Genomic DNA, 53,355 nt, shown 5'->3' on the forward strand with positions numbered 1-53,355 from the left:
TACAAGAAATCCTGTCGTATCAATAATCAGATGGATCACTAGATCCTATCTGCTAGGAGGTTCAGTATTTATTTTCATGTGTTTGAATAAACCTGTTCTAGATTTCCATGACTGATGATTTATGTCCTGTTGCATCATGTCTGCACAAACGGTGCTTACAAAACGCCTATTGAAGCCCAGTAACAAACCCTAAAATAATGGAACATCATAATACATGACATCTCATGAAAACAGTATACAGAAATCCCCTATTATGTTACATGTCAGACATTTAGTGTTTGCTTTGTATTTTAACAGCTGGCATGCTAAAAACAGACACTACGCATCACTATTGCACAGTATTTCAATTATCAAAACAGGCAGACCTAATGCACCCTCCGCTATCTCAGTTATTTTGTAAAAACACTACATGCTCAGTCAGAGTTTAGTTTATAGCGCTGTAGCTATGGACAGGGTGTGTGGCTAAGCGTTGGTGAGTGGAATCATTCCAAACCTCAAAGGCTGACAGCTCCAAACAGATTGAAAAGCCCTGTCTGTCCCATGTAGCCGCCTCTCTTTGTCTACCTTTCCTCTTTTGTTTTGTTGATTTGTTTATTTTTGGTTTCTATACAATCAAGAGCCTCTTGAGCTCGGAGTGCAGAGAGGCCCAGACATAATATGACGGTGGCAACGGATGAGAGGGACAGCATGGGACAGGACCCCCCAGGCGTGCTGCAGGGGGCCTGCTCGAGCTGGATGCCAGGAATGGCTCAGGGGTCCCAGCGGCACGAGCCTCTGACACTTAACAAGCGCCTTGCAGTTGTCCCAGGCCTTGACCCCGTCTCGTCTTAAGACACATATGGAGCTTTGACAGGAGAGAGCCTCAGGGACATGATCAATTACACTCAGTCATATTATAAGAATATCTCCAATAAGATTATTTTATAACAGCTTTTCCATTACAGAGTGTGGAAGAAGTTGTGACGCGTAGTGAAAGATGCCATTTGAACTGTCACACATTTGACGTCAATTCATTCTGTTGCGGACTGAATTGGCTAGTAACTTTGGCTTTAATTGTTTTCAAAGGGAATTATGATGTACTGAACGCGTTAGAACCAATACATTATATATAACAAAAGTTTTTAAAAAATCTTGTCAGTGTCTGGTCAGTAAATGGTGACTGCATTGTGACCTCAGGAGATGTGGATACCACTGTTAACACATATTAACACTGTCCCTGTTGATTCTGCAATTTTTCTCTTGCTGCCTTTTCCCTTGAGAAAGGGATTTCTGACAGTCAGGCCAGTAGATGTCTCAGCTCAGGGCTTCCTGTTACAAGACCATAACATACTTTGCCTGGTGAGTAACAAGGACACATTCCCTGGCTCCTTACATGTCCAGTGGGAGGCTGTGGATCATGCACGGGAATCAGCAATGTAGGCTGCAGGCTAGGTAGAAAGCCAGATGCAAGAAAATGGGTGCTTGTGAAATCCTTGTCTTAAAAAACAAAAGACTGGTGCAAAGTTGCACCTGGTTACTGGCAAGGGACCCTTTAAGCTTTATTTGAAACGAAGCTAGCCATTCACCAGCACTGTGCACATTTCATAACACTGATACAGTCAGAAGGAATGCAACGTTAAAGAGGCATGACTAATCCGGCTGTTTTTATTTTAAAATGTTTTAAAAGCTATAAAAGTTAAAGCTGACTCAAGCCCAGGCCTGACAGGCCTAGGGTCTTATAAATATTTCCACATTTATAGTGAACAGAGGAAGTGATGTGCTATACTAATGTTTTTATTACCTTAGTTTTACGAGTTGCCAAAATCATCATAAATCGTTATTTTTTCAAGCTAAGACGTACGCTGTAGGTGAAATTAGGAGATCTAAAATTTTACAATTGCTAGAGAGAAAAGTGGATAAAAGTCACATGCATGACAAACTAACAGCTGTTGTTTAGAATCTGTTGAGGTCAAGGCATGGGCGTAAATTTTCATCTAACAGTTGGGGGGGGGAACAAACAACATAAAATTTCTCAAGAGCAATTTTTGAAGGAGACACAAATAATACAGCCAAAATTGTACTTGTATAGGAGATGTGTAGTTATGGAACTCCATTAAGTAGGCTAGCAAGGCTATTTTATTAAATTTAAACATCTGATGAAGTGAGTGTTTTCTCTAATACAGATGATGCTGAATTGAGAACTGAGCACCCTAGCAAGCAAACTAGCTAACTAGCTGGCCGGCCACTAAATTAGTAAAATTTAAAGAACCTAATGTTTCATTTACACACTCTTGTCACAGCGTAAAAAAAGCACAGTGCTCTCGCTAGATGAGTGACAACTTTGTTCGGCTCATTTTCTGCAACCAGTGAAAACATGTTGGGTGGAATTAGCAAGTTAGCTAACTAAAGTTAACTGTTAACTATCCAACAAGCTATTAAAACAAGCTACCAAACAAGCTAGGTAACATTATAAATGTTACATCAGTTATGATAATTTTTTGTTATCATCTGTATTAAAGAAAATAATCACTTCATCCAATGTTTAAAGTGAATAATATAGCTTTGCCAGCCTACTGGAGTTCCAACACAACTAATGTTAAAGCTATAGTGCATAGTTTCTGTCGCCCCCACGAGGAATTCTAAGTAATGGCAACACATGATACAAGCCTTCTGTGATCGTGCACTGCCCCCACCCCTCCTCCATGCAGTTGCTAGTAGCTCAAGGAGGACATGGAGGATAAAAAAAAAACATGATGGACTCTTCAGAAGAGGTAATTATCTTTGCTCGAGTTTCTGCGCGGGAAAGTCGCCGCACGCCACAATCTTCTGAACATAGCCATACTGAGAAATACAGAGACAGTTTTGTGGAGCTGATAGTCTTAAATAGCTTTGTAGCAACTAATTTAAACTAATTTTTGTAACGTACATTCATTAATATCAAAAAGTTAAGCACTTCCATTTGTACTCGGAAGTCGGATTTTCCTGAGGTCAAAGTCGGAGCTCGGAACTTGGAAAACTTGGTAGTACCCAGAGGTAAAAATCCAACATGGCTGCCCCATGCATCAACAGTAGTGAAAGCTGTAGTAACGTACAGTTATTTGCACTTCCGTTTTATTTGTGTCTCACTAAATCAGTCGTACACACAGTCCTGTCCAACTTCGATCTGTGGACATGTTGTTATGGTGTTTGTATGCACAAAAAACAGAGTAATGCGTTGTTATCTACTGGTATTGCTAACAACGGCTAACCTGGCTAGAGTTAACCCCACAATGAAAAATCTGACTTGTAAATGGAACGCATTTAACTCGGGTGTGACATCATTCCCAGCTCCCAGGTAAATGGAACACACTAATAGTTCTTTTCCACCTAACAGACTTGTGTTGTCTGTGTATATGACACATAGCAGGCAGTGGACCAAACCACTGTGAGGTAATGGAGGGGGTTATCTCTAAACATAAAACGCAACACTTTTTTTGCCCTGTTTGCGTTAGCATTATTTTACTACTTACACAATTATTTTCAGAATATATTATATTATTTACAAACCCCCCCCCGCGATTTCTGGCTATAAGTTTAAGCATGTTACAAGTTTTAAAATGAACATTTTCCAAAGCCATCATTAAAAGAATAACATTAATCTATGTTGTTGACATGGATGTCTTTATATCTGAATGCCCACTGCATTGCTGTTTCTAAATGCTGACCCATTAAGAATCAACACTACACATACCGGGCAGTTAATGTGATGGAAATTTGCCAAGTGTGGATTCCATGCAAACTGAGCTGCCCCGTCCTCTATTGGCCTGGGAATACACAAAATGCCCCACATGCATTATGTGACACTGAATTCTGCTTTGGAAAACGTGGCTTTTAATGTTTCCATAATTGGGGGGCATTAATCAATTGTGCTCCATCAGCAGAGGCTAACAGGGCCTGTAAGCATCTGCCCACCATCAAGCTCTCTGACCCAAGACCAGCTGGCTTTCAACCCACGCTCTGCTGCAAGAAATCACTTTTGACTCCATCCATCAAAGCTGCATTAATATTCTGTCTTAAGCAGCCCACTACTTGGACTGCATTCATGTTCTTAATTACCTTAGGCTCTGCCAGAAGAAGGTGACCGCAAAGACCAAAGCAACTGTATCGGCTCTCCCTCTGTCAGTTACCATACATTTATACTCCATCAGGGACTAGTGTCCCTTTCAGGCTTGTCCGCTTTGGCTCATACATACCGTGTACAAAGGACGCAGGGGTATCAGAAATCGGGGACAATGGCAACAACTGCACATCTAATTTAGGTCCTTGTTTATCACAAGTTTGTAATCAGATCTGCTGCACAATGCAGGGGAGCACAATGGAATGGTGATCAGGGACCTATTGTTTTTCAAGCTAATTAGCCTCTGGTCATACCTCTGAATCCTCTTGGGCGTACAATCCCGGAGTTAAATGTGGCTAAAAGTGGCATACATCCCTGGTACCATTAAAACGAGCCTTACAAGTCAATGGTATTTGGGGATGTGTTATATGATGGCCTAGTTATCTGCTCATTACATTGCTGTTGAACATTGCCCAGTACTTTGTGAGCCCAGTACCCGCAACAGTTGTTTTTGCTCTAATGTGGTCCATATATGTGTTGTGCTGCCAACTCACATTGTCTTTCCCACAAATGACACTGCAACTAAGCCTAAGAGATTATATGGCAAACCGGGTGGTGTTGCCTGTGATGACATTAAACCTTTCCCAACACTATATCTTGGAAAACAATTTTATCATGTAATATTTTAAAATAAAAAAACAATAATTACTCCGACAATATAGTAATATAATCTTTCAAAAATACGAGTTAATGCAGTTATGCAGTGTGCTGCATGCATTATTCTTCTTAAGAGAGTATACAGCTGCCCATTAACTAACCAGCTCAACACATCTCACCGATTGGTCTTAACTGTTGATTCAAACATTCAGCACATTGGGGTGGGAACTGTTACAACCAGAGAAAGCACAAGTTCCAAACCAGCCTTGTGGAAACAACCTTTGACCTTAAAGCATTAGCCCCTGACCTGCAACAGGTGGAGACAGTGTCTTTCCAGCCAGTTGGACCAAGTGTCAGGGGCTTTCGAGCATCTACTCTCAGCTCTTTGGAAAAATATTATCATTTTTCTGAGGACCACTCAGACAAACACGGTGTAGACTACATGTGAGGTCTAATAGCACATGTTATTGTGGGTGTAAATGCTGTGTCTGGGACTAGAAGAGGTCTAGGCTAGGTGATCGAATGTGGAAAACAAACCAAACACCTGTTTTACACTTACAACTCTATACAATACTGGGATTCTGATGAAAAGTGGGGTTGAAGAGATAAAGTAGACTTTATTACTACTACTCAGGGACGGTCTCCTAAGAATAGTGTGTCATCTGAAGCATGTAGATATGGTGTAATGTGAATCATTTTAGTCTAGTGTAGTCACAGAGTGGGCACACCAATAGTGTGATACTATTATATGGATGACTGAAATGCACATCTAAATCATTTTACTACATGTATTGGGTTGTTTGAAATTCAAACAAATTTTAGCCGTTACACTTTAATACAAAAACGTTTTTGAAAGAGCGTGGAAAATGAGGAGCAGCATTTTTTTATGTACAATCGAGTAATTCTTTGCTCAGGTTTAACAATTATTTGTTTCAAAATCTTTCTGGCTTTGCATTTATCAGACACCATGCTGTTTTATAGCTTATGGTTATTAGTAATGGGGTGAGGAGGCACAGAGTGGTCTGTTGGCTGCGGACCAAATGGACAATCTTTGATCTGCAACTGTGCAGTTCTTGGGGCCAGGTGGCTTCATGGGCCTATTGAGAGGAAGAGGCAGGCCAAGCTTCACCAATAGGTGTCGGCAATCTCCCTCTAGTCTGTCTTCATCATGGGGAGAATGCACGCAAGTGGTCCTTAGAGACTCTCCCTGACGTGGATCTCAATGGCAAACGAGTTTTAATGGAGAGGTCAGAGAGAGTTCCTGACCAACGGGGCCAAGGGCCAGGTGGCACATCACAGCGTCCCTATGTGCAGCTATCTCCAGAATGCGACACAGTGGCGTCGGCAACTTTGCCTCTGATCAACAAGGGGAGGGCTGGGCGTGATAGCGTTGCCAAATGTTGAGGGGACAGATTTGCTGTGCCAACTCTGTCAGGCCACTCTGTTTTCTCGTCTGGAATGAGCTAAACCTCAGAACGTTTTTCTTCAAATTGCCAAACAAAAATAATTAAAATCGTCAACAGACATGATCCTATAGTTATCATTTTTGTTTGTAAAACTTTGGTAAAAGCAAAAAAGACCTTGGTTAAAGTTAAAAGATGTGATGGGCATTGTTGTGAAAATTGGGAAGTTATTCTATTTTTAAACACCCTAGACCATGTTTGTTTGTGTGCTATGTAGGATTTATTCTGTGGGGAATAAAATCTTTAAAGCAGAAACCCTTCATAAATTACACACCCTTAGTTCACCCTATTGAAATACTGTCTTGTGGTCACTTAATTAATATTTTCAAGGGTGACATGTGCAGCAATACAATGCGTGAAGAGGATGTAGAGATAATTTTAATCAAGTGTCTGTTTTATAAAAAGATAAAATAAAGCAACTTCTTAAAATGTTTTACTCATTGACTTACTAAATATGAGAGCAAATTATGTTTGGCTATTTGAGGTTTCAGAGCAGAGGCAATGTTTAAGTTTTTTATGTTTAAATGGACTGCTCTAAAAACAGTCAGCAATCTCTGAGGATGAAGTATCCCCTTTGTCAGAGCACTGTGAACCTATAGTATACTGAGAACCAGCACCTATCATGGTAATAACAACATGTATCAGGAGGTTTGTTGCAAAATAATCGTTGCTTTTATTTTGTACAGCCTCATTTTACACAACAGTTTTTTTACATAAAAATTGTACATTTGTGTTTGAGGAATTACTGATTTACATTCTATTTCCATAAAACAAAACACAATTTTAGTTTGCTTTTACAGCCACTTAAAAGATCGAACCTGAGACATGTTGAACAGAGATGTCAACATGACTGAAACAAATTTGTACACGTTTCTGTGACTCAGTCAGTGAGGAGTGATTCAGTAATGCCATCTAATGGCTGCATATGGTTTCGCTCCTGTTGAAGGACTGAGCATATACAGTGGACCAATGGGGTCTTTATGTTTATTTCTGTGCCTGATTAAGATTCACCTGTCCACAGAACAGGCATCAGCTTACACATTAGAGACTTTTAGTGTCCCTCTTTCAGTCATTTATCTTTACTTTAATGGAGCTCAGTCCCTTCTGGAGAGGACAACAAGGACTAATTAGGCTGCGTACGGCCCACAAAGTGGCTCTGTCATCTAGTGGCCATTGAAGAGAACAAACAGTCCCTTGCTACTCTCAGCTGTTCAGAGATATTAGAAAAACATTTTGAAACACCAGCTGTCTTGTGGTTTTCAGTGCACAATCCTCTAAAACCACAAGCCTTGCAGTATAGCAGCATATCTGTCTGCCTCAAGTCTGAAGATAATGTAACCAGAGCCTATTATCATGTATGGTCCACTTTTATATGCAACCAAATAGCCTGTTAATGACCTGTTAAAAAAAGATAAAAGCATAAAGACCTCTTTTCAACACATTTTAACCCAACTTAAAGCAGCACATCCTCACTGAAACGTAAAGTAGCTGCAATGTTATGTCCTCATCCACTTTAAAGCACTTCATTGGCAGACATGTAAATGTGTTCACTGGCTGCATTTACACATGAAACAAAGAAATGTTTGCACAAGATCCTTATTTAAAATTGTTTTGTAATTAATGATGAAACAGCCATAGCAAGATGAGTCGTGCCACAAGTTTTGCTTTGTAGAAAATGAACTATAGTTACTCTGCTCTAACTTTTTAACATAATATGCACCTCAATTGAAAACCCAAGTTGAGTGCACTTCATTTCTACCTTCTCTTTGTTAATACCTCCAATTAAGCATCTATCAAGCACGCATTTCTCTTTCATATTCTGCAATCAAATATTGAAACACTGGTGTTATGGTTTTAGGTTATTTCTGTTACCTGTTTGTTCATTTCTGTTGTCTTTATTGTTTATTTGTTCATGTTCCCTGTGGTTGTATTTTCTGTAGATTTCTGTTCTAGTTATCTCCTGGTTTTTTGTATGTTTTGGTTAATTCCTGTATTCTGTGTTCTGTGTGTCAAGTCTCTGTGTTTAGGTTGTTTCTTGTTTCCTGTCTGTTGTTCTGTTTCCTGTTTTATTTTGATAGTCTGTTTTCTGTCCTGTCATGTCTAGTTTTACTTTTTGCCTTTGTTGATTGTCCTGCCCCGCCCTGATGTGTTTCACCTGTTGTGTCACCTGTTCCTCATTTGTTCATTACCTCTTGTATTTAACCCCTGTGTTCCCTTTGTCTCTTGTCAGATCGTTTTGTATTCCCCCGTGTCAGTGTGTGTCTTCGCCAGTCTCTCCTTTTTTCTCCCCGGAATTAGTTCTTGCCTGCAGCTCACAGGACTCCTTGTTTGCCTTTTTGGTTTTTTGAGGAAATAAACCTTTGAGTTTCTACGCTGCTCCTGCCTGCCTCTCTCTCTCTGCGTTTGGGTCCACTATTCCTCACTCAACACAACAACTGGCTGCATATATCCCTGCCTGGAGGTGCTTTAAAATTAAAAAAAATATAAAGAAATACACTGGAGAAAATTTAAATCTGTGTTTATCGCTGTGAATTAGCAGATGCAGTGTTGCAAATAAATTTAGCTCTCACTCTGGAATAATCATTAGTGAAACAGACAAACACATTATCTGGTTTCCATTGAGTGAACATTTGTAATTTGTGTAAACAGGTGAGCAGCCTTGTTTTTGTACTTGTGCTGTTTAATTATAAATGCACACCTCCCAGCAGGCTAATTCTGTTCTTTATCTATTTGTGGGATATTTATTTGCACATTGTGTGCATGTAAAATAAACTAGTGCGTTTGTAATCCCCTGGAACTAGCTGGCTGTAATCCTCATTAACTAGGCATCACCCCGGCCACTGTAATGCAGTATTACAGCCCTTGAGGCAAAGCATTCCTCATTTATTTCAGTCAGTTTATAGGGAGAGAAATTAGTGTTACTAAAATGTTAATTATCTGAAGACGGCTCCCCCAATCATCTTTACCTACAGTATTCAATGTACTTTAATAGAGTATTCCAGTCTAGCCAATGTGGCTCATTTTGTAGTCCCTGCACAGGTACAATACGTACTCAATCATCAATGAAAAAACATAACGGGCTGAAAAAGAACAGGGTTATACTTCTGTCTGTCTTTTAACCACAATTTGAGTTGAGTGAGTAGGAACGAGCAAAACAGGTTTCAGATTCCTACATACATAAAAGTGTATCCTGTGTGAGCGGTTCTGTGCTCCTTAAAAAAACTATCCAAAAGCAACCCTCCTCCAAGGAATTATACAATCTATCTGGCAACAGATAGTACAGTACATCTGCTATCAGCTGTTTGCTGCTGAACAAAATCAGCTCCATAGGGGTGAAGCTAAGCAGTGTGGCATCACTGGATATGAGCAAGTTGTGCAAATTTAGTAATTTCAATTTTTTAGGGCAGCAGCAGAGGTGGAAACTATTGGGAATCTTTTCACTCACCTTAGCAGCCAGGTGGTCATTTAAACTCTGAGCTACATGTTTGGCAGAAATGGAAGCCATTTTTAGTATCGAGACACTGGACGTTAAGATATACAGAAAATGTGTAATTTATGCACAAATGTTTAAACATTCTACATTCTAACATTATCAAATATTGATGCATATGCAATTGCCCGTACATATAAAAGGTTTACAGTCTCATTTATTCCCCTTCATCCCCAACCCATAAAAAAATAATTATGATGGATTTAAATAAGGAGGATCGTTAGGGGACAGAGGTCAGTGTTGTAATACATGCAGACTACACACTGCCAACATACATAAGTGACAGTGAGCAGCTTGACTTCTGATCCCCAGATTAATTATTCGGTATCTTGTTGTGATAATTTGCCTTTTCAGGCAATGCATGCTCAAATGAGCTCCAGTGCACATTGGGGTTATGGGAACCTCAATATGAAATCATCGGCTATATAAAGCACATGGGAACACTTGCCCTATCTATTACATCTCTGAGCAGTCGGGAAGATGTCTGCTGTTTTAGTGTAATAAAAAGCCTGACCTTGATCATCTCCCCAGAAGCTCAGATAAAGAGAAGATCAAATGCAAGGAGTGAGGATTTACCCTCTCTGCCTCCTTCCACTGGAGCTGACAGGTACTGAATTGTGATATTGTAAAACACTTAGGAAATATGAAATGAGCTCAATTTAAAGCCTTTTGATTCACCTCCAGCAGTTGGAAATGAGTGTTGTCACTGCCCTATTCCTGAGAGAACTTCCTTTAGAAAGGCCATATGTGACAAAAATATAGGAATGATAGACAATGATACCAATTATAATGACATTTAATAATAATCTTAAAATAAGTATCATTTAACTCTTTACTTTTTAGTTACAAGGGGATAGTTGGATTCCAGAAGCATGTGCCAGCATAGTTTGGAAGATTTAATTATCTGGGCAAGAGGCAGGGCAAACCCGTTATTGTATATTTTGTATACAAACGACTGCAGGAGTTGCCACACGAAGAGACATCTCTTGAAATTTGCCGACGACACGGTTATAGTCACTCTGCTACAGCATGGAGAGGTTGATCGTGGGCCAGTCGTGACCGATTTCTTAAGAGTGGTCTGACAGCAATTTCCTCAAGTTAAACGTTCAAACGATTAAGGACATGGTTATTGATTTTGATTTTAGAAAAAAACCCACATTTTTCTCTACCACAATCAAGGGCACATTGGTGGAAATGGTTGAGTCCTCTAGGTACTTGGGAACAGTGATTGATTTGACCCCTGACCTCAATGTATCCAAAATCTGCAAAAATGGCCTGCAGAGATTGCATTTCCTGCGCAGACTAAACACTTTATTTACTCTATGTAGATAAGACTTTGATGGCTTTATTGTACAGCTCTTATTTTAAGTCCATTGTAACTTTTAGTTTGATTTCATTTTATGGGAACCTTACAACACAAAAGTTCTGTCCAAAATTGTTACAAAGGCCAGCGAGATAATTGGCCTACAGCAGCCTCTCTAACAAAGATATTTGACAGACAAGTTTTGCAGAAGGCACACTCAATCTTGTCAAGCTCTGACCACCCACTCTTGGAGGAATTCATTCCGCTTCCCTCTGGACGGTGATATAGGTTCCCTAGAACAAAAAACAGTACAAAATTTCTTTTGTTCCTTGTGCAATTAAAGCTGTTAACTTGCACAACTCTTAAATGCACAGTTTTTATAAGTGTCACTCAGGCCTTCTCAGTGACACTTTTAGAAATCACTTTTCTAGACAATCTCAAGGGATTTTATTTGACATGGTCCACTTTTTAAGTGATGAAATTGTTCTTAATCAATCTGTTGGTTGTGTGCTGCTAAGATGTTTTATGCCATGTTTATTGTGTTGTTTTGTGTACCGCCAACTGTAGATCAAATTTCCCCTCGAGGGACAATAAAGAACTCTGAACTAAACCCTGGACAGGTTGCCTGTCAATCACAGGGCTGACAGACACAGATGAACATTCACACTCATATTCACACCTATGGGCAATTTAGAGTCAACAATTAATCCAACCTGTATGTCTTTGGAATGTGGGAGGAGAACCTGGAGACAGAACACGCAAACTCCACACAGAAGGGCCAAGGCTGGCCAGCAGGTTTGAACCCAGAACCCTCTTGCTGTGTGACAGTGCTAACCACTGCACAGGGACTGTGGACATCAGTCAGAATTAAAAAGGGATGATGGCAAGACACAGGTACCAGTAGCTATAGCCCCTACAGCTATAGCTGTAGCCCCTGTAGTGTTTTTTTTTTCCTTACTCTAGATCATAATAGACTATACTTCCTTCCCTCTATCATTCATCACAATATTAGCTCTGGACTGAGAAAGTGAGGCTTTCCTCTGCTGCTCCAACAGATGGAGCTAGTGCTGCACTGCAGAGCTCTGCCGTCAGGCAGCTTCTTCCCAGATGGTCAAAGATAACACCAATGCTTGGCTGCGGTCGAAAAGTCAAAACATTACCTCCTTAAGTCCTTTTCCTAAACACTTTTCCTTAACCCCGATGGTAAACGTTATTAGGTCAAGGGAAGGTGTGAAGGAGAATTCAAAAGGAATTAGGATAAGACAACCGCGGTGCGAGGGGAATCCGACTGCCCTTACACTCGGCTGTAATCATGCGACTGCGGATGTTATTGACATGGGTCTGCCAGCGCATCCGGATACGTAGCCCTGTGCGTTCTAAACGTGATTTTTCATGCAGGCTTAATAAACATGGACAACCCGGTGGAACATATTACTTCATCACCATTTTCTTCTTATTCTGCAATAATTATGTCGTTTCATGTGAAGCACCCACTGCATGTCATTTCGTTATTATAAAACACTGGGCTTTAGGCCGTTTCTTGTATGAAAGATGTTCAGCAAATAGTTTATTTTCATTATTGGTTGCTCAGCTCACCCTCCTGTCCACTCATTTTTATCTACATCAATCCAGATTAGGATGATTGTATGAAAATAATTGTTACATGTTGCAAGATAAGCAGAACACGTTAGACCTACGAATCTACTGCAGGCTACATAAGGGTTAGATGGTTGCGGGTGGGTGAAAGAAATACATTATTCATTAGGACAATATTCTCTAAACTGTAAACAGAGCAGAGCTGTCTGCTGCTGTGAGCATTTACACACGAGGACAGCAGTCAACAGCGTAACTCCATCAATTATTTCATAAACTGAAAGTAGAGTTAGGCTATGTTTTCTCTGTCAAGTTTATAATTACAGTTTTTAGTTTTGCTGTTTAAATATCCCATGATATCAGCTACAGTGACAATACTGCGCACATGGAAACATTTACAGTTACTAAAAAACAGCCTACTCATCATTACAGTAAATCTTTGAATAAAACACTGATACATCACTACAATGCATCATTTAAAAGCAATATAGCCTACAGAGACTGTAGAAAGGGTGCACATAACTTGGGTTGGTGAGGGTGGGGTATTTCTGATTTGATTTGCCGTCAGAGCCGATCTGCGCATTCTCACATACTATTCCTACTTTTACACATGGTCATAATAATGTAGTCATATCTGTACTGAGTTTTTAACAAAACATAAATTGAAATAAGCCAGGGGGCGAACAGGTAACTTGTTTCAGACGCTGCTCTGGGCTATAAATAAACCGCTGTCGGGTGCGCTGTGTGACTTTGGATTCAGCGATCCATTCATTCACAGTTCTGTATGCATGCTCACTGTCATGTTACGCGTTGGAGAGGAGAGTAAAGTTCTCACATTAACCAGTTTATAACATTACTCAAACAGTGCCATAAAGTACATTATCATAGGCCTATTAGATGTGTTGAAATGTCTCACTGAAAATAAAATGCACGCATGCCGTACATGATTACGGCGCTACTGCGCACCTTACATTGATTATGAACGACGAAATGGTGATGCGTCGCTGTCTGAGAGTCGCTTTAAATTTTGCTGCCGCAAGAAGTTGTGGGACGGCATCTCATTTCCTTTCGTAAAGGATGATCCAGTGTACCCTATTCTAGGGAGGTAACAAAGGAAGCAATGATCGCACCTTTCCTTATCACTTAGACAATTAGAACGGCTCTTATCATGGCAGCCACTTAACTACTTCCGGGTCATTTCACTCCGTTAGGAACCTTCCTAGCTTGAAGCTGAATCACTAATTGCTGTGGTGTAAAACTACAAAACTTATAGCTGAACATGCTGATGGTAAAAGTGTAAAAGATATGCTGCATGAGTGTGTAGTGTTTGTGCTAAAGGAAATTAAATTAGCAAATTCGTCTGCGTTCAGCTCACTTTGTCAAGTTCTTTTTTTTATGACATTTGTTATTTTCCTATTTACATCTTGCACTGACTCATAACCTCAGTCAGGCAGAATAGAACACACACACACACACACACACACACACACACACACACACACACTGCTGTCCTCACTAAAGGTTGTTGCAGGCAACATACTCTTCAGCTATACAGCTAGCTTAACATTATATTCTCCAGCATTATATTCTCCAAGGAACAGGCAGGTTGTTGTGTTTGGCAGGATTTAATTAAGGAAAATATCACTTATTTTGCAAAACTGTGAAAAATAACACAAAAATACAAACACAGTAAGTATCTTTGCAAGTACCAAACATCTCTCGTAAATTAGTAGAGAATTATTGATATAAAAACACAAACGGGTGCTTAAAACTATGTATTGCAATCTGTAAATATCATTTACACAAGCACCAACGCTTTAACGACCAAAGATTGAATACATCCATATGTAGTTGACAATAAACTAACATCCTCAAACATTCTGTACTCAAACCAATAAATATTAACATAAACATGTTAATATAACTGTAAATAGTGAACAACTTACGGATGAAGCCTGTTTGTGGACTTTAAGGCACAGGATTAAGTGGATTTGTACACTGTGATGCTCCCTCTATGAAGCCATGGGCAAAAGGAACTTTCTAAACATCACTTCCTCCTCCTATTCTCTAACTGTTACCTCACTTCCTCTTTAGTGCAGCTACTTACAATCACCAGTAGGGGGCGAAAAAGAACATACAAAAGAAACCACTACACCAATTCCATTACACTCCCCGCCTGGCATATTAAGAAAGATGCCACTATATACATATTAACCCATGTTCCTTTCAAATCAGAGTCTGTCCAGGGGAATAGCTGCTACTTCACCAGATTGCACTCAGCAGGCTGTGGACTGTGTGACCTGTAGTCACCATCATCTCACCTGACTCAACTGTGGCTCTGTTACTGACCCCTATGGTGAATTGGCTGGTGAGTATTCTTGTCCTCCTGGGAGCAAAGCAAAACCACCTCAGAAATGGGTCTAGAGAATATCTTGACTGTCTGATTTCTTGTCACTTTAACTTCTACCTTCTAACTTCTAACTTTGATTCCTTTTTGTCTGACTGTCCTCCATCAGAATTACGTCTCCTTCTTTGAGATTGGGTTTCTGTGATTGCCACTTCTGCCGACACTGTAGTGTGCTCAAATATTCTCGTCGCCACCTAGCCCAGAATGTCTCTGCCAAGGCTTGAACTCTCTTCCACTGGTTCTTAAGCAGATCTCCTTTTGAGAAGTTACTGGCTGGAGAGAGAGATACCCCTGTTTTCTGCGTCAGCAGCATGGAAGGGGTTAGAATGAGGGGAGCCTCTGGGTTGGTGGATACAGGGATTAATGGCCGGGCATTCACAATGGCACAGACTTCTGCCATAAAGGTGCTTAGGACTTCATGAGTGAGTTTTAAAGGTCCAACTTGTAGAAGCATGGAATCTAGAATCCGTCGAGCGACTCCAATCATGCGCTCCCAAGTGCCAACCATATGGGAGGAGTGAGGAGGATTGAAAACCCATGTGCACCTTTGTTGAAGGAGGTAGTCTTTTATGCTTGAATCACAGGGACCTTGTGCATTCATTTTCAGCTCCTTACTTGCTCCAACAAAATTGGTCCCACAATCTGATCGAAGCTGTTTAGCATGGCCTCTGATGGAGAAAAACCTCCTGAGTGCGTTTATGAAGCTCGAGAAAGTCATGGTTTCGATAACCTCAATGTGAATTGCACGCGTGGACATACATGTGAATATAACTGCCCACCTTTTGTCTCTGGCTTGGCCACCCCTGGTACGTGTGATGACTTCCCATGGCCCAAAAACATCAAGTCCGACATATGAGAATGGGGGGTCGAGCTGCAGGCGTTCTATAGGTAGATCAGACATTTGTTGTTGCTCCATTTTCCCTCGCAACTTTTTGCATGTGACACACCTATGAATGCAGCTGCTGATGAGACGTTTTCCTCCTACCATCCACAGGCCACTTGCACGGATTGCACCTTCTGTGAAGTGTCTGCCCTGATGTTTTACACATTCATGATAGTGGCGGACGAGCAGAGTTGCTACGTGGTTACGGTTTGGGATAATAATAGGATGAGCTTCACACCTTTCAAGTTGTGCCTGGTCAATACGTCCACCTATTCTCAGCAAGCCTTCACTGTCGATGACTGGTCGAAGTTTGTGGAGAAGGCTGGTTTTGGGAAGGTCGCAGTTTGACATAATGCATTTGAGCTCTTCTGAATAGTTTTCATGTTGCACACATTTTATGATGACACACTCTGCTTTAGTGATGTCAGCAACTGCCAATCCATTCTTGCACATGTGCCAGCCCACACAGCTGTTATTGCCTGATGGGAGTGAGAATCATTGAGCAATGTGACAGAGGTGGGCCACAGCTTTTGTGAGCTCAAATCTCTTTGAGCCCAGCTTGCCTGCAGTAATGCGTGTGGTGAGACATGTTACCTTGGAACGAATCTCAGCATCTGAATCTGGATCTACAAGATCGTATGTCATCTCATTTTCAGTGTTGACCTCTGAACTGACAAGTCAGGTCAAGAAACCGGGTCCGGTCAGCCATGTAGTGCCTGCAAGATCGGCAGCTGGAACAGACCGGGACCCATGATCTGCTGGGTTCAGCTCCGATGGAACATAACTCCACTGCTCTGGCTGTGTTGACTGTCGGATACGTTGTACACGATTGCTCACATAGACATAAAATCTTCTTTTCTCATTGTGTATGTATCCTAACACAACCTTGCTGTCAGTGTAGAATTTGACTGCATTCACTTTCAGATCAACCTCTCTGATGACAAGCTCTGCAATCTCAACAGCCAGTACAGCTGCACATAACTAACCTGGGGATTGTCAGCTCAGGCTGAGGAGCGAGTTTGGATTTAGCAAAGACAAAGCCTACTTCACTGTGACCATGCTCATCTGTGATCTTCAGGTAAGCCGATATTGCTTTGACAGAGGCATCAGAAAAGACACAATTCTGTGTGTCGGGCCTTGGAAGCGGAGAAAGATGCATATGTGCGTGGGATATGTACCTTCTTTAGTGCTAACAGTAATTCATGCCATCTCAGGAAGACATGTGTCCCATTCTGTATCTTGGGTCGAAAGCTCTCTGAGGAGCAGTCTGCCTTCAATAGTGACTGGAGCTAAGAATCCCAATGGATCAAACAGACTGTTCACTGTTGACAGGACGCCTCGACGCGTGAATGGCTTTTGACTCTCAGGAACGTGGAAAGTGAAGGTGTTTGACATAATGTTCCAGCTAACCCCAAGGCTGCGTTGGACAGGTAGGTCGTCTACAGAGAGGTTGAGGTCTTTGATATCATTTGCTCTTTCCTCTGCTGGAAATGCATTCATCACTTCTTTTCGGTTTGAGGCTATCTTGTGTAGCACAATGTTAGACTCAGCCAGCATTTGCTGTGTTCGACGCAGAACATCAATGGCCTCAGCTTCTGTTGCAAATGATCGAAGGCCGTCATCAACGTAGAAATCCCTCTCAACAAAGTGCCTCGCATCACTGCCATATTCATCTTCTTGGTGTTTTGCTGCCCTCCTCAGGCCAAAGATTGCTACTGCAGGTGATGGGCTGTTTCCAAAAACATGAACTCGCATACGATACTCCACCACTTCTTTGCTGATGTCATTTTCCCGGTACCACAAGAAACGCAGGAAGTCTCTGCAGTCTTCGTTCACCACAAAACAGTAGAACATTTGGCGAATATCTGCTGTCACTGCCACAGGTTCCCTTCTGAATCTGAGAAGCACTCCAATGAGGCTGTTGTTAAGGTCTGGCCCAGAAAGTAACACCTCATTCAGTGAGATTCCATCATACTGTGCACTGGAATCAAACACCACACGGATCTGCCCTGGTTTTTGTGGGTGGTAAACTCCAAAGGTAGGGAGATACCAACATTCCATTCCTTCTTTGAGTGGTGGTGCAAGCTCAGCATGTCCATTATCAAGCATTTTTTGCATGAACTCAGTGAAGTGCACTTTCATTTCAGGCTTCTTCTCTAACATCTTTCGCAGTGACATCAGCCGGTTGTGAGCATAGTCTCTGTTGTTAGGGAGACGTCTCCGTGTGTGTCGGAAAGGGAGAGGAGCGACCCAGCTGTTTGTGTCATCTTGGAAGAACTCCCGTTCCATGACCTGAAGAAAGATTATATCCTCAATTGAGTGGGCGAGCAGGTTGTCGTTCTGTTGTGCAGAAGACGATGTTTTCCCAAGATTATCTTTGTTTAAAGCCACTAATGCTCTTTGTGTGGGCTTGTGCAGGGGAAGATTCTTGTCATTACCTTTAATACTGTAAATTTCTTTCACCTGTATCCGATTCTCACATGGAGTTAGGTAAGTTGGTCTTCCATTTCCAAGGATACAGGTCTTCATGGTACTCACTGTGTTTGTCTTGTAAGCACCTCCTATGCATACATCACCTATGATAACCCACCCAAGGTCAAGCTTTTGTGCATATGGTGCGTAGTGAGGGCCATTGTGCTGTTTACGAACCTTATGGACCCTAACAATGTCTCTTCCTAATAGCAGCAGGATGTCAGCAACTGGATCAAGGGGTGGGATTTCATTTGCCATCTGCTTTAGGTGGTGGTGGTGGTACGCAGCATCTGGCGTCGGTATCTCTGCTCTGTTATTGGGGATCTCATTACACTCAGTGAGTGTAGGTAGTGGGACGTTTATTTTTCCATCTACAGATTCTACCGTGAAATCATGAGCTTTTCTCCCAGCTGTTTCCACTGTACCTGCACAGGTTTTGAGTGTGTAGGTTACTGCTGCTCCTTTGAAGTTGAACATGTCGAAAAACTCTGATCTAGCCAATGACACGTTGCTCTGGTCATCCAAAATGGCATACATTTTTCTCTGTAGATTGCGATGACCGTCGGGGTACACATTTACGAGGCAGATCTTTGAGCAGGATTTGCCTTTGAATCCCTCACCACATACCTCGGTACGCCTGGATGTGACATCTGGCTGCCCTGTGTCCTCTCTCTCCCCGCCGCTCTCTGATGAAGGGTAAGAACCTAGCTGTGACTGAGGAGCAGGACCGGGGTGAAGAGCAGAAAGGGGTCTATCGCTGTCACACTCAGTACATTTGATGGGTGTTTCACAGGATTTCGCCTGGTGATTAGTAGAAGCACAGCAGCGAAAGCATATATTGTTCTCTTTCAAGAATTTCTTTCTGTCATCAAGGCACATTTTCCTGAACCCTCTGCATTTCTTCAGTGAATGGGGTTTTTTATGCATTGGGCATTGTCTGTCAGGATTTTCCGTTTTAGATACTGTATCTGATGATGATATGCTTGTTTTATGCACAGAGACAGGTTTATTTTGACCTTGCTTCTCTCTCTTGTAAGAGGTTGTAGAGAGAGTGGGCAGGTTAAAGCTGGGGTTGTTTCTCTCTTCAGCTTCCCTGCAGATGAACGCTTTGAAGAAGCAGAAAGGAGGAAAGGCAACACCATATTCTCTCTTGTATTTGGACCCGTGAGACATCCACCTGTCTTCAAGGTAGAAGGGCAGCTTCTCAACAATGGACTGGACTCCCCTTGCTGTGTCAAGGTAAGATAGCCCTGGCAAGTAACCATCTGTCTTGGCAACATCTAATTCTATCAGTAGATCTGCCAACTCTTGGAGTTTTTGACTCTCTCTGTTTTGAATCTTGGGAAAGTTCTCTATTTTGCTAAACAGAGTTCTCTCTATTGCTTCTGGAGACCCATATGTTTTATTCAATCTCTCCCAAACCATTTTGAGACCAAGGGATGGTTGTCTGACATTTACAGACCTAATTCTGAGTGCCTGCTCACTTGACTCCTTACCCAGCCATTTGATCAGCAAATCCATCTCTTCACTTGCTGACACCTCGAGGTTTTCGATTGTGTTGATGAAAGTCTCTCTCCAGGCTTGGTAATGTTCAGGTAGGTCATCAAACTTAGTCAAACCTGAGGAAATCAGCTGGTTCTTAGCGAGAAACTTGGCAAGATCAGCTGTTGTAGTGTCATGATTTGTGTTGGCTGAACGTGATGGCTCGATGGGGAGAGCACTATGTTTGACATAATTTCTCTGCTGTGGTACATCTGTGTGAAGCGGCTGTGTGTCCCTGCGTTGGTACATCGGTCTCCTATTGATGATCTGCGACTGGGCCTCACTCTTAGCAGTGTAGTCTTGATGGGGTGTGTGTACTGAACGTAAGGGGGGATTAACTTCCCTCTCCTCTCTTGCTGTCTGGGTGAATGGTTGATTTGTGAGTGCTGGAGGTGAGGGGTAATGATCATCCTTATCGTTAGATCCCTGTGCAAAGGGCTGCAGTGCGTGGTGGGTAACATAGTCATCAGTCCTTTTTTGTGCACTCTCTTGAAGGGACAAGAACTCAAGTTCTTCGATCTGGTCAATTCCATCTATATCTGCTGCTGCTGTCTCCAGAACTACAGCTTCTGCATGGGCAGCTTCAGCTTCTCGCTGTAGATTGATACGATCAATTCTGGCTTCCAGCCTAGCTTTCTCAATTTTGAGTTCACTCTCCTTTTCCGTGAAGGCCAGCCTAGCTTTGGCTGCTTCTGCTTTGGCACGGGCTCTTGCTGCCTCTAAGCTGACTCTAGAGTTTGCTGATGAGCGTGAAGAGCGTGACTTTATGGAGTGACTGTTGGAGAGGACTGAGCCTGATTCACTACCATCTTGTGAGCCTTTTACTTTGTATTCACTGGAAACCTCTACTGACTTAACTGTGGTTGCCATGATGATGAAGTGCAGTGTAGCTTGTCTGTCTTGAAATCCTTCTTAAACTCCCACAGTATATGGTCATCCTTTTACTATGCTGTCCTCACTAAAGGTTGTTGCAGGCAACATACTCTTCAGCTATACAGCTAGCTTAACATTATATTCTCCAGCATTATATTATATATATTATATTATATTATATAAGGAACAGGCAGGTTGTTGTGTTTGGCAGGATTTAATTAAGGAAAATATCACTTATTTTGTAAAACTGTGAAAAATAACACAAAAATACAAACACAGTAAGTATCTTTGCAAGTACCAAACATCTCTCGTAAATTAGTAGAGAATTATTGATATAAAAACACAAACGGGTGCTTAAAACTATGTATTGCAATCTGTAAATATCATTTACACAAGCACCAAACGCTTTAACGACCAAAAGATTGAATACATCCATATGTAGTTGACAATAAACTAACATCCTCAAACATTCTGTACTCAAACCAATAAATATTAACATAAACATGTTAATATAACTGTAAATAGTGAACAACTTACGGATGAAGCCTGTTTGTGGACTTTAAGGCACAGGATTAAGCGGATTTGTCCACTGTGATGCTCCCTCTATGAAGCCATGGGCAAAAGGAACTTTCTAAACATCACTTCCTCCTCCTATTCTCTAACTGTTACCTCACTTCCTCTTTAGTGCAGCTACTTACAATCACCAGTAGGGGGCGAAAAAGAACATACAAAAGAAACCACTACACCAATTCCATTACACACACACACACACTAAAAAGACCCTTAATCACTTTCTCGCTGTATTTTTGATACATTCTGATTGGGTCTCACATTCTGGCAGTGCTGACAGCTCAGTATTGATCAGGCCAGAATAATATAGCAGTAGTCACCAAAGACATCTTAAGCATTAAGCAACTATTTTAAATGTGTTGTCTAGTTTAATTATTTAGAGAAAAAGAAACTCTCACAGACCAATCGTGTCTCAGCTGTACATTATCTAATTCATTAAATGTGACACCCCGATAGGAGTGTCTATTAAAAAAGCTGGTGAAATCACAGCTAAAAAATGATATGCAACTGTGTTTATGTTGGTTTGTGTATGCATAGTGTTATGGTGACCTTTTGACACATCTGAGAAGCCTTCATTATGGCTAGGCTGTGCACACAGGGAGTGCTGTTTAGGGTTTTATTTTGTGATGATAAATGACCTCCTCCGCAAAAACAACTGAGTGTGAGTGTAGTCTACAGTATGAAGGCTGGATTTGATTTACTCATGCTATGCATATCATTTTTTTTATACGAGGAAAGAAACAAGCTGAAGAAGCCTTGTGACTATCCCACAAAGGCTGGCTTTGGTGATTTCTCCTAAACATTAGCGCTGTTATCTGATGCAAAATGTGACGTGCTTTGTTTTGCAATTGGCACATTTGCCTGCGCAGCGAGAGAGGACAAAGCCTTCAGAATCTGATTGATCAATTACCTCTTGCTCGACGTAGGAGCCCATTTCCCACGCAGTGTGCCAATCCAAGGATAGAGAGAAAAGAGCAGCAGATGGATAAAAAAATGTGCATCCTGTTGACACTAAATAAGAGATGGCATGCTTCACACATTCGTGACATTCCTGAGACAAAGTGAATGCCAAGGTCTTTGACTAAAATGGAGTCAAATAGATATGTTCAATATTCAAAACTCCTCCATGAATGCTGACTGACTTTTTGTGTCAGTGGCTGTTGTCCTTATGTTTGCATGAGCTAGCAATGGGACTAATGCTAAAAGTTTAACCCAGTTTCTTAAATGAGTTCAAAAGCAAAACTCTACATGCACCGTATATTCAGTAATTAATGCAAGAGTATCAAAGGCAAAAACTTGGTTGGTCTATTTTGCATGTACGGTCACAATGAGGAACATATTAAATGTGTCCTTGGTGTGAAGGAATATGGATTGCAGAAGCTACTGATGTAGCCATTTATATGCACAGCAGTGTTTTTTCTTTTTCTTTTGCATTTTGTCTTCCCACACCAGAGACCTCAACTTCTGCTTTTAAAATGAACCGCCCACCTCAATCGATGAGTTGATTAACATATTCTAGACTTGCTCCGTGTTGACGAAACTTAATATCAATCTTCAGCTGCAGTCAGTTAGCCTGTGGAATGGAGACAGTTCCCAAGGTCCTACTAATCAGACAGCTGATTCAAATTATCTTCAGCCGAAAGGGCTCTAAAGCAGCAACAGTGGATACAGTCCGCTATCAATGAACACTTAGAGAAAAAAAGATGATTTAACACACTGATGCTCCTGTCATTTGTCAAACTAAGCTGTGCTCTGGTACGATTATCTTAAAATGTCACAGTGGAAATAATGCACGGCTTTGTTTAGTTTGCAGGAAACTGCTGTTCATCCTTTCAGTCTGGGCTCCACCGAGTATGCAGCGCAGATTCTTTTTCAGTGGGGCTTGCAGAAATGGTTACATTATACTTTATTTGCAGGGGAGAAGTCAAGGGAATCGGTTACCAATCATGCTTTGAAGTGCTTCTCAGCCTTGGCTTCTTTCTTGCCAGCGCCACACTGCCCCGTCAGACTGAATTGCTCTTTTCTCTTAATAACCTTAATGACGAGTTTGTTCTCTTCCTCTCTTTTCTCTCGCTTGCTCTCTATTCCCCTGCCACTAATGCTTATCCTTTAGGAGGGTTCTCTTTGCATCATCTGACGACCCTCTCAGTGTTCGAGAGTGAGAGGTAGAAGGGAGAATCATAGGCTTACACTTGCCCTGACAAGCATTCAAATGGAGCATTTAACTGGTGAAATGTTGTAATTTCTGAGTGTTTTTCTCAGCCTAAGGAGAAATAGATTTTAGATTAGGGTTTGCATAAGATGTTGAGTATTTGACTTGCTTCTTTAAAACAATTTTTTTCGTATGACTATTTAAAACAAAAACAAAGGACTGCCTTTATGCGTTTAGTTTTCATCTTGCTGATACATGGTATCTTCTGAGGGATGGGTCTGTATATGTCAAACTTGATAGCATATTCGTCTAGTGATACAAAATTATGTCTGTCCTTAAGGATGCTGTGACAACTGATAACTGTACACAAAAAAGGTTGAATCAGTGTATGAAACAGTAGAGGTTCATGACAATTGTTTGGCATCTACTTTGTTTTTAATCTCTGGAACCATCCCACAGAGCTGTTACTGAATATGCCTTCATAATTGACATTTCAGCAAAAATGGCAGTGCTGTTGTTTGTAGACAAGACATACAAAAGGACTGTAGTGAGTGCAAGCAGGCTTAAACAGCAGTTGGAATTAAAAAGGCAGCGGTGTAATCATGCCTGAACCAAAGGTTTGTCCCAGGTAAATACTAATGTGTGCAAAATATAGATTAGAAAGCTAATTAAAAATAGTCAGTCAAGCTAATATTCAAATTATCTTAATGTTCGCATACATTATCTCTGGATTTTGAGAATGTTCACATCACAGATTGTAGCAGTCAAAGCTTTGTAAAGCTGGTTGCACTTTAGATGAAGTAATATAGCATTAACTGAATACAGGACAACACATGGGTATTGTGCCTACGTTTCTTCCTCACAGGGGAACTCTTCCCTGACAGAGTAACCACAGCACCCGTGAATAATGTTTCTAAAGGCCAGGTGTCAGAGCTGGAAAATATTTGAATGTGAAGCATCATAGCAAGCAGTACAGAAATATTGCAATGTTTCAGCTGAATGTAAAACCAACCTATTTTGTCCCCTTATACTTCACTAACGCTCCATCTGTGCTTCACCTACAAAAAGAAGAAGTCATAGAATTCTCTTTTTAAAAGTGGATACCAAGTTTGATCGACTGACTTAATTTTACACTATAATGGTGGACAGATAATGGAAACTTAATTACAGGCACTTTGAATTTAGTGTGGCAGAATTTGGGAGAAGTTTTGAGTGGCTTAAGATTTGTGTGCCGTAATGATTAATTTTCATGTTATCAAGGAGGTTTGTGTGGAGAGAGGTGAAAGCTCTGGGCCATGAAAAGAAAAAAAATCTGTGTTCAATGTGATACCATCTCATGCCACAGGCCTTTAACAAATAAGTTGCCTTTATGACACTTTTGTTGTTGATCTTGTCAGAAAGGTGTAATTTTTGAGGGTTGGAAGTTGTTGAACTAAATTGTATAATGGTGAAATGTGGCATTTTGTCCTTTCAATATAATTCAATCCAATAAAATGCCACACTACACGAGTCAAAAATGTCAAAGCTGAAAGTCAAAAGAGTTGACAAACTGCTGTCAAGGATTTATTGATATATTAAAACGACTTAGTAGTCTGTAAACAACCAGGGGTCCGTTTCAGAAAGCAGGTTTAGTGAAAACTCTGAGTTTGTTAACCCTGAGATGAGGGAAACTCTGGGTTTTCGGTTTCAGAAAGAGAGGTAACTTAACCTCAGTCTGTGAACCTAACCTGGTCGGGAGCAAGTCTTCTTCAAGAAACTTCAAGTTTCTCTCAGTCTCCTCCCTCCGAGACAGCGCTCTTTCATTTCCTCATTCATTCGTCTGTATCAGGCGCATTTTAGCGCAGTTTGTTATCGGCATGAATAAAAAAACAGGGTTGTTTATTAACTGTGTTAAGCAGACTTTTTTCTTAAAACCATGGCATTTCCTTTTGTCGACGATCCCGTTGATGAAGAAGCTCCTTTACTTCACAAATAACTTCCTATTTGAGCGATATCGTTTTTCTTCCCAGGCTGTTACGCAGCCTAGGCTGCATAACCTTATCTGTCCTCATATCACTAATGTCACCCATCGTGGACATGCTCTACATCCCAGCAGATTATTTGTGTCACATTATTTTTTTTTTTTAAAACGGCAGTTTTCTTTACAATACTGGTGATGCGGACCATATTAGTAAAGCCACTGTATAGCAAAGTGCCGTCAGAGTGTGACTCGCTCTGAAACGTTTTTTTAAACGTTTTTGTACTGTTCCCTGGACACAAACCAGTAAGAGCCATTCAAAATATGTTCCACAGTATTGCAGGTGAATGATGTAAACCATTTAAAATAAAAGATTATTAATTATAATTCTGTTAATGATGGTGCTAGTGGGATTAGTAGGCGTAGTACTTTTTCGCCCGCAGTATTGCACCTAAATGAAATAGATTATAGGTTCAATATCATTTCACTAGTAATATTATACTTATGATTAAATATGATATACACTATATTAGAATATACGCATTTACTCTAGCAGCAATTTTCTCCCACGCAAATTCTCTCTTTTGCAGCAGCTGCTGTGTTGATTTTTTAACTCGCTGTATGTGCGCATGAGTATTTCCGACGACCCGTTTGTTTGTGGTTGTTGCCATGGTGAATCGTAGTATCATTGCTCCATTCATGCAGCTTTTTTATTGTGGTGGTACACGCGCGTGAACCTACTTTGAGTTGATTGAACCAACTCATATCAGCTGTTCTGGAACCGAAAACTCAGAGTTTCCCATCTCAGGGTAAATCAACTCAGAGTTCAGGGTTAGACTCAGAGTTCGTTAAACCTCCTTCCTGAATCGGACCTCAGGAGAGTCAGCAATAGCTTGCTTTGTATCATTTCCTGACATATCTATGGTGGCCGAGATGGTTCAACACAAATACAAAAGCTACAACACAAACACAAAAGCTACAAGACAAACGCAAAAGCTACAACACTAACGCAAAAGCTACAACACAAATGCAAAAGCCACAACACAAACACAAAAGCCACAACACAAACGCAAAAGCTACAACACAAATACATAAGCGCCAACGGAAAGTTCTTTTATGTTTGAGAAGTAAGTGAAATATGGTTCCGGGCTAATTATGATTACTGTAGCTTTGTGATTGTCACAAATAAGCAATGTTGTTCAATGTCTCTTATTTTCATATGTATGTACTCTGCCATTTAGGCTATGAAGCTACAGCTATAATGTTATCTAAATGGCGCCCAGCATCTTTTAACATGCGAGTGCTACGTATAAAGTAAATAGTTTCTCACGTTTAGTGAAGCTGTTTAAATCACAAATATATCCCACTGTTACGTGCTTGTAACTTGTTAACCATATCTATCTGGTTATTGATCAGCTCCCAGCGGCAAATTCCCTCGATACGGTTGGTTTGGAAAGTGTGTGTGGTATGGTTACGGTAAAAAGATGTTTAAAGTGAATGCTAATTGTGTTACCTTCAATATGCTGCCTATTACAGTGTTATGGGTGTAATATGTCATACATACACGGCCTATGTTCACGGTCATACACGGTTGGTCTGAATGAAATAAACCCAGAATTTTATGTATCCATGTAAAAGGGTTTGTTCATAGACTGTCACACATACACACACATTGTCTCACACACACACACACACAGTAATTAGCAAGGAACCATGTTTCACTTACTTCTCAAACCTACAAGAACTTTCCTCCTGCTCATCCACCAGCTCGGTTGTCACTCACTTCAGTTGTCGCTTTTGCATTTGTGTTGTAGCTTTTGCGTTTGTGTTGTAGCTTTTGCGTTTGTGTTGTAGCTTTGAACCGTCTCGGCCATTGTGATTCAAGTGGTGGCCTCAGTGATCCTCATAATTGTTGGAGTGGGGGATCAGTGAAGAGATGTCTCCCACCTCAAATGACTTGCCCTTCAACTGCCAACTGACTGACGTCACACAGGCAATGCTGTTTAGATCTCTGCGAAAACACACCTGCAATTATCGCTTATTCTATTATTGGTAGCTGCCATAAAGAAGGAAAAATAGATCTTTGGGATTGTAACTCTAGTATTCAAATGTAAAAGCTGGATTAAGACTTAAGTAAAAGCACAGCATGTGGGCATTTCCACAGCAAGTTGGTATTGGTCAAGGAAGATTAGTAGGCGTTTACACATTATCAAATGTCATTGGTCACTTATGTCAGTTTCACAGCATGTGGTGAAGTAATCCAAAGTGCCCAATACACCAAACTAATGTAACCCTAACACAATGGTAATTGAAATAATGTTATACATGAATGTGATTATGACTGCATGAAAATGCAGAGAACATTCTATACTGTGAGTTATGACAGTGTGTAAAAAGTTGTGTGCAAGTACTCATGACAAACCTAGAAATAGATTTATGTATGAATTGATTTCAATTCATACATAATTGTATGAGGGAGTGAAATGGAACACACCTGCCCTCATTCATTTTCAGCCCAAACTATACGGATTGATCGTTAGTTGTAGGCTAAAGTGTAATTTATGCTTCTGCGTAAAATGTACACAGTGGCTATGTACGTAGGTACGTGGAGACACAAACCGACACTGGACCCTATGTCGTAGCTTAACGTGCACCTCTCAAAAACACCAACTGTAACTACACATCGCGGCATTGCACGTCGCTCGACCGTGGCTTGGTAGCGTTGCATTTCCCCCTACTCATTCTCTGGTTCTCCTTCTCCATGAACAACATGAAATCAAGGAGAGGGTTAACATTTCCAGCTACAGATTTCCCACTGTGGTCAGAAAGCACAGGGGAGACACTTTGTTTCTCCCACTAGGATCTAGAGATGCTCTAGAGTCGCTACTCGCTCCGAAGCTAATGGCCGTCATTCGCTCCCACACACTCCCCATGCACACACATGCCGGCCATGCTATTTTCTTAAAGGCGATCGACCCACAAGTATAAACTTCAGCACACTTACGTAGGCTACGGCGAAAGCTCTGCGTGGAGCCTCCACACAACCATAAATCAAGCTTTAGCGCTTCAAGTGCGTTTTATTATCCACCTTATTTTTTAATTAATTATAGCATTCTATCCTTGTTTTTATGTTCATCTATGTCTGCTTATGTCATGCAATTTCCTTATTGCACAGTAGGCCTATTTCTTTTATGAAAGGCGCAATCTAAAGTATTTATAAAAAAAGGATTATTACTGCTTTTTACACATAAATACCTGCAGACTCATTTCAGTGAGGCTTGGTAATCAGCTGCATGAGTTTCAGATCATATTAATGCTTGCATTTCGCAAAAACAGAATTTCTTCCATGCATTTACAGAAAATGTTGGAAATAAAAGAAATCACACATACAACTATCTAGTAAATAAAACATGTAAAAGTAAATATTAATTGACATTAGTTATATTATACTGTATGTTTCATCAAAATATCAAGATAACTGAGGAAACTAAACAGTTGAAATGTATTTGTTCATCTTCTCCTTCTTTGGTGGTCAGCAACAGGAGCCCTCCGAGGGTCGAGCTCACCAAGTTCACTTCAGTTTTTCAGACGATTGGAACAAACTCTTACGATGGCGGTGGGGATTCCCCTTAGGGCAAGTGCTTAGGGGAAGTGAACGAGGGCATGTTGAACCACTATTGAAACGCAGCTAGAGTCTGAATGAATTCTGCAATTTAGCGCCGCCTAAGACGATTCTGATTGGTTTTAAGAAATGCAAACAAGCCAGAGGGTTTATTTCTCCCATCTAGCAACGTAAGGTCTGGCAATGTGAAACTAGTCTGGAAGAAACCACAGGATTTGATCTTTGCCTACTCTGAACTCACAGTTAGCGGCAGTAGTTCTGAAATGGTGCATTTACAATTCATATTTATAAATCCACTTCCAGAGAGACAAAACAAAAATCAGGTTTGGTGGTTGTTTGTGGCAAATAAAAATTATTATTAATAACATACATCATCTACTGATAAGTCAAGCATCATATTCTGTGGACCGAGGTCTCAATCCTCAGCTGCAGTTGCCGCTACTCAGCTGCCTTTATATGGGTTATCTAGGCAGGCGGTGATAGTATAGCATATGTATATGACACCATATAGGTTTAATGCTGTACCTTGGCAGTAAATATCCATGGGAGTTAGTATAGTCTACAGCTTAATGATCGGCATGGGTCACCAAGGTAAGCTTTTAGCACTGGACATGGCGGACAGGAGGAGCTTAATGGACTGGAGTTCCTTCTTAAGCAAAGTGTGCAGACAGAGGAGCGAGGCTGGGCCCTGGCTGATTGGCCATGACCCGAGGAATAACAGTGTCAAGGAGGCTGCTATGTCTTGCTCATGACTCAACTGAGAGCTAGAGTGGTTTCCACTCCTGAGTCCCATATGCTGAAGCCCCAACACCAACACCCTCTCAGCTATGCTTAATGAGGCATGAAAGGTAATTAGCAGCCACAGAAGCCTCAACGTACACGTACCATCTTCATCTTCTTTTCACTCCTATTGCCCTCTCATCTCCTGTTCTCTTTTGTATATCCTTTCATCTCTTCTTCCTTATCTTACCTGCTCTCCTTCATGCCAAACAGATACAGCCTATTTTTGTCAAGAGGACAGTAGGTACTTTCTGAGCAGGCAACAGAGCAGTAAACACAGCCGATACGGCAAATAAAGAGACAGAAAGTCATCCCATGAAACAGGCACATGAATGATGGACAGGTCCTGCACTTGATTAACTGCAGAATACAGCGATTTTTTCCAGGTCCCATAAGGGACTCAGTCAAGGTGAACGCCAAGACATGATGAAACTTGAAGCAGTCTGACCCCTAGCAGGTGAAAATGTGAAAGCTGTCTTCCATCTGATAAATGTTAATGCACACGTTTTGTCATTTGGTTCAAAACAAGCCTGTTGTGCATTGGTATGAGGGGGTGAAAGAACATTTAGGGACTTTTTAATAAATGTATGTGCATTAAAAGGTACACAACTTTTCACTTTGAGGCAGGAAGCATAGTCCTGCTCTACTCCCCTTCAGTTGTTAAAGTTCACCTCGCAACACTTGCCACTCATCCTGATGAGCTGTCTAAGTTGAAATGGCATGTATAAAGAAATGCTGTTTACCTCGGTTTTCATTTGTCTGTAACACATTAGCTACATGGATCTTTCATTTATCACTGCTTTCTACTAAACCTGAATTTGCTTTTTTAAAGGCAAGCTTTTAGAATATAGACAACCTCTCCAAAAATCAACCATGTATTTTGTGTTTTCATTTTGAAGGTGTAGTGAGTTTATTTTAAAAAAAGTCTCAAGGCAGTGGGAATTGGCAGGGGTGAATGTGGATAAAAACGTCCTCTGCACATGGATGCTTTTTCATCCTGTGCTTAGATACTGTAACAAGAAATGGGATCTAAACCACAGAGCTGGTTAGTCATGCGGATGGATGGGCAGAAGTTGAGGAAGGCAGGGAATGGACTTTGTGTGAAGGTGGTGAAAGGTGCCGGAAGTCAAAACTGGCTCAAAGTGGTGATCCAAAGTAAGCCAGTGGACTGACCTTGTCCACTGCTCATTCTTGTTTCCATCTAACAATCCTGTTTCTCTGTTTTCCTAATGAGTTCTTTTGGGCCATGTGGGATTTCTTTCTGGCGTTTTTCCATTTGCTGACTTTTCTTGAGTGCGGTACTGTTTATCCACGTCTTTTATTCATGAGTCTTTTTTCAAAGCCTCGACATAAACTCCCCCAGTGAAATTATTTGCTCATTAGCTAATATATAATACATTTATCCGTCAGGCAGGATTTGGTTTTGAAGGGAAAAAAAAAATAAAAAATTGTCTCACTGTGTACCATATTCGAATTAACATGACTATTACTTGCTACCCTCCTACTCCTCGATTGTGTTTCCTGAATTGTTTATACATTCTGTCTTTCCAAATAAATACATAAATAAATAAATAAAAACCACAGATAGAAAACCCAAATACAAAAATACCCTTCACAAATCTCCACACATTATAAAATGCAACTTGTACCTTGTACATATATTGTTATAGGCACATTATTCAAAATTGAAGAACTTGTCATCTAGCCCCAGTGTAAAATTCCCAGGACACTGCCCTGATTTAGAGTACGGTCTTAAGGGCACAACAATTCTCAAAGGATTTGGTAAATGTCACAAAAAGAAACCCACCATGGGATCAATACTTCCCCTTAGAAAGATATATTATATTGGATTCTCCTGCACTAGTCATCCATCCAGTGGTGTTTTTGGTTGAAAGTGTCTTGTGTGGTTACTCCTGGCAACAAGGTGAATCTCTTGGATTACCTGCACCATAGAAATAAAATGGATAGAAAGGCCATTGAACTGTTTCCAGTGGTCATTTGATTGGTACACACCAAAATGGCGATTGTTGTTAGTTGTCGTAGAGACAATGCACGACGGTGGGGCCGTAAACTGTGTTGCAGCTCGCTGGGAGGAGAGCTGCCCGACGCAGCTCAGGAGACGTTCTCCAGAGTTGCAGGGAGTCAGGAGGGACAGTTGGACCCAGCGGCAGTGGGTCAGCGGCCTGCTAACGTTAGACCCTGCCCGCTGTTCGGCTCATTCTCTGTAAACTATGCAGCAAAGCACGGCGGAACCAGCAAGCAGGTGTTAGTTGGCGAACGTTAGCTTGCTAACTCTACCTTAACATTACCCTCTTGCTACATCGTTCACAGAAAACGAGCCGAATAAAGCAGTCCCTCGTGGCGATAGCAATGTGCTTTGTGATGAAGCATGACGTTAATTTGATTAATTTAGCGGCTGGCTCTCTGCATCGTAACGCTACTACTCCACTGCTCGTTTGTCCGTTACTGCAAAACCCATAGACTGTATATAGAATGGACCAACAGATCCCGTTGCTCTGGACAGAGACCAGTGAAGGCCATTAGAAGCACTTTTCCGGCTTTCCAGCGTTTTTCCTGCGCAGCCTCCAACTGAGAGAGAAAGTTTTAAGTCTTCTGGTTGCTGTGCCAAGAGAAATCTCAATCATTCCGAATACTGCAGAGACGGGGAGCGTAGGTATATGTAAGGAGATAACATGGACACAGGCTAATTATTGCTAACTAAAATGCTAGTTAACATTAGTAATTAAACTTAAACAGCTAATGTAAGTCGAAACTGCCTGCGAGCTTCTCCTGTACTGTACGGTAATTCCTCTACTATGCGACAGTAAGTCCCGTGGTTATGACACAATCATTAGCCTATTTTTACAAAAACGTCTGCTACGGAGCCATAACGTGAGGTACAAGGTAATGGAGCCTTTTATACATTGTTGTGTTTCTTTAGAAATAAACAATGGACGAATAAAGTCTTTAAATGCTTCAAATGTAAAGTTATTCGTTGTCAAAGTGACGTCAAAATGAATGGCAGTCAATGGGATGCTAACAGGGGGTGAGTGCTTGTTAGCATGAAAATGGCACCATAGGAGGTACGCGTTGTGAGGAGAAGCTTACCCCCTTGGCAAAACCTCAGCTCCGCAACTTGCCAGAAGTCAGCTTATTATCGGAAGTTTATACGTTATCTTGGCAATGGTACACATAAAAATGGCTGCTGCTTTGACCATTCTGCTACGTTGATTTGAATGGAAATGGTCTATTCATTTTATTTCTATGACCTGCACCCTTTCTTTTGTTGGTCCGCCTCGCTTCATGGCAGTTGCCAAGGGTTACGGCAGTGGTCGGGGATTCATTTTTCATGATTTGCCCACAGTAGGTCAGGAAAGCCACATTTGGGAGAGGGGTGATTCATCCATCTGTCTCTCCATACATACTGTACATGCATAATCTGTGCAGGTATGTTTTTTTTTTAATCCACCCGTCTGTGCCATTTCACCTCGTCAAACTTCCATTTTCCCATGTACCAGTCGGGTGCAGTAGGCTACAGATGATCTCGGCTCCCCTTGACTCACCATTTCTGAAATGCAGCACCATGTGACATCTTATGACATCTCCTGTGCCTCTAGTTTGTGTCAGCATGGCAGAGGACACGAGTCAATGAACAAGGCCTGACCACTGAACTGTAAAGTCTATGGGAACTCCTATGGCGACAGCGTTGGGTCATGATCAAGAGCACAGGGATAAGCCATCAACCAGATCAGCTGGCTGTACATGATATTTTGACAGCTTAAGGTGATTGGCATCACCTTTGTGTAACCGAGACACAAATTGAGAGGTGTTTGACAAGAGCATTCAAAGAGTAAGTATGATTGGATTTTCAATAATAGATCCCTTATTTCAATAAAGTAAATTATATTTTAGGTCATACATGTTGAAAATGTTTGATACATCCAAACAAATCCTGATTCAAACATTGAAATATTACATACATAATTGTGAATAACACTGCAAGAAAATAAGGTGTTTACAGAATAGCTCAGGTTTTGAAAGCTTAATATTTTATGTTTTAAAAGATTAAAAGGAATTGTTGGGATATTTTGACATTGGGTCATATGATGGACTTATCCATAGTCATTGTATCACTTACAGTAGATCGCCGTCGGTACGTCCCCAGTTTGGAGAAACAAGACCGGAGTAAAAACGTATATTAGCTACCTAAAAATAGGGCACCCTTGAAAAAAAAAAAAAAAAAAAAAATTAAGTTTAACAGTAGCTATATTTAGAATATTTTCACTGCTTACCATGCCACCAGAAAGCCTTTTCCTTTGCCACTACATTCTCTCAACCGTAGATCTTCCTTATTCCACTGCAGATCAGCTGTTTTGAGTCAGACTTTCAGCAGTTTATGGAAGAGACAACAAATACAAGTAAATAAGAAATGAGTGATTATGATAGCAACGACGAAATGCTGTGAAGATAAGGATACCTTTATGAACAAGAGCATAGAGAAGAACTTTTGCAGAGGGAGACTGATCGGGCCGGAAGAGGGAGAGGGGAAACGTCCATGGAAAGGAAATGGCTGTCTGTGGACAAGGTAAAGCTGTGAAAATATAGCTTCCTCATTGGTACTCCAGTCAGTTTCTCAAACTGGGGGCGTGTCAACGCATTAATACACTATGGATAAGTACCTCATCCATTTCAAAATATCTGAACTATCCCTTTAGGATTAGTGTGTTTATTAGTATGATTTTGCAGACTCGTTGCATCTATGTTCTACCCTTGCATTTATCTTTCTTTGATTTGTTTTATGGTATGTACATTTGCTGTCCGTTTTTTTAATTTCTTTTATGTCATCATTAGATGTTTATTATTGATACTCTATACTTTTACTTTCAATCTGTATGTATCTGTTCAAGTCATTAGGAGCTTATCTTTGGAAAAACTGTAAAAACAAAACTATACTTTTGTTGTTTATGAAAAAAACCTTGACAACTTGTCAAGGCAAAAACAATTTAGTCCTGACATTGGCTGCCTTTTTCTCTAGGGGAGGTATCCTAGTGATCTGAGAACTGACCCTCCAGACAGTGTCTGGATTTGTTGCTCGCTTTCTGCTGATGGAGCTAAGTGAAGACAATAGGCCACGCTCCACTGTCAGCTACCACCCACCAGTATCTGGCTTGCTGCTAATGATGCATGTGTGACTACTGTATAGGAACAAGGGCCTTGCTGCATCCATTCATGCATGTCTGTGCTTTATTGTGCAGTTGAGACACAGGGTTGGCATGCAGCATTTTATACATTAGACATTAAGTTAAGTGTCTGAAAAATGTATTTTCTCCCATCTAAAATCTGTTAAGAACTGCTTTGAAACTGACGTTATGGTTAAGATTCTGTTTTTGTCAAAGTTCCACTTTCCTCAAATAATCAAGCAATGTAGAAATACCTAATACTACGTTTAAACAATATTGCTATTAATTGTGTAACTCCACATCTCTAGACAGTTTATTATGCTCTGGTGTGGTCCATTTGCACTGTAATGATAATGGTTGTCAATTTGACTCCATAACCCTTAAAGTTTGTAATGAACCTTGTTTCTGCTCCTTTGATCAGCAACTAAGAAAAATTAAAACCAACTCTGGCTATTTATGAAAAGCTGAGCCACACACACACACACACACACACACACACACACACACACACACACACACACACACACAGTCAGAGGGGCAATGAGCTACTTATTAGAGAATATGCTCCACAGAGAAGCCCTGCTTTAATTAATTGTGTGCCTGCCAGGAGAGGAGAGGGAGCATGGTCAATTTGGTCTCCATGGAGACATCTTCAATCCAGTTGGAGGTGGCTAGTTTACTTCTCTAAAAAAGTCGGTATATTTACAGTAATGGTTTCCAGTGTCAGAAAAGAGAAATATTTGTTACTGTGAGTTGTATACTTACTGTCAACAAAGTGATAATGTACGGTTACATTTTCAGAAATCCCGAGTGGCATTAGGTCTGACAACCAATTCATTCTAGTAACATGAGACAGATTATATTGAGCCTCTGACAGGGAAGCTTTGGCATGGACCATGAGCATTGGACCCTCAGTTGAACCAACCCTAAGGCCTTGTGCCTGACTAACAAGTCTCTGTAGCCCTGATTAGGCTCGTATTAGCCGGACACATGGTGCCATCCACTGCCCTCTACCATTCTCAGTGACTGCTGTTTTGGGTGACAAACCGTTTAAGGCACTTCCATTACCAACACATACAAACAATCACGGACTGCTCAGAGAATTCCCTTTCCAAACGGATGTATACAATATGTGTGGTGGGAGGAAATATGGGAGATGAAACAGATGGCCAAAGAGGCTTTCTCCTCTGTTCATCATTGTGTTGTGGACTGATCGCGGTCCCGGGATTTGTGGCTTGCCACCAGACATGCGGTACATAACCATGACAACCAGGTGGGATTATTCTGGAAGGGTAGTGGAGCAGTAAATAAGCAGAATATAGACTGCTTTTTGATGGTGATGTGAAGAGCGATGGTAGGTTATCCTTCAATGGATGATGCTAAAGGATTAAAAATCATTTACTTAAACATTAGGAGTCTTTTGCCAAAAAATGACTTACTTTGTGCTTGGGTTGTTCTCCATAAACCATAAAATGATTACACTGTGTGAATCATGCCTTAACAGTAACATCTCAGATAACGAAATAAACCTCACAAATTCTCGCACGCACGCTTCTCTTCAGTCTGACTTCATTATCCTACAAAATTGGCTTTTACATAATAAATTACTGCTTAACAAAACAAAGTCCTATTATATTATCTTTAGAACCAGACAAAAACTCAAATCAAAACCTGGTTCCTGTGTAATAACCTGTAATTATGGCTCTTCTCTGCATAAAGTTGATAAGATTAAATATCTTGGTGTATGGCTTGATACTGAACTCTCATTCAAATTACACATCAAGCAAGTGTTACGTAAAGTGAACTCTGGAATCAACGTTTTATATCGAGCTCGGAATTGCTTTATGCACATCGTATAAAACTTGCCGCTCAATTTATACTTCCAATTATTGACTATTGTGATGTTTTATATCAAAAAGGCATTTAACTCAGACCTTGTTCCACTTAACACTGTATATAATAGACTTTGCATATTTGTCCTTGGATGTCCTTATCTCACTCATTACTGTATAATGTATAATGCACTTAATTGGCCATCTCTAAGTAGTAGAAGACACACTCACTTGCTTCAACTTATATTTAAATGTATTTATTTCAATTATCCTCCTTATTTAAAACAGTACCTTGTACCTTATACCTCAAACTATGAAGTTCGGCACTCTACTCAACTCTACTTCTTTGTCCCGCAAGTTAAAAAAAAAAAAAAAAAAATTGGCAAAAGAGCTTTTAAGTTTAAGGCTCCAGCAGATTGGAAATAAGATACATTTCTTTACTTGGTTTGTTTAAACATGCCCTGTCTGCTCACTTTAAGATAAACTGCCCTTGTTAAAGATGCAGACAATCCTTATACCTACTATTCATACCTAATGTTTATATTTGACTGTAGTTAGAAATTCACTCACTCTACTGTTTACTTATTATTGGCCATCTTGGCCATTTGGTGGTTGTAATGTATCGAACGTATGCATGTGTTGTTTGTTTTTTGTTTGTGTTCGTTTTTTTACTTCTGTTATGTAATGATTGTGTTATATGTTGGGACCTCCTCGAAAACGAGATGATACATCTCAAGAGGTTTATCCTAATAAACAAATTTTGAACCAAGTAGATGCAAGTGATGATCCACAATAGAGAGCTGAAGTCACGCCCCTTCCAGTGGACCTCATGGGACCTTAATTCAGAAAAAATATGAACGAGAGTCAATGGAGAGATAATTTTTTGATCCCATTTGAATTGAGCCATGGATTACAAATATGACGTTCGTCAATTTAGAAGATCATTTTTCAACCGAAGAAAGTCTGTTAGCCGTAGGTTTGTCATATGACCACTTAGTTTTGTGTGAAACCACTCAGTGAACTACTGGCGCGTTCATGCCACCTCGGAATGACAGGGACCGCCCCCGTGATTACGTTGTTTTTCCGACTACCAGCGTTCACATGGTTAGGATGGTGTCAGTCTATGGATGGTGTCGGGAATGATGCGCGTTCTTCTTCTTCTGTTATACTGGCGTTTGGCATAACTTGTTGCATGACTGCCACCAACTGTTGGCCGTAGCCTAGAGCATCAGGTGTGCGAAAACCTGGTGAAAACATGGAGGCCACAATAATTTGCTGCTGTTTCCTTATGGAGCATACAAACAGCACATCATCAGGTGCTTGTGTTATCTGCAGGACAACGAACGGGAAAGGACATGGATAATGTGTTGTTTTTTTATACATAGGCCTATTTATGAATAATTTGAAACATGTTATGTCTGTGTATGTTTCTCAGCAGAGGCGTTTGTCCACAATTAACAGTTTATTGTCATTGAAATATGTTTAGTGAACCAAAGTCGCCTACATCAAACGTCAGTTGTCAACAACGCGTCACCAACTGGGAAACTCGGTTAGCAAAATCTAGCCCGAGTTTCCCACCTCTGATTCCGACAGGAAGGGACGTGAATGGTGACGTTTTCACTCGGAAAAACGTTTTTCCGATGTCCATGAACGCACGGTACATCTCTTGTCTCACACAATTTACGTCACCTAGCTTGATGCTCAACTTGCTAGCTAGCTTAGCTCTGTTCCACAACACATGTAACGTTATCTTACCTGATGTGTTTTATCCAGTGAAGTGTTTAGCAGATAAGCAAAAGAACAAGCAAGATCCTCTGCTCATTTGAGTAATGTTACATCCCAGATACGATACACACAGACATCGTAGCTTCAGCGAGACGTCATCCATGCAACATTGAAGTGTGTAGTCTTTGTAATTACGTATTTTCAGTCTTATTCTTCAACAGTTTAACAACAAACCGAGACGCTCTTTGGTTGAAAATGTTTCTGAATTGACGAACATCATATTTGTAATCCATGGCTCAATTCCAACGGGATAAAAAAATAATTATTATCTCTCCATTGACTCTCGTTCATATTTTTTCGAAAGATAGGTCCCATTGGCCGGAAGTAGAAGGGCGTGACTTCGGCTCTCTATAGCCATCTTTGCAAATGCATGGCAGAATGTGACTTTAGGCAGCTTTTTAATTTTGATCCCAACATTACACGTTTTGGTTAATTGTCCAGTTTGAGTTTAAGTAGTATATGTATTTTGCATTTAGTTTCATTGGTAGATGTGTGGCATGTTTTAACAATAACATTATTTGCATGGTTTTGTGGATTTGCTGTGTTTTGTTCATTGTTTGTTGGACTGGGAATTAAGGTGATGAGAAGCAGCTGCGACTGACTGGACCACACACCAGTTACAACACTTTTGCTTCTAAAACCGGACCTCACACTGCCGTGTCACATACGGAGACAGATAAAAGTTAGTCAAGCTTTGTATAACATCACATACAATGTCTCAAAGGCTTCACAGAACCATAACAGCAACAGTTCCTGACCTGGACCTACAGCTTAAAGAAGACACTTTTCAGATTTAAATAAATTTGTATTGCATGCAGAAAAGGGTAAGACATCTCAGGAGAGGATATTCTAAAACATATTCCTCCTTCTCAGACAGCCAGGTGTGCAATGAAAGCCTTGGAGCAGATGCAGTCTGCAATGTCTATATTTCTGCCAGCAGAACGGTGCTGTGCCTTAGGCCACAAAATTACCAAAAATCACTGCACCATGTGTACTTGACTATGCTGTATACAACACATCCTCATACCCAGGACAAAATATAAAATACCATAACAAAATTAGAAAGGGATAGCAACCAAATGCAGATGCAGCAGGTAGACAGAATTAGTTCAGTGACTTTTTGAAGGTATATAAACTTACTGACAGGTGAAGGTATACGTAGGTAGACAGGCAGGTCCAGATGAAGGGGCAGAGTAACAATAGCGCCAAAGCAAAAAGTACACAACAAGAAAGCAGCATAGCTACTTTAATGGTCTGAAAGGAAATGAATGGAACTGGTCTGGTATATGAACTGAGAGGCTGATGAGGCAATGAGATGCAGGTGAGGGGGTGGGCGGGGAATGCAAGGCAACTGCAGAGCTAATGAGGGAAGTGGGAACAGGTGTGTAGATGGGTGGGGCAGTCATGTGATTGGGAAAAGGAGGGAAAGTCCAGGGGCATCTGTGGTTGGAAAAGGGCAAAGAAGGGGCCTGGGGAATGGGGAATAGGGAATGTGGATGGATGGATGGATGGATGGATGGATGGATAGACAAGGTGTTTTCGCAGCCAGGTACCTTAAAAACAGTCACAACACAATACTATTTATACAGTAAAATACAATACAATACAATACAATACAAATGAACTTTTAGAGGAGGGATAAAAATACAGTGGGAATGCATTGCACAGTAAAGAGCTTTACAATGTGACATAGAGACAGAATGTGACAGGAGTCATCATGGTTAGAAGCAACTTACACTTACTTGTGATAGGAGTCACATACTTTATACTTTATACACCCAACCATCAGTAATACATCACACTACTCCTGTGTTTGCTACAGAGGGACAACAGCCACACACACTCAATCAGATTGCTTCTTAGGAAAACGGGAGCATAGGTAATCTTAAACTTTTGAGCTATGCTGTCGACCAATGCTGTTGTGGTGCCTTAAATAGTAATGCTGTGATGCTGTATGAAGAGGAATCCGCCGACACTGTTCTTGATTATAAAAAGGTTTATTACAAGCAAAGATTCAGCATCAATTTTACAAACTCCTGCAGAGAGCTTGGAGAACGACCAACCCAAACCTCAAAATTTGCCGCTCTGCCTTTTCTTTGTGTGGACAAAACTTATATCTCAAGGCATTGAATTAGCATAGGACGTGATTTGTAAGTATACCATTGGATCGGATAACTGACCATTCAATGCCTGTTATCTGGCACAACTCCAAAAAAGGTCTCTTCTGTCTTGGGGGGACCTCTACTCATGTTAACAATTTCCAGATGTTCTCAGTGAATGTAGAGTAAAGTTCATAGGACTCCCTTATAACAAACCTTTAGGACAAAGTTTATAGAAAGTTATAGAATGGTCATATACTACATTTCCCCCCTTCGAGACTTAATAAAGTCTCGAAAAACAAGAAGAGTAAGATCACAACAAAAGAACAATTTCTCCAACACATGTTCCTTGTAGTATGATTTTAACAATACAATAACTTTATGGAGTGTGAGAGTGAAAACCTGTCTGGCAGCTATCTTTCCAAAATATCCTTCAAACAATTGAGACAGGAAAATCTCTCACGGCCCCTCTGCCCAGGCGGCCACGCACTGTACTCCAGATCAATTAGAAAATAAATCTTTATCAATTTATGTAGAATTATGGTTTAAGCAAATACATGTGAAAACCTCAGAAAATGAAATAAAATCAAAACAATGTCCAAATTCAGGCAGGTCGACCCTTCGGATCTGAAAAAAGGACTTCTATTTCCTAGACCCCATTTCCCTAAGCGTCAAAAAAAAGAAAAACATCTGAGGTTCTCATATTTTCACTTCATGACAAAAAACATCATTCTTCAAACAATTGATGCAAGAACATGATACAAAGTATATGTTACACATGCAAACATGTATATATATCAGACAAACACAGGAATGTAGTCCACTACATTGCAGCTTCTCAGCAATGTTGATGTGGTGAAATCTGAACAGATCCACACCATCCTGGTTCAGAAGTCTCCTAGTTCCTCATATTGTCCATATTTGTATCTGTATCCCCTCTGCACATTACCCCATATGCTCTGGAAGAAAACACTGACCAGTATCGTTTGCAAAACAACACATGAAAATTAAAAACATCAAATAAGAATAAAAATTAATATCAAAAATAATATATGATAATATGAATCACATTCCATTTCCCCCGTGATTAATAAGAAGACACTAAATACCCCTACAAAATCCAAAGAAATGTGAAAAAGCATACAATAAACCAAACCCTCAGTTTAAACACAATTTCCAATTCCCTCTTTGCCGACCATTGACAAAATTTATGTCATTTCTGAAAAAAAAATAACTCTTATCCTGATGCATCAATCACACCTTCAACAAATTAAATCAAACAAATCATAAACATCCCTTTTTAACACGTCTTAGTGTAGCCAATTGGGGATTAGAGAAGACCAAATTTATTTTAAGAGCCAATCATTTTGTAGCATGTAATTACTTGCTTTTTACAAAGTACCACACAAAGTCTCTCTTCACTGTTTGGTTACCAGATAGTGGGTGTAATAAATCTCCTCATGTCCAACTCTGTCAACCTCATCTATGTGACATTCCTGTTTAAATTATACAAAGGCTGAAAAGTAACATGACAGAGCAATATACTAGCATAAAGCAATGCAGCCACTTTGCCACATTATAAAATTATAACCATGCATGTGTTAGTCAATACTGAATTCTCAATTGCCCAAAGCAAGCATTCATCGAAATTCAGACTGATACTTAAACTAACATCTCAACACATCAGTTTAGCCATCTTGAACTATGACAATTATCCTAAACTCTTCACATTTAACATCTTTACATTTTCATCCTGGACACAAGACAAACCAAGTCTGCTTGCTAATGTAATGTGCAGAACAATCGTTCCTCTCCAATTGTAATCACTATCAAAATTCAATAAACTACAGAGCTTCACTCTGGAGTTTTTGTAAGTTATTTTACCTTCTAACTCTACAGACTTCATTAACACCACTGCAACTTATGCAGACTAGTGAAATTCAAATCAAATTTCTAAACTGCTATATAAATGACAAAAGATGCTGGTCCATCATTGGGCTATAATAACTGATTTCCGTTCGCGAATCTATACTTAGAGAGAACTCATGAACAAATGACTGGTACACTATAAACAACAAATTAACCAATGCAAACAAAACTTTTCATTTGACTAAAATATATCTGTGATTGGGAGTTAATGTCAGGCTATTTAGCTTATAATCACACAATTGTTCTAAGTTTATTTTTAACAAAATTCTGAGAACAGCACTCTCAATCTGCTGTTTGTAACAACTTTACATCAATCCAATTCAAATTCATACATGAGATTACTTCCCAATAAATTATCTGGGCAACACTCAAATAATAGAAACATCTTCAAAAGTTGCCTATGTCATTAGACCACAAAAATAAAACAGTGAAATGTTCTTTTAACATTTCCTGACACACCAACCAAAGTAACATATTTGTCACTAGTCTTGTTAGAAGCAAAATGGAAGGTCATTACAAATTTAACAGAATATATTTCACCAGGTACTGACAAAATGGAAGGTTTCCATACCAAGTTGCTTAATTTAGATGCATGTCTTAACCCTTCACATAGGTGTGTTCACATAGGAGTAACTCTATTTTAAAAGCAAAAATAATTACTTCTTTAGAGTATGTGTATTTTCAAATTGTGTGTTTGTTGGTGCATTACCTCCTTTTATGTGTTGCTGCGTCAATGCGTCGATGCGTCAGAGCAAATCCGGTCTCTCTCACTCCTCCCTCTTTCTCTGGTCAATCTGCTGATGTCAACGCTCATCTGTGCAGATCTGTACCAACTCATGACTGTCCTTGTCCTTGAGCTCAATTGTTGGATCTCTTTCCGGTCCTGATGACACCCCCTCTCAGATCTTCTAGGTATCTCTCGAATCCTGGTTCCAGGCTCCTGTATCCTCCTCTGTAATTTCCTCTGGAGTTTCTTCCTGGTCTATTACAATCACGGGCAAAGTGTCCATCCTGTCCACAATTAAAACACGCTTGTGGTGATTGCATTGAGTATGAATCAAATCTTCTTCCTCTTCCTCTGCCTAAGCTTCCTCGTCCTCTTCCTCTCCAGTTCTGTATCTGTCCAAAAACTGGCTGTGGATATAAAACAAATGGAACCACGAATGGTGGTTGGAGCAACTGGCTTGACTGGAATTGTGGCGGTAATTGTTGATTTGGTGGGCATTGATTCTGCACAACCAAAACCTGCTTCTTGACCTTCTTATTCTCCACCAGCTGCATTCGATTGAGTTTTCTAAGAGTTTCTCGGTCCTGTTCTTTCACTTTTTGGGACCCTTTATTCAGCAATTTGTCCCTCTGTATCTTCAGCTTCTCCAAGTATGACACACATCGCTCCATGTCTCTTTCAATCTCTTCTATGCTAGACGCTGCAGGATGAAATCCTGTAGCTCCTCTGCTCTCCAAATCTTCATCGCTGTCTCCATCTTCACTTTCATAACACTCTTCTGAATCACTCTGATCATCATCATCATCATCATCATCATCCTTTGTCTTGCTAAACCTCAGTCTGCCCTTAGTTTCCAGATGTTTCGTTTTCTTCTTACTTTTGGAGCTTGGATTCATCTTTATGGTTGTTTCAGCTTCTCAATTATTAGTTCATCTGTGAATATTTCACCAAAGTACTTTGTAGGCATGTATAACGTTACTTATTTAATGTCAGTCTCTGGTCATGCCCTGAGAGCCATCTGGGTGTCCAATTCAGTCACTTAACCATGGACAGTTGTAAATCTGTCGCCCCTCCTTCTCTGCTGCTCCAGCTCCAGATGCAGTTTCTGGTGCAAGTATGTGGGGGATGGGGCCAAAGTTGACTACCAAATCAGCTTGTAGAGGAGTAAGACAGGTCTGCTCTGACATCCATCGAGGCACGCTGAATAAACACAAAACACAACACCTCCGAGAAGCATTACTTATACTTTAATCATACTCATTTTAGTTTTCTTGCTTCTAACCTATGACATCATTGATTCAAAATGTTGCTACAAAAATATTACCTAAGTAAGAAAAGTATCATAAAATATGTACTTAAAGTATCAAAAGTAACAACACAGAAAATATTCCACATTTTTAAACTGGAAATGATCACAATAGTCCTGTCAACTAACTAAGTATTTAAACAGCTAATCATTTCAACTGGACTTATAGGCCTATATATTTGTTGAACAGTCTAACAACAATAAAACATCATATTCCATAAACATATGTTTGTTCTACACAAATCCTAATTCATTTTTTATGATATGTCAGATTACAGTAATATCCAAAAGCAATTTGTCTTGGAAATTACCATTAGTCATTCCTGAAAATTACATAATTTATCTCTTTTCCCTAAATTTTGTGCTTGTGGTATAGCAGTTTTTACTATTCTCATCTAAACGTCTTCCCTCCTGTAGATTGTAACCCCAATGCTACAGTTGTCTCTGTAACAACAATATTAGTATGAACTCCAGTATCTTAATTCAAAAGTACATTTATCTCTTTCTTTGTCTTTCTGTCACTTTCACAACACTCTCTTTCTGTCTTTAACCACCTTAGTACCTTATTGTACACTTAACTTTCTCTTAAAGTCATGCCTTTTTTCCATTGTCCCATAAAACTTTCTTTTCCCTTTCTACTACATACACTTAACATCTTCTCTCAGCTTTCCTGACCATCTTTTGTAACAATTGTTACCCATTATTAACTCAGTCTGTTGTTTCATTAGGATTGAATTGACTCGCCGTTTCTTCACAGGAATCGGATTCATTCATTCTGTTTTCCACCTTCACAAATGCTACTCATTTCCTTGGTGCAATGACATAACCACAGGTAACAGTGGAGAACAAAATCAAAAACCTTATAGAATTATCAAATTTCGAATTGTTTTATTCAAAGTAAAATCATTTTAGATGCCTCACCACTCAAAACAAGTGGTCCAACATTTTAAAATGGCAGCGGTGACAATCCTGGAGCCCATCAATCAGTCCTCTCATCTCTTACTTTCAATAGAGGTAGAGGCTGGACTTTTCTTAATCCAGGGTGATCAATCACTGATATGAGTTCCAGCAAATCACCTATGCCAGCTATTAATCTCTCTTTTTCCTTTTTCTTTCAGGCCTGAGTCTTATTTATCCTACTTTTATCCTCAAATCTTTCTCCCAATTTTTCTTTTCATGCTTTAGAAGCAAGCATAATTAAGGCTTCCTAATTAGAAGGACATTTTAAATTCTAATGCCATTTCTCTAGGTGTTTATGACATTTTCTCTCTCTTTTTTTATCTGTCAACACAGCTCTCATTTATAAATTGAATGGATCTTAATCGCATAGTTTCATAGTCAAGCAACAGCCACTTTAATGTTTTACTGAGCTGCACTCTAGAGTTTAGATTCTCGGCCCGAGCCCCGTTATTTTCCGCCACATCCTCGGGCCGGGCCGGGCCTGGGCCGGGCCTGGGCCGGACCCTTGATCAAGCAATTTATTTATTTTTTTATCCATTACCTTATTATCCTATTTGGGTGGGGAGAAAGCTATGCCATAATCACAAATATTATAAATATATATATATATATAGGCTATATAAAAGTAACAAATGTGTAGCCTACAAAAGTTAGGTTGCAGTTACAAAATGCAGCACTTCATGCGCGGAGTCTCCTCCTCTCGCACGCATCACACCGGGAGCTTGAAGATGTAAAGAAAAAAAGAAAAACAGGAGAATTAACTTTGAGCAAGTGCGGAGGAAAGTCGGAGGTATGGAAGCAGTTTAAACAAGTCGTGGGCAGTGACAACAATATGTTGTTCATCATTGTTTCTTTTTTTTTTTACGTTTCTTCATTCGGATCCATTTGCGATCCGTTCCATTCTAAACAAACAGCGCAGCTTACATGCTTCGTCCTTGTTGTATTATTCTAAACAGATTTCTGCAGTTCAAACAACTCTGAATTGTAGTTGAGAATGTCAGTTATAACGGCCCACGTATTAAAAAATTGTCGGGTTTAAATCGGGCTCGGGCTCATAATTACAGTTAATGTGTCGGGCCGGGCCGGGCTCGGACGCAACGTGCTCGGGCTCGGGTAGGTTCGGGCTTGATTTTTTGGGCCGATCTAAGCTCTACTGCACTCAACCCCTCTTTTCCTTTAGCCGCTCCGTCTCTGCCCTTAAGTGCAGGCAAGGAGTGGCCTAAACTTTCTGTGAAAACTTGAATTCCTAAAATTCCTAGACATGCGCAGTCCATACACCAGTGTGATTCTGTCGGGAGAAGAGCTCCACAGCATTGAAGCACACAACTAACCAAGGAGAATAACTAAAGACTAATTCAAGTCCACTTCGACATAGAATCCCGTAATCTTACCTGTTTCTAAACGGCAGATATTGCAAACAACAATACACTACCACAAAACAAGTTAAACAATCACAAAAAGTCAAAGAAAACTTAATGATCTCAGCAAACAGACCAGCTGTCTCTCCGTTTTTTCCTTCACCAGACCACATTTATAAAATAACAATATCCCGGGACAAAATGAACAAACCAACACAACACATAAAACACAGATCCTACTTATGAAGCTTCCTAATTTTACTATAGTCTAGTCTATTTTCACGTCCTCCAAAGGGGGCTCATAAGTTTTTAGCAATTTTTTGAAAACGTTCTCCTTCGAAGAAGACTCATAAGATTATTAAACAAAAGTCCTCCCAAAGAAGGCTCATACATTTTAACACTTTAAAAACGTTCTCTTCAAAAAGAGACTCATATTTTAGCCATAATGAACAGAATATCTTTCCTTACAGATAACTAAGACTCCTGTTCTCAACCAAAACATATATGTATATATATATCTATCTATCTAATATAGGATCATAAATCACGTATGTAGGCCTACAGCCTTTTCACACACAGCAGAAACACCACTGCTCACACACACCCTCTCATACACACTCTCTCATACACACAAAAGTCGACATCATTCATCCATAATCCTAAAAAAAAGAAGAAGAATACTTTCCGCCGTATTCTTTTTCCTTTTTCCTTTCTTTATCATTTCTTTCCTAAATTTAAACATGTTTTTCCGCCGTTCTCTTTTCTTTTCTTCTTTCTTTTTCCTTATTATTTTGTTACCTAAGTAGGCTATAGAATTCCAATGGGATGTCTGCTTCGGACACTATTCGTCAACAATGAATCGATTTGGCAAACATTCTATAGCCTCCTTCAGTTCCTTGAACTGGCTTCAACTTTTATCTAGTAAAAGAACTTGAACTTTTATCTAGTAAAAGTTCAAGATTACGGCCCGAGATCGCCTTTTTTCAAAGCGCTTTCTCAGATTAACGGCGTTATCCTTTATTCTTTGTTCCTGTTATTTTCTCTTTATTCCTTTTATCTTCTCTTTATTTCCTTTTATCTTCTCTTTATTACTTCTTGTTTTTATTTTCTCTTGTTTCCTTTTTGTTCAAGCCGAATTGCCCTGGCCAGGGTTATCAACTGTTTTCTTTAATCCAGTTTGCCTATTCCTTAAAACCTTTTCACATTGTCTATGTGAATATTCCTTAATCCCTTACTTTTTCCTTTTCTCTATGTCTTTAACTTCCTTAAGCCTTTGCTTCATTTTCTCCTCTTATTCCTTTTTCTCTATTTCTCTAGCTTCCTTAAAGCATTTGCTTTGTATTCCTCTTATTTCTCATGTGTTAACTCACACTTCCCCCTGTCTGCGTTGATTTTAACGCAAATAAATTTAGAACGGAACCCCCATCACACAGCAATCACTGCACAAAACACACACAGGTTCGACACGGTGCAATCCCTCAACGCACACACAGAGCCACACATGAACTGACCAGTGCCCAAATTGTGAGAAAGCTCACCTCATAGTCGACCAATGAAGCGGGAGTCAGTCCCTGGGTGCCCATGATGAAACGATGACCTGGGAGATGCAATCGATCCCATCCTCGTCGCCAAAATTGTGGTGCCTTAAATAGTAATGCTGTGATGCTGTATGAAGAGGAATCCGCCGACACTGTTCTTGATTATAAAAAGGTTTATTACAAGCAAAGATTCAGCATCAATTTTACAAACTCCTGCAGAGAGCTTGGAGAACGACCAACCCAAACCTCAAAATTTGCCGCTCTGCCTTTTCTTTGTGTGGACAAAACTTATATCTCAAGGCATTGAATTAGCATAGGACGTGATTTGTAAGTATACCATTGGATCGGATAACTGACCATTCAATGCCTGTTATCTGGCACAACTCCAAAAAAGGTCTCTTCTGTCTTGGGGGGACCTCTACTCATGTTAACAATTTCCAGATGTTCTCAGTGAATGTAGAGTAAAGTTCATAGGACTCCCTTATAACAAACCTTTAGGACAAAGTTTATAGAAAGTTATAGAATGGTCACATACTACACTGTCATTGTTGGCAATCTCGGAACCCATGGTCTGATGACGATTTAGCATCTGGGGGCAACAGCCAATATCTTGGGGGTTCCGGTGTAGCCAGTGGATAACTGGGCCAAGACTTTCTCTTCCATGCGCTGGGTCTAATTAGCAACTTGAGACGTGAGAATGGTGTTGGAGTTGAGAGACGACATCTCTATAGTATTTACAGATATATTCATATAGCCCATATGAATGCAGATAAATTAAATAAAAATCTAATAAAAAGCTAAATCATCATCAGATGATAGCCCATGGGTTCCTAGATTACATTTCGGCCAATGCTCTTTTGCTCTCCATACGGACTGTTTACCTGCATGCAACCAAAGCCCGCTCAAAGGTGATTGGTTAATACTACTCGGACTACAAACGGACTACAAACGGAAACCAGAACGCCTTGGATACCAAAATATTGTCCCGTTGCCAACAACTTCTGCATTCATATGCAGATTTCTGTTTACAGAGTTTATTATGTTGGTGATAATATTCTGTAGGTTTATCACTACGTGTGACCCCTTTCATCTGATGCATTGATATTATAAAAACCTTGATTATAGCTGTTTTGAACAGAGCACCACTGATTCATAGAAAACATTGCATAGCCCACAGTCTCTGGTGAGGTCAAGCTTTGATTTAGCTTCATTATGATAAGCATTTATAATGACAAAATGTCAGATTTGGAGTCAATGGAGAGATAATTTTTTGATCCCATTTGAATTGAGCCATGGATTACAAATATGATATTCGTCAATTTAGAAGATCATTTTTCAACCGAAGAAAGTCTCAGTTAGCCGTAGGTTTGTCATATGACCACTTAGTTTTGTGTGAAACCACTCAGTGAACTACATCTCTTGTCTCACACAATTTACGTCACCTAGCTTGATGCTCAACTTGCTCGCTAGCTAGCTAGCTTAGCTATGTTCCACAACACAATATCTTACCTGATGTGTTTTATCCAGTGAAGTGTTTTCAGCAGATAAGCAAAAGAACAAGCAAGATCCTCTGCTCATTTGAGTAATGTTACATCCCAGATACGATACACACAGACTTCGTGGCTTCAGCGAGACGTCATCCATGCGACATTGAAGTGTGTAGTCTTTGTAATTACGTATTTTTTAAGTATTACTACGGATTTCAGGCTATACAGCTTGAGCAGAGAACAAGAGCTGTCATATCTGAACAGTATAAATAAACTATGCTGTCGCAGCGTTGAAGTTGAAGGTCTGACAGAATAGTTAGATGCTTCTCTTGACTAAGACATCCCCTGTTAAATTGGCATCCCTGTTGTGTTGAGTAGGAACAGGCAGACTGGCAGAACAGGAAGTAATGGCAGTGTTGATTTGATAAATACTTTTTGCAGTGCTGGTGCTGCTCTGCTAAGCAATGCTGACCCCCGGTGTGATGCATATGTTAATAAAAAGCACTGCAGGACGTCCTCTGCATCCTAATCTGCTGGTGTCAAAATTAATTTTGAGTGTGTGTGTGTGTGTGTGTGTGTGTGTGTGTGAGAGAGTGAGTGTGATTCCCCATCTCTGTGCATCTACTTGTGTGTATTGTGTGCACGGACATTCATACATGCCCGTTCCTGTTTATGCACATGGCAAATGTGTGCATGCATGGGGTAGTGGCAGGCACAGCACCTAATCTACATATAAATTTTCCTCATTTGAATACACCACTTATTGGGTGATGGTGGTGATAATTACCTGTTGTGCAGTGAGTAGGGCACAGGCTCCCACTGGTCCTCTCTTTGTCATGCCTGGGTCACTGAATCTGTACACAGTATTATAGTGGAGTATTTTACACTGGGGACTGGTGAGACATGACAGTACAGCACGAGTCCCAGCTTTTCTTTACCAGCACCAGACATTCCCTGGTAGCGTGCGAGACTGCGAGTGCTATCAAGTAGGACATGGCATGGTGATAATGTGTCTTTACATCTGGGTTATTTTTAGAAGCAACTTGACAATTTGTGCACCATAGTAAGATGTCTTCCAGAGCACAATCTGTTGTGTCAATAAAAGATTACAGAGTTAAAGAAAAGGTCAAGATATAGCGTCACCCAAAGACAGCTTTAAAAGGTTGTGGTGAGAGTACGATGGAAAATCCCCCGTTTCTTTTTGACAAAACACACTGAAGTGAAGACAATTCAATGACACCATGGAGATTATAGCTGACAGTCTGTGATGTCAGGTGTGAGTATGATCACCCTCAGACATGGATGCTTGATTCATCGTGTTTCTTTCAGAGACTTTGCACTCACAATGTTCTAAAGCCCTAAGATGATAAAATATAAACATCATTGGTGGCAATATTTCAGCAATAAATGTATTTATATTTAATATTATTATTAAAGTTAATTTGTGAAACATGAGTGTGTTTTGTAATGAAATCAGGTGCATGTAGCAATTTTCTGGTTTCCAGAAATCATATAAAAGAGTTCAAACTGTGTCTATGTGAGCACAGGTGAGTCATGCTGTCCAACCAGTACATTCGACTGTCCGCAGCACCTATGCCATCATTTTGCATGGCTGCATCCTGAAGATGCCACTGAACATTAAAAATGATCCCGCTCATGCTCTACAGCTGTATGTTCACTGCCACTGCTGAACCTCAGTACTGCGGTCCCGGCGCCCTGTGAAGGGCTCACAAATAGAAATGAACAGGTGTCACTTAAATGATGTGTCCTCTCATTGGAGCCTGGCAGAGTCAGCAAGGAGACGGTGGCTCTTTTAATCAACCTTCGAGCTCTGCTGTTGAATCACAGTGACAGCGCCACGCTGGGCACATGCAAATATAGGTGGACAATATCTGCCAGTCTACATGACTCCCTGGCTTTTAATTACAAGCACCAGTGGATTGTGCTTACTTTTCTTCACCCTCACATACATTTTTTTCTCGCATCTGCCTCCCTTCTCAGTCTGCTTAAGATAACATCAGTTTCACATGTTTCTGTCCACTCTGCCAACGCCGCCGTCATCATGCCATGGATGAGAGAGGCAGATTGCTTCTCTTGTCATTTTTACTTGAAATGAGGTCAGTCCACCCTCAGAAAGTATTTTCTGTTATCTTTATAGAGATGTCTGGCAGCCTAAAATGACATTTATACAGCATGGTTTACTTTTTACACTACAGATTTGATTGACATTTTTATCCAATTATACTGATAATTATCTCGCAAACTACAGATGTTGCACTCACATGCTTCTGACTTCTTTTGACCAGATAGAACAGGCTGCGGGAATCAAAGCTTTACCTCTGATCTACCCTCATTTCATGTCGTTGCTTACGTGATGCTGTTATTTATACTGAAGCAAACCTCTAATGCTTTATAAGTTATCCAGTGATAACATAAAATGCACAATAAAATCTGGCAGGAGCCTTTTAAAGAACCTGTGAAATTGTAGGTATACATCCCATTTTGTGCAGCTTAAATCTGAATTAACTGACCAGATTGCCTTTGACTTTAATTTTACCCCCAAGCACTATATCAGAAAATGATTCAGCTACTACGTTTGTAATGAAAAGATTTAAGATATCATGCTGCTGCATGATGTTTATTTATTTATTTTCTAATGTGTAATACACTATCAGTGTAGATTCAGTGATTATCTACAATAAAATCTTAGAAGGATTTTTTTTTCCAGTGCATTCTGTTACCTTTCCTTTGAGAGTGCTAATGCAGCTGTAAATGTAGCTAACAACAGACAATGTTGCAAAGTTTATAAGAAATGAGTATGGAAGATGCCATGGACATTTTCACCTTTAGAGAGAAATTTATTTTGTTTTCTGCACATGACCCTTTGAATTACAATACAATACATACACCCTGTAGAATCCACTGAAGATTAAATCAGTAGCAGTTCATATTTAATACTGGTGCACATTTGTGAGCAATTACAGGTTGATTTTTAATGTGTTTTATTTTCTTCTTTTTCTTTGCTCCCTTTCTGGCTGTCTAGACACAAGAGAAAGCTTTTCATCAGTGACAGCAGCTCCAACTAATTGAACAAGCTTCCACACTGCAAGCAAACAGTGTTATGACCAATGTAGCATCCCACAAGAACACTATACAGTCTTTATTTTATTTTACAGGACATAATGAATTATACTGCTTTGTAAAGCTCATCCCCATTTCAAGTGTGGATGAGTTGGATCATTAAACATTTCAGGATTTATTTCAACTGAATCAACTGTGAAGGCGAATACTCTGGCCAATTATAAGGAAGTGTTT

General features: G+C 40.2%; 1 protein-coding gene and 1 long non-coding RNA gene across 2 annotated transcripts; both read right to left on the reverse strand.

The window, feature by feature from the left end:
* Positions 1–15,058: 15,058 nt before the first annotated feature.
* LOC118495618 lies at positions 15,059–16,379 on the reverse strand. The gene has a single exon (XM_036004443.1). The coding sequence runs from the start codon at positions 16,322–16,324 to the stop codon at positions 15,059–15,061; it is 1,266 nt and encodes a 421-aa protein (XP_035860336.1). The 5' UTR covers positions 16,325–16,379.
* A 21,472-nt stretch (positions 16,380–37,851) lies between these two features.
* Positions 37,852–50,188, reverse strand: LOC116043861. Its single transcript, XR_004103562.2, has 3 exons — positions 50,063–50,188; positions 38,508–38,606; positions 37,852–37,875 (listed from the first exon to the last, which is right to left on the reverse strand). It is a non-coding gene; the product is annotated as an uncharacterized LOC116043861 (long non-coding RNA).
* Positions 50,189–53,355: the final 3,167 nt, after the last annotated feature.

This window comes from Sander lucioperca, chromosome 8, assembly GCF_008315115.2.
Source record: "Sander lucioperca isolate FBNREF2018 chromosome 8, SLUC_FBN_1.2, whole genome shotgun sequence".
Classification (NCBI taxonomy): Eukaryota; Metazoa; Chordata; class Actinopteri; order Perciformes; family Percidae; genus Sander; species Sander lucioperca.

Excerpts from the sequence above, each read along its gene's own strand:
- LOC118495618 (XM_036004443.1), bottom strand. The coding sequence starts at position 16,324 with ATGTGCAAGAATGGATTGGCAGTTGCTGACATCACTAAAGCAGAGTGT.